Source organism: Podarcis gaigeae (genome assembly GCF_964106915.1).
Source record: "Podarcis gaigeae genome assembly, chromosome: Z".
Taxonomy (NCBI): domain Eukaryota; kingdom Metazoa; phylum Chordata; class Lepidosauria; order Squamata; family Lacertidae; genus Podarcis; species Podarcis gaigeae.
This window is the reverse complement of record NC_139691.1, coordinates 9,914,322-9,975,241: the sequence shown is the minus strand read 5'-3', so window position 1 is coordinate 9,975,241 and position 60,920 is coordinate 9,914,322. Positions and strand designations below refer to the sequence as shown.

Here is a 60,920-nt window from a genome sequence, read left to right as displayed (position 1 = left end):
TCCACAGATGAATTACTGACACCATCCAGTAGCCAATCCATGGTGGCACCTCCGGATGCTGCACCCCCCTGCAATCCCTACACAGATCTGGCTGACACAAGCCACAAAACCACAGCTCGCCCCTATACACGAAGCCAAGCCAAAGCACAACTAAGTGCAATACAGCCATCTTCTCAGGAAAACTCTTCACAAAGTTCAAGAGGTCAAGACACAAAGACTTTAGCAACTAATCCACACCTAATGACCCACCTAAGTGGTACTCAGGATATCACTCAAGAAATCACTCAAGGTATCTCTCAAGTAATTAAGGAACAAAAGAAGAAAAGGCACACTAGCCTGGGAACTTCCTCTCTGCCCAGAACATTGGAGGCTAGACACCACACCCCCTCTACAGTATTTATAGGAACTCAAACATTGAGATCCCGCTCTGTTCCAGTAACAAGAAGCCGAAAGCACCAGCCTGAAGATGACGAGTGAGACCTCGTCGAAACGTCGCCTAGACACCCCAACTTTTACACGGGAAGACACCCGAGGACACCAAAACCTGCATATATATATATATATATATATATATATATATATATATATATATATGGGACCCAAACCCAGTACTTCCAGCAGCAGAAACTAATGCTATGAAGTCGAAGAGTCTGACCAAACACATAGGTCTAAACCTGCAATGGAGGTTCCCAATCCCTGACACACAGACACACCTAAATGCAATGAAATCTGATCCATTGTGCCAAATAGGGTGAGACAAATCCAAGCAAATCAGGATTAATGTGAGATGAAAGCTCAATGACCTATAACCTTCCTGAAAACAAATAAAAACAAATGCTGAATAAAGAGCAGAAATTGTCTAAGCTCCATGTAAGCTTTGGAAAGGCAAATCTGGGGGGAATGCTCAATGAATGTGTCATCTAGAGGAGCCCTCACAGAGAGGGGAAGGGGGGGGGTCCTTGAATCAAGTCCACACCCACTACCCTACCGAGTTGCAAATTGGCATTAAAAAAAAGTGTGTGCTAACTGCAGTCACACAATTTCACAATCTCATCTAGTTTGTCTCAGAGTCAAAGCAAAGCCCAGCTCAGCCCTGTCCAGCCATGATAATTGCCCCATTTGCACCAAGCAGCAATTAAAGGCTCTTTCCTAATGATCGCAGAGCATTCTAATTAGGGTCTCTGTAGATGCAAAGAAACCACAAGTGTTCCTTCCTGCCGAGTAAGGAAAAATGGGGGGAAAGTGGGTCAGACCCACAGCTCATGGCTACAGTGCTTTTTTTTTTTTTAGTACATAGATGTGTATCTTTGTGAACCACCTGCTGGAAGGGGAGTTGTGCATAAACCCACATCTACAGACACTGGGACAGCACCCTGCTGTCAGTGGTGGTTAGAAATGAATGGGGCAGTGAGCAGAGAAGCTAATAGGAGCTAGAGACAGGGGGTTCACTGGAGGTGGAGTCCTCTTATTCTGTTTTTCTCCCCCATCCTCCTCCTCTACAAAAACACAGGGGATGCTTAAGCAATTGTCAGATTCAAGCATCAGATATTTAAGACCCAAACACCAAGCAGAACAGCCAGACACCAATGAATTTTAGAGTTCTACAAAGTTGGCATCAAATGCCTAGATGTACCTGTGGTTATTCAGTTCAGCTGATCCCAGGCTTCTGAAACTAGAAGTATTACCGTATCTCCTGGGATCTTTCTTTGTTGCTGAGCTGTTTTTACATGGCTGCTTCTTGCTAATATTTAACCTACTTCTTCCTTCCTCAGAGGCAATTGGGAGCAATTGACTTCCCTCTCCTCCAGGGTAAATGGTAGTTACACTAAACCATTACCTGATTCCATTGCAGCCTGATTTGCTCATAAACTCCTTAGCCAAAAGAGTTTACCTGGTCTGAGTGTCCTGGACAGGGTTGTGAGCATTTTTATTTTTCTCTTTGTGCCAAAGACAAAGAGGTAAGTTTACAACAGGAGACACCATGCAGCACACACCTTGTGTTATATTCTTATAGTTAGAGGAAAGCACAGAAGGGAATGTGAGCCTGCAATAAAAATGATTCGAGTATCAATTCTGCAACCATAGCTTCAGCTTCACTGGTGAAGCAGGATTTCGACTACTGGTATATGGGCAGGAGAGGATTGTGCATTGAGTCTGATTCCTTGCATTTCTGATTAAAGACTCTGCCAGCTTGCAGACACCAAGTTCAATGGCGTATAAAGGAAGCTGGGCTCTGGCCCCATCTGCACTGTACATTTAAAGCAGTACCATACCAGTTCTGGCTTCCCCCAAATAATCCTGGACACTTTAATTTAAAGTAATATGATACAGCTTTATCATGTTGATGGAGCCTAATTCAGGGGTGTGGAATCTCTGGCCAATGGGCCAAATTCAGCCCACAAGACCTTTGAGTCCAAGCCACACTCATCTGATTGGTAGACCTTGCCCAGGCAGTTTGTTTTCAGATCATACAGTCAAAACCTGACACAACTGTGACATTAGGTGACTGACAGGTGACTGACAGGCCCACAAATGATGTGGGAAGATAAGGTCCTGGCCAACTACATCCAGTTCCTTCTTGTTGTTTAGTCGTTTAGTCATGTCCGACTCTTCGTGACCCCATGGACCAGAGCACGCCAGTCACTCCTGTCCTCCACTGCCTCCCGCAGTTTGGTCTAACTCATGTTCGTAGCTTCGAACAGTGGCGTAGCGTGGGTTGTCAGCACCCGGGGCAAGGCAAGTAATTTGCGCCCCCTAACCCCTGGATTTTAGCACTCGAGTGCGAGCGCGCCCCCCCAATGTTGCGGCCGCCCCCCTGCACCCCCACGCTACGCCACTGGGGCTGGGGGCGAGCGAAGGAGCCAAGGACCCCCCCTTAAGGCTCAGCAGGAATTTATTAAATTTATTATTTGTGGAGCCCCCGCGGGCCGAGGCAGCCGAAGCCCCCTCCCCTCGGGCGCCTCCCCACCCCCTCCTCTCCTTGGGCTGTAGGTGGAGCCCGCGCTGCAAGGCGCTCCAGATCTGGGCTTGGCGAGCGCCTCTCCTCCCCCCGGCCTGGTCCGGGGGCTTCCAGCCGCGCTCCGTCCTTGCCCGACACCCCCCCCCCCCCCGCGGCTGAGACTTGCGCTGAGAGCCGGAGCCAGCGGCGCCCCCTTCCGCCGGGAGACCCTTGCCCGCCCGCCGGCTTCCTCTCGGAGGGTTTTGGGGAGAGCAGGGCGCGGCGAGGCCCCTCGGAGCTCTCCTCCCTCCCAGTCGGCAGAAGCAGCCGCCGCCTGTGGCTGGGCCGAGGGGATGGCAGCGGCGGCGGGTGCAAAGGCTGCCCGTGCCCGGCCAGGCGTTGGTGGCGGCATCGGCGCTGCTGCAGCGGCTGCTCCTCCTGCGAGCAGTGAGTGGAGCGCAGCCGCGGCGGCGGCGGGGGGCGCGCACGCGCTAGGGCGCAAGGCTGGTGGTGGCGGTGGGGAGCCCAGCGGAGGAAGGAACTTGTCCCTTCCCTCTGGACTCGCGCCCCCCCAGATGTTGCGCCCGGTGCGGCCGGCACCCCCCACGCTACGCCACTGGCTTCGAAAACACTATCCAACCATCTCGTCCTCTGTCACCCCCTTCTCCTTGTGCCCTCCATCTTCCCCAACATCAGGGTCTTTTCCAGGGAGTCTTCTCTTCTCATGAGGTGGCCAAAGTATTGGAGCTTCAGCTTCAGGATCTGTCCTTCTAGTGAGCACTCAGGGCTGATTTCCTTCAGAATGGATAGGTTTGATCTTCTCGCAGTCCATGGGACTCTCAAAAGTCTCCTCCAACACTATAATTCAAAAGCATCAATTCTTCGGTGATCAGCCTTCTTTATGGATCCAGTTCCTTACTCCTGGACAAATCTGTGGAAGATGTCGCTATCAACATATGCTACTCATTGTGATGGCTATATGATACTGTCCAGGTCCAGAGACAATTTGACTCTGAATATCAGCTGCTGAAGGAACAGCAGCTCAAGATAAGTGGACCACTGCTCCAATGAAGAGATTGGGTTCCCTTTTGGCTCCATGGATCTGCTCCTTTTCAGAATCTGCCTTGTGCGTCAAAACTGGTTAATGGGCAGGGAGCCGCCTACTTTTCAGGGACATGACATCACTGTGATGTGACATAATTTGACAGGTGGGCAGGGCTACTCATTTGTCAAATTCCCTTTTCTGGGGTTCCTTCTTGGAAACCACACCACAAGGGTTGTTGTCAGCCCCATGTCTGGTGCACTGTGATAAAGATTGAGGCGGGGTTGGTGGCTTAGATTCTGTGCACATTTGGAAGCAAACCTACCTAAATCTGCACTTTCTGAAACAATGCATGAACCAAAACACAGCCATCCTTCAGAATACAGACTTCTCCAAACATTGCTTTGCAGTTCTGCAGCCAAGTAATGTGTACTAATTCGCACACAGAAGTGTGTCTGCTGGGATAAATTCATCCATGAAACGCTGGTGATTTTTCACTAGGGCGTTAAAAAAAAAAAGAATTTGCAGACTGATGTGGAAAGGTGAAGAACAGAAGATTAGAAGAATGAGAAGCAAGGAAACCTGCTGACAGATTCACCCATTCCCACTCTGCTGGGAGCTGAACCTGGGACCTTCTGCATGCAAAGCAAATGATCTTCCACTGAGCCATAGCTTTCCCTCTGTGGTGAAATGTTACTCAATTGATGACACCTGTAGAACCTGACACTATTCAGAGCAGAAATGAAAACTCTAATCAGGGTGCCTGTGTTGTATCAAGTCCAACAAATCATTAAAAATATAATAGCAATAGCAATAGTAATAACAGCTCACCTGGCAGCCTATGAAACAGCCCCACCCAAAGCTGATCTCCCCATCTGCCAGATTGGGTGTTGACCTGACAATGTCTCAAAACTTGTTGGCTGCTTAATTCTTCTGAAAAACATAGATGATGGACACCTCCCTTGAGCTTTCTACATCTGCAATAGGTGTGTCCTGAATATAACCTACTTGGCCTGGGAAAACAAGAGAAGGAGACCAATGCTCCTCTTGTAAAACAACAGCAACAGCAGCACAATGTTATCTTGAGAGGAGTCTAAGAACCCTTATAGATTAGGCCAAAGGCCGAAATAAGTGTCTGGGAGAATTTATGGGGGGGGGGGGCAGATTAAAATTTACTGCATGTTACACATTGAAGGAAAACTATATGAAAATTATCTATAGGTGGCATTTAAAACCAATTAAATTAGCTAAGATATGCAAGACTGAAACTGATAGTTGGAAATGTAAAGAAAAAAGAAGGTACATTTTATCATTTGTGGTGGACATGCAAAAGGTTTAAAAACTTATGGGAAATGATATATAATGAGTTGGGGGGGATGTTTAAAAAGACATTTGTCCAAACTCCACAAGGTTTTATTTTAGGTATAATAGATGTAAATATAACCAGAGAACACAAACCTCTTTTTATGTATGCAACTATAGCTGCGCAAATAGTGTATGCTCAGAGATGGAGGGAAGATGGAGGAAAAAAGAATGGCAGACAAAGTTAATAGAATATATAGAGATGGCAAGACTGACAAAGAGAATAAGAGATCAGGATATTAAAAAAAAACTATTTGAGGAAGTTAACAGTAACAAAATAAATTCAGCAGTAAAATAAAAACCAAAAATTGGGTACCTCCTTTTTTATTTTTTCCTTCTCTGCAATATTATTGCGTGTCACCCCAATCTCTGAGCAGTGTGAGATTCCAGGGGTTCCGGACACTTCCAGGGCTTGTGTTTCCTTTGGAATTGGAGACACAGCAGAGATGGTGGTGTCTTTTGGATACATGGTTCATTTACACATTAAAGAACCTGAGCCTGCAATGGAGGAGTTCACAGCTTTAACACTCCAAGAGAGACTTGCTTCCCTCCTAGCTGCAACCTTGGATTCAAACAGAAATCCGACTGCTTTTAAGCCAACAGCTTTTCTTCCAACTTCTAGCTCCCATCATTCAACTCTTATCTCTGGCCTTTGTCTTTCTAGCTACCTGCAAGTTGAGGGAGGCATTTGCTGCCTGGCACAGAGCTACTCCCTTTACTTCATCAGGTCCATTACCTCACCAGGAAGCTAGCCTGGCTATTCCAGAAATTGGAAGGGGGCCCAGGCATTAGAAAGGTCTCAACATCAACCCTACCCACCCATCCCCAAAACACTATCCTTTGTGATAGTGCCCTGTGATAGGGCAGCCTGGGGACAATGTTAAGAGGAGACATTGTGCCTTGTGGCAGTGAAGACTTATTAAAGAGCCCTAAGATAATGTTGTCAAAGGAATTTACATTATTGCCCAATGCTAGGCTCCCCCACAGTTCCTCTCCTATCTTTAGTTCATGCTGCGGTAAATCCACCATATTTTAACTGCACAAAATTAACTTGTTTTTAATGCTTCTAGTATGGATAGTGGAGGAATGTGATGCAGTTTGCATTTACAGTGGTACCTCAGGTTAAGTACTTAATTCGTTCCGGGGTCCGTTCTTAACCTGAAACAGTTCTTAACCTGAAGCACCACTTTAGCTAATGGGGCCTCCTCCTGCTGCTGTGCCGCCAGAGCACGATTTCTGTTCTCAACCTGAAGCAAAGTTCTTAACCCGAGGTACTATTTCTGGGTTAGCGGAGTCTGTAACCTGAAGCATCTGGAACCCGAAGTACCACTGTAAAGGTGAATCTGTTGATGTTGCACTTTCTGAAATAATATACAAACTGAAACACAACCATCCTCTGAAATATGCACTAACCTGAATTTTGCAGTGCAGTTCTCCATCCAACCAATGTTAACAAAAATGCATACCGTATATCAGGTAAAAGTGTGTATATAGATGAAGATATTGTTGAAAGCAACATAGCAAAAATGCATTAAATTAGAAGAAATTGCCTTTTTTTTAAAAAAATATTTTATTAAGGGTTTTCTTGTTTTACAGTGTAAGTGTAATGCCTCGTATTTTTTTTTCCCACGTAACATTTTTACAAATCCGTTTCATTTGTTGAGGCATTAGGGGGAGAAGGGAAGAAAGAAAGAAAGAAAGAAAGAAAGAAAGAAAGGAAGGAAGGAAGGAAGGAAGGAAGGAAGGAAGGAAGGAAGGAAGGAAGGAAGGGGTGGAGGGAGGGGAGATTGATGGAGGTGGGGTCGGGTAGCAGTGTTTCTATTATGCTTAATGTATGTAAAGTTTGGTGTCAGCGTGCTTGTGTTGTTCACTTGTGTTCCTTTGGTGGTGAGAAAGGTTGGGACTGGCCTAGGCTGTGATTGTTTGTTTGTGATTGGCTCTGGTGATCTTTGTTTTCGTGTGTGAGTGAGGTGGGTGGGTGTTTTGGATCAGGTTAGCCATATTGATTTGTATGCTGTTGGTGGATTATTGTCATTGTCCTGTTGGGCTGTGTACGTGATAAAGGGGAGCCATACCGGGGTGAAGGTGTCTTCTTCTGTTTATCCCCGTGTCAGTTTCAGTTTATTAGTTAATTTTTCTAGTAGGGCTGTTTCCCATACTATTTGGTACCATTGGTCCATGCTTACTCCTGACAGGTCTCTCCAGTGTCTGGTTATGGTGTTTCTGGCTGCTGAAAGTAGGTAGGTTATGAGTTCTTTGTGGTGTAAATGGGCATTGTTGTCTTGGAAGATGTTTAGTAGGGCCAATTCTGGGGTGAAGTCTAATACTTGCTTGGTTATTTTACATATTTCTTGTATGGCTGTTGTGCAGAATAGTTGGATTTTGGGACACTCCCACCACATGTGGAGGTATGTGCCTGTGGAGGTGCATCCTCTCCAGCATTTTGGTGAGGTTCCTGGGTGTATTAGCGCTAGTTTCCTTGGTGTTAAGTACCACCTGTAGGTGAGTTTCAGTGTGAGTCCTTTTCTTTTCGTTGATATGGATTTAAAGGGGGGTTTAGACCACATTCTGGTCCATTGAGTGGGGTTAATCTCATAGCCTATGTCATTCTCCCATTGTTTTTTGATTGCGTCTAGGGGATTTGCAGGATTTTGGAGTAGTATTTTGTATACTGCGGATACCGTCCCTTTACCATTTCCCTTTGTTGTTAGGAGGAAGTTTTCAAAGGTTGTCAGGGGCCAAGTTGCTGCTGATTTTACTGTTGGGTTGTTTAAGAGGGCATGTAGTTGGTGTCTTCTAGTTTGTCTTGTATTTCTTGTGTTGACAAGGGTTTGTTATTTTTATAAAAGTCTATTAGGCGATATAAGCCTTTGGTTCTCCAGGTTTTTATCTGGAGGTTTTGTGCTGCATGGTGGAATAATGGGTGGTATGCCAGGGGGATTAGTGGGGATGGGGTTGGGGATAGTTTGCCTATTTTCCATGCTTTGAGCATGGTCTGTGTGTACCTGTTAAGTGTTGTGGGAATTTTCTTTAGTTTGTTTGGGAGGAGTGGGTATGCTGTGGTGCAGGTATTTTCAATTGTGTCCCTCTCTAGGTGTACCCATTGTTTTGTCTCATCTTCTAGTATATATGGGATTATATGGCGTATTTGGTTGGCAATGTAATATGCTTCTATGTTGGGGATTCCCCATCCTCCTTCTGAGGTGGGGAGGTGCAGGTATTTGGGGCTTATTCTTGGTTTTTTATGTGAGAAGATGAAAGAGTGTAGTTTTCTCTGCCAACTGCGGAGTTGGGTTGGGGAGATCCAGATTGGGAGGGTTTGGAATAGGTAGGTTAGTTTTGGGAGTGTGATCATTTTGATCATGGCTATTTTGTCTGAGAGAGTGAAATTCGTGTTATTCCATCTCTTTAGGTCTTAGTTAATTTGTCGCCACAGGGGCTTGTAGTTGTGGGGGTACAATTTATTGAGGTTTCTGGTTATTTGTACCCCTAGGTATCTGAACTTAGTGTGGCAGAGTTTTATTTTGGTGACCTTCGTGAGTTCTTTTTGGGTGTGAGGAGGGGTGTTGAAGCACCCCTGTTAGTGAAAGCAGCATAGGAAAATGGGTGTTGAATGTTCAGGAGGAGAATTGAATTTAAGACTGGGAAAATCTTTCCTTTGTTTTCTTAAGGACTCATCACCCAGGCTGGCCTGGCTATTCCAGCAATTGAATCCTTGCAGGATCCAGGAATTAAAAGAGGACTCAAGCATTCAGCCTAACATGTCCCCCCCCAAAAAAAACCCCCTAACCCCTAAAATCCATGGAGTGAGTCAGGCTGCCAGCCCCCACCCCAACCTTTGTTCCTGCACCTTTACAGCAGTAGCCCATCTGCAAAAGTTTAGTAGTTGAAACCTTTTAACTCCTATCATTCTTGTTCTACCTCTAGGCCAAGAAGTGATTTTCTGGCTAATCTTCTCTGTGTTTGGAATGCAACCTTGATTGTATTTACAGCATTAAACCATCACACAACGACAACCTTTCCCATGGATACTATTGCAAGCTTCGGGGGGGGGGGGAGGCAGAATTTGTCTGCCTCGGGACCATACATTTAACACACAGTTAAAGAGTGTTCACACACAAACATGCCCAATAATTTGTGGACCCCTGACCATTAGGACCAGTTGTGGCCAACTCTGGGGTTGCGGCTCTCATCTTGCTTTATTGGCCGAGGGAGCCGGCGTACAGCTTCTGAGTCATGTGGCCAGCATGACTAAGCCACTTCTGGCAAACCAGAGAAGTGCACAGAAACACCGTTTACCTTCCCGCCGGAGCGGTACCTATTTATCCACTTGCACTTTGACTGCTAGGTTGGCAGGAGCAGGGACCAAGCAACAGAAGCTCACCCCATCGCAGGGATTCGAACCGCCAACCTTCAGATCAACAAGCCCTAGGCTCTGTGGTTTAAACCACAGCACCACTCGATGTACGATATACAATACGATATATGATATCTTTATTATCATTGTCCCATGCAGAACAATGAAATTGAAAAACTACATAAAACTACTATAAAACTACATAAAAACTACTTAAAACTACATCAAAACTACATAAAACTACTATAAAACTACATAAAACATTCAAAAACCCCTAAAGAACTAAAGAACATCCGCCCTCAGAACTACAATTCCAAGCAACCGTAAAAAATTAGTAGTTTCTGGAGTTGGGGAGGTGATTTAAAGTGTGTTTCAAATGCATAGTCTGTACGTACATGGTCTGCCTGGTGGTTCATGGTCTGCCTGGTGCCTAAAGATCCTAACATCATGTATTTTAGCTTCAAATCTATGGCTATGCAGAGGCATGAAACAGCACCATACAGGAGTGAGGCCAAGGATGCAAAGCAAGCAGGAAGGATAAACCCTGGAAAAACATGGCTAGCTTGTTGGAACTCAGTCACACTTCAACTGCATGCTTATTCCACTGTATTTCCCCCTGATTAGCCCTCTCCAGGAAAAGCTGCCATCAGGAGACACATGTTGTGCAGCCTGAGGCTCCCAAGGTACTTTCCTGCTCCCACATGGTGCACTGTCAGGACCTGCACGGTTGTAGGAGGTTCTGTGTGGGCATCACAGATGCTGCTCATCAGACTAAGCATCACTGGTTCCCTTTGCAAACATTTGCTCTGCATTACCTGCTGAGGTTGTTTATCAACTGTCTGGGGGAGAAACTGTTCTGCTCTGCTCACAGGTCTTCAACAAGCACCAATGTGCAGAAATGTATGCATATGTCTGCATCATTTAATCATTTAGGATCAGTTTAAGAAGGATCTTGACAAGTTGGGGCATCTGCAGAGAAGGATGATCACAACATGGGTGTGGCCAAGGGGGGAGCAGGGGGCAGCTGCCCCCCAATCAATACAAAGCTGAGCTTCTGCCCCTCCCCCAAAAAATCCTGGCTACACCCATGGACCATGATGATCAAGGGTCTGGAATCCAAGCCTTATGAGGAACAGTTGAGGGAGCTTGGCATGTTTAGCATGGAAAAGAGGGGACTGAGAAGAGATAGGAGAGCCATTTTCAACACACCCAAACCTACCTCACAAGGTTGTTGTGGGGATTAAATGAGTAGTAGGAGAACCATGTACACCATATTGAGCTCCGTGGAGAAAAGGGTGGAATATAATGCAATGAATAACAACAACAACAACAACAACAACAACAACAACAACAATTTAATTTTCAGCACCCTTAACAAACTACATTTCCAAGATTCTTTGGTGGGAGCCACGTGTTTAAAATGTGATTTCCATGTACGGAGTGTATTTGATCAGATCCTCTGTTCTTCAAAAAACAACAGCCCTTCCCCATCATGTTAAGACAACATAAGCATCAGACCAAGACCCTTAAAAACAATGAATGGAGGGACATTTGCCTCTGTGTTTTATTCCATCCTCTCAGTGATCTCTTCCTGCTTGCTCGTTAGACAATCTGGGCTGAAACACGGAAACATGCTCACCTGTGGGCATAACATACATACACTCCTCCCTGGAGCAACAGGGTGAACAAGTTTAACAGTCCTGTGAGGTGTTGGCCCTACCTTTGAGCAGAGGCATCTTCTGGCCTCATCCATTGCAGAAGAACATGGGCATGGGTGCATGAAAGCAGGGGTGACAGATTCACCTAAGCTGTTTGGAGGGATGGGTGCCAATCCTTATGGCATCTGGCTGTTTCCTGGAAAAATCCACAGCGATCTGTTACCCTGATCAGGAAAGCTCCACTCTGCAACATTCTAATGCATTTTAATAGTTCTCCCTGTTTACCAGGGGCAATCCCTATTAGAGGGGCTCTGTCCTGGGTAAATCATGGTTCCTATTTATTGTATTCTAGCCTTCTGGGGTTGCTAGGAATCTTTGAGTTGCTAATATTGCTAAGCTTCGGGATTCAGTTTCTCCCTCCAGGGTGTTTAGAAGGTAAATCTGTGGGTGGCTGAATGTGCATGTAAGGGAAGATCATGCGTATGAACACTGATGCAGTTCACAGCCTGTTAATACTAACACAAATACTGGTCATTGACCGTGATAAAGAGATTTTAAATTTACCGTATTTTTCCTTCTATAACACGCAGATTTTTTCTTCTAAAAAGGAGGGGGAAATGTCTGTGCGTGTTATAGAGCGAATGTGTGGTCCCTGGAGCCGAAAAATCATGCAAAAATCAAATTGCGGCGCTGCACGCTGCACGGAGAAGCGAAACCTGAAAAGAGGAAGCGGCTGCTTTCCTGCATTCTGCCTCAGGGTCTTACTGCCCACCCCCCTCTGTTTCGTTGCTGTGTTTGCTGAAACGGAACAAAGAGCAGGGAAAGCCCCTCCCCTCCAGGCAAGCTCCGGTGCTGCTGCGGGAGAGGGAGAGAGAGGGGGGAAGGGAGAGAGAGGGGGGGAGGGGGAGGGAGAGAGAGAGGGGGAGGGAGGGAGAGAGAGAGGGGGAGGGAGGGAGAGAGAGAGAGAGAGAGAGAGAGAGAGAGAGGGATATGGCTGGCTTGGGTGAGGGGAAACTTTTGCCTTTCTTTCCTCCCTCCCGTTAAATCCCTCTCCTGCATTCTTAGCCAGCTGCTTCTCTGCACACCCCTCTAATGCCCCTTCTTTGTTTTTCCTTCGCTCCCCACTTAAAATGTGGTTACAAAGCATGGATCCTCAGGATCACCCCAAATTCACCATCAGATCACATAGCATGTCCATGGCTACAGCCTGCCCCCCAAAAATCACGCACCCACTGTTGCCTGGGGCTGCAATGGTGCAAAAATGTGGTTAAAAAGCATGGATCCACAGGGATTCTCAGGATCCTTGCATTGGGTCACCCCAAATTCACCATCAGATCACATAGCATGTCCATGGCTACAGCCTGCCCCCCCCCAAAAATCACGCACCCACTGTTGCCTGGGGCTGCAATGGTGCAAAAATGTGGTTAAAAAGCATGGATCCACAGGGATTCTCAGGATTTTGGCATTGGGTCACCCCAAATTCACCATCAGATCACATAGCATGTCCATGGCTACAGCCTGCCCCCCAAAAAATCACGCACCCACTGTTGCCTGGGGCTGCAATGGTGCAAAAACGTGGTTAAAAAGCATGGATCCACAGGAATTCTCAGGATTTTGGCATTGGGTCACCCCAAATTCACCATCAGATCACATAGCATGTCCATGGCTACAGCCTGCCCCCCCAAAATCACGCACCCACTGTTGCCTGGGGTTGCAATGGTGCAAAAATGTGGTTAAAAAGCATGGATCCACAGGAATTCTCAGGATTTTGGCATTGGGTCACCCCAAATTCACCATCAGATCACATAGCATGTCCATGGCTACAGCCTGCCCCCCCCCCAAATCACATACCCACTGTTGCCTGGGGCTGCAATGGTGCAAAAACATGGTTACAAACCATGGATCCACATGGATCCTCAGGGTCTTTGCATTGGGTCAGCCCAAATTCACCATCAGAGCACATAGCATGTCCATGGCTACAGCCTGCCCCCCCAAAATCACGCACCCACTGTTGCCTGGGGCTGCAATGGTGCAAAAACGTGGTTACAAACCATGGATGCACAGGGATTCTCAGGATTTTTGCATTGGGTCAGCCCAAATTCACCATCAGATCACATGTCTGTGGCCACAGCATGAAGCACAAAAATGATACATCCACTGTTTCATTCAGAATGTTTTTTCCCTTGTTTTCCTCCTCTAAAAACGATGTGCGTGTTATGGTCAGGTGCGTGTTATAGAGCGAAAAATACGGTAAATACTTTACTAATACAGTAGAGAGCCTGCCTGGTAAACATGAACCAGCAGCCTATAAGTAGCCAGGTGAATATGAACACTATGAAGCATACAGACTTTTAGGTTAAAGTGCGCACATCAGTACTAAGGCTGCACACACACTAACCTGTTCATAGCACAACAAAGCAGCTTTTATCAATCCAGAATACTTCGTACTCATCCTCAACAATCTGTTTTCATTTAAAACACCTTACCCCTTCCCTGCAATAAGAATCGCTGAGCTACAGTTCCCAAGATTTTTTTGTTGGGAAAATATGCTTTAAATGTATGGCGCAAGGGGGGATGTGACCTGGCTTCCCAGTTGAGCAGACTTGCAGGGTGGGGTGGGATGGGGAGAGAGACAAGGAAAAACTGGAGACAAAGACTAGCAAAACAAAAACCCACAGACTTTCATTTCTTCTTTTGAGAACATTTAAGAGCAGCTGCAAAGGGACTTTCTAAGTTTTGGCAAGAGGTTGCATTACTTGTTTGCTTGATCTTAACGTCAGACAAGACAGATAACAAGGATGGAAACTCCTTGAGGCAAACTGTCCTCTGACAAACAACAAGCAACTCTTGTGACAGCAGAATAAGGGCACATTATACTCTGTATTAATTATACCAGCTGTCGGTGTTTACCAGGAACTGCTTCCTCCATCTCCTGTGTAGTCTAGAGAAGTGCTGGACTCAAGGTCCCATCTGCACTTAAGGCATTTAAAGCAGCACCATACCGCTTTAAGCAGCAATAAGGTAAAGGTAAAGGGACCCCTGACCATTAGGTCCAGTCGTGACCGACGCTGGGGTTGTGGCGCTCATCTCGCTTTACTGGCCGAGGGAGCTGGCGTACAGCTTCCGGGTCATGTGGCCAGCATGACTAAGCTGCTTCTGGCAAACCAGAGCAGCGCACGGAAACGCCGTTTACCTTCCCACTGGAGCAGTACCTATTTATCTACTTGAACTTTGACATGCTTTCGAACTGCTAGGTTGGCAGGAGCTGGGACCGAGCAATGGGAGCTAACCCCGTCGCAGGGATTCGAACTGCCAACCTTCTGATCGGCAAGTCCTAGGCTCTGTGGTTTAACCCACAGTACCACCCGCATCCCTTAAGCAGCAATAGATTCTCCCAAAGAATCATGGGAACTGTAGTTTGTCAAGGTGCTGAGAATTGTTAAGGTAAAGGTAAAGGGACCCCTGACCATTAGGTCCAGTCGTGGCCAACTCTGGGGTTGCGGTGCTCATCTCGCTTTACTGGCCGAGGGAGCCGGCGTACAGCTTCCGGGTCATGTGGCCAGCATGACTAAGCCGCCTCTGGCGAACCAGAGCAGCGCACGGAAACGCCATTTACCTTCCCTCTGGAGCGGTACCTATTTATCTGCTTGCACTTTGACGTGCTAGGTTGGCAGGAGCAGGGACCGAGCAACGGGAGCTCACCCCGTCGCGGAGTTGTTAGGCAACCCCTATTCTCTTCACAGATCCACAAGTCACAGAGTGCGTTGACAACAAATTTCTCTTCCCAGGGGATCCTCTCTTTCCTCCTCCCAGAGAAAGCTCTCTGCTTTCTATGAATGGTCTGCATTTGTGCACCTCCTGACAGTGGCGGAGGAAGGGGGATGCGGTGGGTGCAGTCCACCCCGGGTGTTATCCCTGGGGGGGTGATATCGCCGCGCCACCCCCTGGACACTTTCCACAGACGGCGCCCCCCCCCCCTGGGATGCTCACCGCTCACTGCAGGCGGCTAGCCCTGCCTGGGGTGCACACCATGTGCGCCGCTCCAGGTGCCAGAGCAGCTCCGCCTTTACCTCCTGACCAAATTTTGCATGATGGTTCCTGAGGTGAAACCATCTATATCTGTCTATATCTGGATACAATTGGGCACCCATTTAACCACAATGTCCAGGCTCCCCCTTGGATGAAGAACTTGATACCAGATTACGTTTTCTGCCTACAGCACTAATGTTCAAATCAGTATAATGCAAAAGCAAGGCAAAAGTCAAAAGCACAACAGATGCAATGCATGTCTAGGCAAGTTAAGGCATTGATCCAACAGCTAACACACTCCATGGACTCTCCTTATGTAAAGGTGGTGTGGGCATGACTTTAGCGTGGCAAGTGGGCTGCATCTTTGGCCTGGGTAAGCAGATGAGAATTCCTTCTAGCAGACTAGGCCTGAGCAGTAGGTCCCCCGTACCTACGGGACAGCCTCTCCGGTATCCCCCACGGAGAGCCTCAAGGTCCATAAATAACAACACCCTAGTGGTCCCGGGCCCTAAGGAAGTTAGATTGGCTTCAACCAGAGCCAGGGCCTTTTCAACTCTGGCTCCGGCCTGGTGGAACGCTCTCCCTCATGAGACCAGGGCCCTGCAGGATCTGATTTCTTTCTGCAGGGCCTGTAAGACAGAGTTGTTCCGCCCGGCCTTTGGCTTGGAGCCAATTTGATTCCCTCCCCCTCTTTCTTTTTCCTTTCTCCTCCTGTGATGAGGCTGCATTTTAATATTTTATTGTTTCAATATTTTAATGTTGTATTTTAATCTTGTTTTTAAGTTGTATTCATTCAACTTGTTTTTATTATTGCTTGTCAGCCGCCCCGAGCCCGGCCTTGGCTGGGGAGGGCGGGGTATAAATAAAAATTATTATTATTATTGACATCTCTGTGTCCTACTTGACAGAGGTAGAGACTCAGCCAGCTCAGAGCTAGACTTGTAATCAGACACCTTTGTAGGCAGAGACTTGCCAGCAAGCGCTGGCAGGAGGGAACAATCTGGCAACGTGGGAGGCAGAACAGGGGCTTCAGGCTGAGTTGGTATGAACTTATCCAGTGACAGCTCCCTGAGCCCCTCCATAGGGAAACTCACCATACTAATAATTAGGGCTTTTTTTTTCAGTCGGAACTCACTGAAACTTAGTTTTGGCACCACTCAGGTGGGCGCCATTGCTATTCTAAGAGAACAAGGTACCTCTTTTTCTATAAAAACAGCACCGCTAACAATCCATTTCAGAGATGCACAATCTGAAACATTTCCTGTTAATCTATTACAGTTCTTTGTATCTTTAATTTCTGCAGCAGCAAAAAGAGAAATCAGTTCCATAATTATTTCAGACTAATATGTCTATTTCTCTCTCTGAATGATTTGTACTGATAGGGTGCCTGAAAGAAAGCAAGAATCAGTACATGACCGAATTCTCAGGGAGGTCATTCCAGAGTCACCGAGAGTTATTTCTGTGTATGCAAAATTATATAGGATAAGATGATTAATCAAACTCATAAAATCATTCAGCAGAGAGGCCTTTAATCAAACAAAAGATCTAAAACATTTCAAAGGAAAAGTATAAAAGGAGCTGAAGTCTGCTTAGGCACCTGTCACAAGGGCACTGCCGCCAACAGCTCTGGTTCTCCCATTCCTCCTTTCCAAAGACAGCCGTTACATACTCAGTTGCAGTTAATTGGTAACCGTTTCCATGGGGATCCCCAAGTTGCTTCAGATGGAGAAGGAGGAGGGGGTTGAGATGACCAGCAGTTTTCTGCATAGAAGGCAATGTGGAAATTGGAAAAGGGAAGTTTTCTCCAGCAGGGTGTGAAACTCATGCAATGATATGACAGATACAAATGTGTTTTGAACAGTAACACAATATCTGTGGGAGATGGAAAAAAAAACACTTAAGCACTGATGCAAACTGAAGGGGGAAGTATTGATTTAGAGAGGAGTGTCATATATCTGGAAATTGTTCCTGAAGCTCAAGTCACCCATGAACTGGGAGATACCAGCCTGTCTCATTAACAGCAGGTTGAATATTGGGCATTGACCATAATAAAGAGATGGATTGAATGGTGGTGGTTGATATTGCTGCTGCTGCTGCTGCTGTTGTTAATAATAATTGAATTTATATACCGCCCTATACCCAGAGGTCTCTTAATCTGGTTAGCAGCAGATTAAGCAGAAACTTAATGGTTTCTGATTTGATCCCAGAATGTCCCGCTTTTCCTTAGGACATCCCTATTTTCACCAGAGAAATGTTGGAAAGTATGAACATCAGTGGGTATAGAGTTATGTGACCCCCAAGCCAAGGAGATACAACCTTTAGAAGACATCTTAAGGCAGCCCTGTATAGGTTTTTTTTTTAATGTTTAATGTTTTGTTATATTTCTATATAATGGGACACGGGCGGCACTGTGGTCTAAACCACTGAGCCTCTTGGGCTTGCCGATCGGAAGGTCGGCGGTTCGAATCCCCATGACAGGGTGAGCTCCCATTGCTCGGTCCCTGTTCCTGCCAACCTAGCAGGTCGAAAACACATCAAAGTGCAAGTACAGTCCCTACTATCAATGGGCCTCATTAAAGCAAAGAGTCTAATAGGCCAGCGCCTGAAAGACATTGAACGGCAAAACAACCTGACTATCTTAAAGAAACTGTGCCCATGGTATACCTACTTTCCCCCTTCTCATTTTGACTCTCCAGCTTCATATTTGTTTAAATTAACCATCCCAAAATACAGACGTGCCTTTACATTGGCTAGATGGGATGTTCTCCCTTCTGCCGTACTCGAAGGTCGCTACGAAAAGACTCCATTTGAAAAACGACTCTGCCCATGTGGAGATGGTAACACGGAAACAGTGTCCCACGTCTTCCTATCCTGCCCCCTTTACAAAGACCTAAGGAATGAGATTATTACTCCACTCATTCTCTCCAACCCCGGCCGTTCACCAGACATCACACTGTATTTCCTCTTATCTGATACAAGTCAGATAACAGAGAAGGTCGCGAGGTACATCGAAAGAGCTATGAAATTGAGGGCCACCATCTGAGTGACAGACTTGTTCATCTGACGGACCTCCTTTTGCTTGTTCTTTTCTCCCTTTTATCCTTATTTCTATTTTTAATTCTTGTATAGCTGTGGCCTGTTGGCTTTGCTAATAAAGTTTTGATTGATTGATTGATCAAAGTGCAAGTAGATAAATAGGTACCACTCCAGTGGGAAAGTAAACGGCATTTCTGTGTGCTGCTGTGGTTTCACCAGAAGCGGCTTAGTCATGCTGGCCACATGACCCGGAAAAACTGTCTGCGGACAAACGCCAGCTCCCTCAGCCTGTAAAGCGAGATGAACGTCGCAACCCCAGAGACGTCTGCGACTGGACTTAACTGTCATGGGTCCTTTACCTTTACCTTTCTATATATGTTGGACGCCGCTCAGAGTGGAGCAGAGTATAAATATGATGATGATGATGGAGATGATGATGGACATCCCTTTTTTATTATAAAAATGTTGGCGAGCCACTGCCGGTCGGTGTTGACAGTGCTAAGTTAAATGGACCACTGGGTCTGATCCAGTATAAGGCAGTTTCCTATGCTCCTACATTGAGGAAGGGCCGGAGTTCAGTGGTGGAGCATCTACTCGGCAGGCAGAAGCTCACAGGTTCAATCCTCAGCATCTCCAGACACACTGGGAAAGGATCCCTGTCTGAAATCCCAGGGAACCAGTACCAGTCAGTGTTGACAGTACTGAGCTAGATGGACTGCTGTTCTGACTCCATACGAGGCACCTTCCTATGTCCCTCACCTGGGGCTCTATTGGAAGACAGTGGAATGCCCTGCTGAAACACTTTGTGCCCCTCAGGGGGTCCCTGATACATGCTGGCTCTCTTACCATCTCTGCAATGCATAATGAGGGTTATGTTGCCACATGTTCCTAAGCACCCTTTTCTTCTGAGTAAGATAAAAAGTGTTGCCCTTAAGCAGCCTCAAAGGCAAGGTCAGCACCTCTCTGTTTTGCTGCATTTCTTTCTTTCTCTCTCTCTTTAAAACAGGCTTAACAAAGAACGCCTCTGTGCAAAGCCTGGGTGTTTCCCTTCTCAAAGAAAACCGGAGAACAAAAGCAAAACTGTCCTCTTTCATGCAGATTAACTTACACTCATCTTATTCACGGCTAATATTAAGCAAGGTTTACGTAACTCACCTCAGAGCACAATCAAAGGGTTGTGGGTCAGCAAGCAGGAGCACATGTGAAAGTTTCCCAGTTCAATTCCCAGTGATTCCTGCTGTGGCTGGTGGGGGGCAGGGGAGGCTCAATGTCTGAAACCTGGGAGAGTCACTGCCAGTCATTGTAGACCAGGCTTCCTCAGCCTCCGCCCTCCAGATGTTTTGGGACTACAACTCCCATGATCCCTAGCTAACAGGACCAGTGGTCAGGGATGATGGGAATTGTAGTCTCAAAACATCTGGAGGGCCGAGGTTGAGGAAGCCTGGTGTAGACAGTGTAGAAGCCCCATCTGCACTATACAAGCTTTGTCATACCACTTTGTATAGGAATGGCTTTCCCATTATATTATTATTATTATTATTATTATTATTATTATTATTATTATTATTATTAACTTCCCAGTAGTGGACCCCCAACCTCTGAAATTTCTTGCCCCTAGATTGCACCTGGTGCCTACATTGTACACATTCTGACAACACAACCAAGACATACGTTTTCACCTAGGCTTTTGCAGACAATAAAAAAGAATATAGCAGATGGACTAGAAACTTTAGCAATATGTAGCTGGTGGCTACAAGGAAATCGGGCAGCATACTTCAGTCTAGTGCTCTTGCCAGTTTGTAATGTTTGTAGCTGTGAATGCAGCATTGGGGAACCCATGGCCTTGGGCTAAATCAGGCCTGCTAGCTAAATCAGCATTGGGGAACCCATGGCCTTGGGCTAAATCAGGCCTGCCAAGATTCCACATTTGGCCCTTGATGCCTATGTAGCCAAGCCACACTTACCCGCCATGTAACATCCTTCTGCATCAGCTTTGTGGAAGCACAGCAGTGCTCACTGTCCTGCAACTTCCTTTGACAGCTTGGAGGCGGCTTGGGAATCGCAGCATGCTGAATGTTTGCCATGGGTGGCTTGCTCCACCCCCATGGGCAGCTCGGTGCGCCCCTGGCTGCAGGGCGCATGTGCCGCTCTGGGCACCTGAGCAGCTATCCCGCGCCTGGGAGGGAACCCTCTATGCTACGCCCCCTTCAGGAGCGCACCCATCCTGGGCAGCATGGGCATATGCTCCGCTGCTGGGATAATCTTCATGCAAACAAGTCAGGATGAATCCTCAATAAACAATTGTCCAGAGGAGTCCTTAGTTCCTATGTTCCCCAAGGATGCTCCAAGCCCTGCTGGGAATGGGATAAGTTGGCAACCTGATAAACAGAAACTGCTCCCAGGTTGCTGACACCCACAGTTCTCTAAAAAGGTATTTTCTGTTCTGAGTGTATGTATCAGGCTTGCTTCAACAGGCTGGCTCGAGGGCATCTGCTGCTTTTTTCAGTTAATATCCCCTCACATCTGGAGTTTGATATAAGGGTTATGGTCAAAGGACGGAAGGAAGAGAGGGAGCTCCTGTGGCTAGGCCACGGGTGCTGACTCTGAAGCAAAAGACGAAGAATTTCATGATTTGCAAAGTGAGCCTCGGTTTCCCCAGTGTGGGAGAAAGAAGAAAGGGTTTTTGCTCTTTGGCTAACTTCCTCCTACAACTCAAAATAAACATTTTTTTTCGAAAAGGATAAGGAGAAAAGTCAAAGGGCAGGCAAAGGGGAAGACTTGACCAGCATAAACATCATAAAAGGATCAGAGGGTGAGATAACCTTCTCAGAAAGGACTCAGGATGATGGTACCCTCAGCTCCATGCTACGCATGTTTACCTGAAAGGTAAATCAAGCTGAGTCAGTATGCATAAGATCAGTGGAGGCTGGTACATTAGGGTGAATGGGACATTGCCCCACCAAGCTCAGTCTCTCTTCAGCCAGACCCCAGCTGCTCACCTTTTGCTTACAGTCAGTCCAGGAAGTGGCCCTGGATACGATTCCTCCTTCTTAGTCTCAACTCCGCCTCTCACAGAACTGAGCAGGGAGCAGGCTGGGGAGAAAACTAGAACGGGTTTGCTCAGCCTGCCGTCAGCCCTGCCTTTCTCTGTCATTGGCTTCTGCTCCACCCACTTTCCCAAGATGTCCCAACAAGTTTCCCTGTCCTTCCTGCCAAGCTTTTAAAGATAAGGCATGGCACACTCACTCACAAGACTCCCTTGACCTGTGGGAATGTCAGGATTGCAAGCACATTGGGATGGGCCAGTTCTGCTCCCACCTGAGAAGGCAGCAACTTGGTTGCAGGTGACAAGACTGCATCCCCCCTTCCCTGCTCAAGCTTCTGTTTAGCCTTCCCTCTTGACTGATTAAAGATATCCCCAGCCTCCCACTCTTCAGGAAGTTTGTAGTGTGGTGAGCTGGAATCCCTGTTTCTTCTTCCAAAGCAACTGAAATCAGGATGGAAAAAGGAGACCTCCCCTCCTCCAACACAAGTTCCTACAATTCAACCCCTCACTTCCTTCTCATCCACCTGTCTCCCAAGCCCTATCCTAGCAACATTGCGGGGCTTAGGATACCTGGGACATTCTACATGCAAGGAAGATGCTCTGCCAGCAAGCTGCAGCCCTCCCCAGATTATTTGGGGGGGGCAGAGGGATGCAGGCTTGTTACACAAGATTGTGGCTGACTCCCACCCACAAAATAGAACTCAGAGTGTCAAGGAGCTGCTGGGATCTCTCTGGGTGTGACTGACTTGTGTGAGCAATTGGGGAACTGCGGGCAGCAGCCTTTTCCAACGGAGTCTTCCTGAAGGATTCTGCCCACTGATTTCTGGGTTCCTTTAGGCAGGAAGGAGTATAAAGATCTCTCTTTCCCAACCAGCAGCCATGTTTCAGCAACATGGCCTGAGAGCTGTGGGATCAGGGCCAGCCTGCCCATGAGGTGGGCTAAGGCAGCTGCCCTGGGCAACTGAAGCACCTCTGACGCAGGTGGTTTGTCATGAAATCTTGCTGAAATCTCATGAGATCCCACAAGAGCTCTGCAAGATCTCACTGGACCCACTGTTGCTGTTTTATGGGTGCTGCCATCCAGGCGAGGTAAGAGAAGCAGTGGTGGTGGGTGGGTCAATGTGGCAGCCCCCATGTGGGATGTTCCTGCATCCTTAAGGCCAAGGCCACCCTTTACGGCTGAGTGCAGGGTTCAAAACATGGCCTCCTGGCCCATGGTCTAGCATTGTAACCATTGCCCCACACTGACTCATCCACAGTTTATGGTTCCCAGATCCTTACCCTGGATTATGGCCCACAGAGCCCAGCCCTGACACAAGGGACTTCCCCAGACTTACATGGAGATGCTAGGAATTGAAGCTGCAACCTTCTGCACCCACAGCATTTGCTGTATCCCTGAGCTGGAGCTTTCCCCGGACTTCTTCCCTTCCACACCAGATCACAGGATCAGGCTTTTAGTTTTTATATTTCAATTTATCTCTTCAGTTGTTGTTTCCTTAGTGCCCTTCATCCCAAGAGATCCCAGGACAGATTATGAAATATTATTATATGGTAGGGAACCTCAGACCCAGAGGCCAAGCAAGGCCCTCCAGTTCCTTCTTTCTGACCCTCAGGACTCTCCCCCAAGCCCAACCCAGCTTTGCACCCTCAGTGAGTGTTTTTGCCTGGCTAGGATGTGTCTTTGATTATCCTCCAGGTAAGGAAGAGGCATTAAGTAGGAGGCTGTGTGTAGAAATTGTTGTTGTTTAGTCTTTTAGTCGTGTCCGACTCTTCGTGACCCCATGGAGCAGAGCACGCCAGCCACTCCTGTCTTCCATTGCCTCCTGCAGTTTGGTCAAACTCATGTTGGTAGCTTCGAGAACACTGTCCAACCATCTCGTCCTCTGTCGTCCCCTTCTCCTTGTGCCCTCCATCTTTCCCAACATCAGGGTCTTTTCCAGGGAGGCTTCTCTTCTCATGAGGTGGCCAAAGTATTGGAGTCTCAGCTTCACGATCTGTCCTTCCAGTGAGCACTCAGGGCTGATTTCATTAATAATGGATAGGTTTGATCTTCTTGCAGTCCATGGGACTCTCAAGAGTCTCCTCCAGCACCATAATTCAAAAGCATCAATTCTTCGGCTATCAGCCTTCTTTGTGGTCCAGCTCTCACTTCCATACATCACTACTGGGAAAACCTTAGCTTTAACAATACGGACCTTTGTTGGCAAGGTGATGTCTCTGCTTTTTAAGATGCTGTCTAGGTTTGTCATTGCTTTTCTCCCAAGAAAATTTAGTGCAGAAATTAGCTTACCATATAAAGTTACAATTTTCAATAGGTGCCAGGGCCAGCCCACCCATGAGGCAAGGTTGGGTGATTGCCTAAGGCGGGAGGATCCACAGAAGCAGCAGATCACAGTGTAGATCTTTATTTCCTCCTTGCTCCTGCTGTAGATCTTCGCTCTCAGCTTCTTCCCTGGAAGGAAGGGAGGCACCATTTTGTGGTTTGCCTCAGGTGCTAAAATGTATTGGGCTGGCCCTGATCATTGCCTCTGGCCCCTCCTACCCCTAGCATGTGGCCCCCAAAAAGTTGCCCAGAACACAATACAGGTCTTGGGTTGAAAAAGCTCCAGCCTTTTCCCAGATAATGGCTCAAGAAACACTATTCAGCGGCTCAGAAGAAGAGGATCATAGATCACTGATAGATATTGTCCAGGGCTAACAACCAAGCATTAGGCCTGACTGATAAGCTCAGAAACTGAATAGATCTTTCCCTTTCATCAACAGGAACTAATAGCCAGTCCTGACCAGTTTCTTAGTGATGATGCTTCTAGAGTAGGCTTGTCAGCAAAGAGGCTGATTCACGTGAGGTTACTCATTCAAGCCACAAACATCAGCATATCTACTAGGAACTCAATGAACTCAGTGTCATTTGTTTTGCAGCAAGCATCTTCGGGTGCCTCCAGTCCAGACTGTCAATAACTGGAACTTGAGGTTTTGTGCATTTATAGTGGATTAAAGCACTCTGGTGCTCTTGTGCAACAAAGACACTGAGAACACTGGCTTTTTGTGGGGGGTGGGGGGTGGAAAGTGTTGCAGAAATGCATTGAAAGGTGTGGAGTGGATGGATAGCTATCAAGAAGATGTGTAAACACCCAGCAAGTAAATCAGGATGAATGCAGGTCAATGGCTCATCATCGTGTTACCTCCCACAGACATGCTCAGCAATGACTGGACATAGTCTGACCTCTGCGAAAGCTCTGTGCAAGCAAATCAGGATGAATTTATAATCAATAAACAGTCTGTCTGGAGGAATTATTTGTTTACATATATACTTCTTTGAAGCCTCACAGACTGCGTCATCCTTCCAACATGTTCAAGGTGACTTTGCAACCTACATAATAAAATCACAAGCATTTTGGAACAATATTTAGAAGAGAGCTATTACTACTACTAGTAGTACTACCCCACCCATCTGGCTGGGTTTCCCCAGACACTCTGGGTGGCTCCCAACAGAATACTAAAAACAGAATAAAACATCAAAAATTAAAAACTTCCCTAAACAGAGTTGCCTTCAGATGTCTTCCAAAAGTCAGATAGTTGTTTATTTCCTTGACATCTGATGGGAGGGCATTCCACAGGGAGGGCACCCCTACCGAGAAGGCACTCTGCCTGGCTCCTTGCAACCTCACTTCTTGTAGTGAGGGAACTGCCAGAAGACCCTCAGCGCTAGACCTCAGTGTCTGGGCAGAAAGATGGGGGTAGAGACGTTTTTTCAGGTATACTGGGCCGAAGCCATTTAGGGCTCTAAAGGTCAGCACTAACACTTTGAATTGTGCTCGGAAACATACTGGGAGCCAATGTAGGTCTTTCACGACCAGTGTTATATGGTCTCGGCAGTCACTCCCAGTCACCAGTCTAGCCTCCGCATTCTGGATTACGTAGTCGTAGTTTCCCGGTCACCTTCAAAGGTAGCCGCATGTAGAGTGCATTGCAGTAGTCCAAGCAGGAGATAACTAGAGCATGCACCACTCTGGAGAGACAGTCCGCAGGCAGGTAGGGTCTCAGCTTGCATACCAGGTGAAGCTGGTAGACAGCTGCCCTGGACACAGAATTGGCCTGTGCCTCCATGGACAGCTGTGAGTCCAAAATGACTCCCAGGTTGTGCGCCTGGTCCTTCAGGGGCACAGTTACCCCATTCAGGACTGGGGGGGGGCATCCAAATCGGTCCCACCTCCCTGCAGAGGGGAAGGGTCGCAGAGAAGTCCAGTTGCACCAGGAAGTGATGCGACCATGAGACTTCTATTGTTTAAAACAATAAAAGTGTCCCAGTGCAAATGCACAGTGCATTTGGCCCCCTCCTACAAAATATCATCTGGGAAAACCCATGGGCATAGTGTGGTGGGTGCCGGGGGGGCCGTGGCCCGGGAGCACAGTTTTTGAGTGGGCGCAAACCAGGCGCCCCCATGCAGGCACCCAGAGCAGTGAGGCCCAGTGCTCCTTTCAGCTTGCCCAGGGCCCCACTGGCCGAGTCAGCAGGTGGGCCGAGTCAGCAGGTGGGCTGGTGGCTCAGCACCGCAGCCCTGCTTTACTCTAGTGAGGGGAGGTGGTTGGCAACTGGCTACAGGGCTGGAAAGACACAAAGTAAACACCAGCAATAACAAAAGCAAAATTACAGGAATTCAGACTCACAGGTAAAACTTCAAGTTCCATGGCAGCATCAGCAGAACGACACACCTGATGCACTGCTGACGCATCTGGTTCAGTGTCATTTGGTTTTTTCACTCTTGGGACCCCAAGATGTTGCTGGACTACAACCCCCATCATCACCAGAAAGTTTAGCCAATGGTCAGGGATGATGAAAGCTGTAGTCCAACAACATATGGAGACCCAAGGTTGAAGAGCACTGCATTAAGGAACCATCAGGCAAGTGTTCCCAGGGAGAAGTCTATTTGTTGCACCTTCTATCCTTCAGCCAGGAGCCCCTTAACATCTGTCAGCAAAGATGCCCAGAGAAGGGCTTTTGATGATGAACTTAACAAATGGAGAAGCTTGCCAGAAATTGTTGCCACCTTTTTATACTGCTCCTGCTCCTCTGCCTTTAACAGCAGAATGATGCACAGAAACTAAGCACAGAAAATATTTACCAGACCAGAATATTCATCTTCTATTATTATTATTATTATTATTATTATTATTATTATTATTTCTATCCCACCTTTCATCTGAGGATCACAGGTCATTTCACAGCCCCACTTATAATGCATTGCAGTAATCTAACCTTGAGGTTACCAGAGCATAGACAACAGTAGTTAGGCTATCCCTGTCCAGATAGGAGCGTAGCTGGGTCACCAGTTGAAGCTGATGGAAGGCACAGTGGGCCACTGAGGCCACCTGAGCCTCGAGCAACAGCAAAGGATCCAGGAGTACCCCCCAAGCTATGTACCCGCTCCTTTAGAGGGAGTCTAACCCCATCAAGAGCAGGCAATCTCCCACCCAACTGGTCTAGGGAACCACCCACTAACAGTGCCTCCATCTTATCTGGATTGAGCTTCAGTTTGTGGGCTCTCATCCAGTCCATTACTGAGGCAAGACACCTGTCCAGCACTTCCACTGCCTCACCTGCAGAAGTAAAGGAGAAATAGAGATGAGTGTCATCAGCATATTGGTGACAATCTACTCCATAACTTGGAATGATCCCACCCAGTGGTTTCATGTAGATGTTAAACAGTCTGGGAGATAAAATTGAGCACAAAGGAACCCTGCATTGAAGGCTCTATGGGGCAGAACAACACTACCCAAGCATCACCCTTTGGAAATGATGATCCAAGTAGAACCAGAACCATTGCAAAGTGGTGCTACCCACTGCTAATTTGGACAGCTGCTCCAGAAAGCTACCATGGTCAATGGTATCGAAAGCCACTGAGGAGTTGAGGAGAATTAACAGGGATACATTTCGCCTCTCTCTCTCCCAACAGAAGCTATCATACAGGGAGACCAAAGCAGTTTCTGTGCCAAAACTAGCTTAAACCCCCAATTGAAATGGATCTAGAAAATCAGCATCCTCCAAGAGCACCTGGATCTGGCCCGTGACCAGCTGCTCAGAAACCTTGCCCAAGAAGGGGAGATTAGCAATGGGCTAGTAATTACTTTGATTTTCTGAATCCAGGGAGGGTCTCTTGAGGAGTGGTTTTATCTCTGCCTCCTTCAGGCGGGTAGGGACCAGCCCTTCTCACACAAAGCCATTAATCATCTTCCTGGCCCAGCCAGCTGTCCCCTCCCTGCTAGTTTTTTGATCAGCCATGAGGGGCAAGGGTCCAAAGTGCAAGTGGTCACCTTGGCCAATCCAAGCACCTTGACCTCAAGCCTTACCGACTGCAACTCATCCAACACAACAGGACCAGACAGTGCTCTGGACACCCCATGAGATTCATCTGCTATAACAGAGGAGTCAAGATCCTGGTGAATGCAAGTGATTTTATCCTCAAAATGCTTTGCAAATAAGTGACATTGAACTACCATTTGTTCTGTCACCTCCTTCAGACTGCAGAAGTCCCTGCTCTACCCAAAATAGCTGTGATGGACAGCACAATGAGGATGCAATGGAAGCAGCAAAGAAGGCATACTTTCACTGCCACTAGGTAGGCTCAATGATGGACCCTCACTAGTGTTCAACTGCATTCAACTGGAGTTTTCCTCCACTTATGTTTAAGCAATCTCCCAGCTTGTTTCTTGCCTAAACTCTGGAGTATATCAAGGAGCCAAACAGGCTCCATGAAGCAGGAAGAGGGTTCATGTCAACGGCCCAAGCCATTTCCGATGTTCCAGAGGTCAACCAGGGCTTTAACAGAAGTGCCAGTTATATCAGCCAGAAAATCCCCTAGAGAAGTCCACCAGCCTCCAAGGTAAGATTGCCCTCAAAAGTTCCCCGCCTCTGCGAAGGGGAAAAGGTGCTGAAAGCCTAAATCAGGCTTCCTCAACCTCAGCCCCCCAGATGTTTTGAGACTACAATTCCCAGCATCCCTGACCACTGGTCCTGCTAGCTAGGGATCATGGGAGTTGTAGGCCAAAAACACCTGGAGGGCCGAGGTTGAGGAAGCCTGGCCTAAATATCAGCTAGAAGTGGTCCAAAGGTCCTCCAGGGTCTCAAGAATATGGGAGTATTTCTCATCACCTGCCACCTGATCATAACAACATAAGAAGAGTCCTGCTGGATCAGGCCAGTGGCCCATGTAGGCCAACATCCTGTTATCTCAGAGATCAACTAGATGTCTCTTTGGAAGTCTGCAGGGATGCGGGCGGGGCTGTGGTCTAAACCACAGAGCCTAGGACTTGTCGATCAGAAGGTTGGCGGTTCGAATCCCCACGACGGGGTGAGCTCCCGTTGCTCGGTCCCAGCTCCAGCCAACCTAGCAGTTTGAAAGCACACCAAAAAGTGCAAGTAGATAAATAGGTACTGCCCCAGCAGGAAGGTAAACGGTCTTTCTTTCTTTCTTTCTTTCTTTCTTTCTAATTTTTCTATTAAATATTTTATTGTTTTACAGAAGTATGTGTCGTGTCTCTCATATTTTTTCCATGTAACATTTTTACAAATCAGTTTCCTTTGTTGAGGGTAAACGATGTTTTTATGCGCCGCTTTGGTTTCAACAGAAGTGGCTTAGTCATGCTGGCCACATGACCTGAAAAAACTGTCTATGGACAAATGTCGGCTTCCTCGGCCAGGAAAACGAGATGAGCGCCACAACCCCAGAGTTGTTCGCAACTGGACTTAATTGTCAGGGGTCTTTTACCTTTACCTTTTTTGGAAGTCTGTAAACAGAACCTGAACACAACAGCACTCTGCACTCACTCAAGTAGGGCATGGAGCAGGCCCAGAGACAGCTGTGGCCTGGGAAGAAGGGGTGTTGCCCGGGGAGATTACTGATGGCTGGACCACAAGATCCGAGTCTACAATGACCTAATGATACAATGGCCTTCCTCCTCTTTCAGTTGCAGAGAGCCTCAAGCAATGTCACTATACTGTTAGTCTGATAAATGTTGGTGCTATTCACATTCTTATCTCGGATGAGCAATGCTTCATTGTATAAAGGCCTGCAACTGAATGTGTGAACGAACTCCGTTTAAAAAAGAGTAAGTGCAACATCTGGACTTGTGTCTGCAATTCCTTATTCAGCCTTGATGCAAATTCAGTGTGATGAGTGATAAACAGGACTGTATGAGTCACCCCGTACAAACAGAAAAAGGAAGTCTAACATCAGTGACCCACTGCATCAATAAGGCTACTGATGCATGGCCAAAAAGGAGGGCATTCATTTGCATAAAATATTCAGATGCTAATTAAAGTCAGGTCCACACCACACATTTAAAGTATAGTGATCACACATTTAAGGTTGTCCCCCCCCCAAAAAAAAAATCCTGGGAACTGTAGTTTGTTAAGCCTGCAGTGCACTGTAGCTCTGAGGGGGAAACTGCAGTTCCCAGGATGCTTTGGGGGAAGTAATGTGCTTTAGATGTGCTTTAAGTGTATGGTGTGGATCTGATAGAAGCACATTTAGAAATTATTACAGTGGTACCTCGGGTTACATACGCTTCAGGTTACATATGCTTCAGGTTACAGACTCCGCTAACCCAGAAATAGTACCTCGGGTTAAAAACTTTGCTTCAGGATGAGAACAGAAATCGTGTGGCAGCAGCAGGAGGCCCCATTAGCTAAAGTGGTGCTTCAGGTTAAGAACAGTTTCAGGTTAAGAATGGACCTCCAGAACGAATTAAGTACTTAACCCAAGGTACCACTGTACTACAACTGAAATACATCTCAAGCTAACGGGAAAGACGTCTGAACAGTAACATGTGTGCCTGCTCAGTTTGCTGTTGAGGTGCTCATGAATGATGGGCAACTTCCCTACCGTTGGTTTTCTAAGAACATTTAAACTAGACTAGGACCAGGCTTCAAATAGAGCAAGGATGGAGACTCCAACTCCCAGAACCCCAAGAGGCCGGCAGGGCTGACAGCCAGCAATGGAGGGCCACCATAAACCTGGGAGAAGAGTTGAGCAGCTTCAAAGAAAACAAATGGGAAGGGCTCAGGGGCAGGGCATCTGCTTGGCATGCAGAAGGTCCCTGGTTCAATCCCCGGCATCTTCAGGTAGGTCCAGGAGAGCCTCTGTGCCTGAAATCCCAGAGAACCTGCTGTCACTCTGTGTCAACAATGCTGAGCTAGATGGTCTGATTCAGCAGAAGGCAGGTCCTGGTGTTCCTAAATGAGGCTGAAGTTGGCGACTAGCTGTCTCCGGACTGAGGTCACTTTCTGCAACCTCCTCGCAAAGAAACAACAAAAGGCTTTCAAGAACACCCCTCGATACGAAGCCCCCTTTGGCTTCTTATCAATCTCTGCAAACCAGACCAGTCATTAACTGCCAAGCAAACAAACCAATTCATTTTCATATTTGATCTGAACAGCATGAGCACACAGACACACATGCACACACACACCCTCACCCTTTCTCCTAAAAAGGAGAAGCCTGGGACAACTGGGCCTTTTGCAAAGGGGGAGGGGGGAAGCGAGGCTGTCTTTCCTCTGACAAGGTCCTTTTTCAAGATTTAATCTGTCTGACCTTTTGCCAAGAGGAGGGAACACGTTTGTTTCAGTTCTGGCTCCACCAGCATGTCTCTCCATGCGACCTTGGGACCAGTGCCTTGAGCCACACTTCGCTCACTTGCTCTGCTTTCAAGTGTAATATTTGCTGTACCTGCCTGGCCACAGCACCTCTGAGCTCAATTCATTCCATGTTGAAATCACTGGGCAAGACAATTTCTTTTACCTGCTTATCCTCTCTGCTTTTCCCCTTTCACAGCACAAATCCTCAGTACAGTGGTACCTCGGGTTACATACACTTCAGGTTACAGTCTTCGCTAACCCAGAAATATTACCTCGGGTTAAGAACTTTGCTTCAGGATGAGAACAGAAATTGTGCAGTGGCGGCGCGGCGGCAGCAAGAGGCCCCATTAGCTGAAGTGGTGCTTCAGGTTAAGAACAGTTTCAGCTTAAGAACGGACCTCCGGAACGAATTAAGTTCTTCACCTGAGGTACCACTGTAGATGTAAGACTCAGTGAGCTCAAGGGGACTTAAAGGTAAAAGTAAAGGGACCCCTGACAGTTAAATCCAGTCGTGGACGACTCTGGGGTTGCGGCACTAATCTCGCTTTACAGGCTGAGGGAGCCGGCATTTGTCCACAGGCAGTTTTTCCAGGTCATGTGGCCAGCATGGCTAAGCCACTTCTGGCGAAGCCAGAGCAGCACACGGAAACAGCATTTCGCTTCCCGCCGGATAGGTACCTATTTATCTACTTGCACTGGTGTGCTTTCAAACTGCTAGGTTGGCAGGAGCTGGGACCGAGCAATGGGAGCTCACCCCATTGTGGGGATTCGAACTGCCAACCTTCTGCTCAGCAAGCCCAAGAGGCTCAGTGGTTTAGACCACAGAACCACCCACATCCCATCCAAGGGGACTTAACCACCAGTAAATATGTATGCTTCAAACCATGTCCACACCACACATTTAAAGCACATTTAAAACTGGGGAATTATATTTTGTTGTGGGTGCTGGGAATTGTAGCTTTCTGAGCAGGTGAACAAGGGACGCAGGTGGCGCTGTGGGTAAAAGCCTCAGCGCCTAGGACTTGCTGATCGAAAGGTCGGCGGTTCGAATCCCTGCGGCGGGGTGCGCTCCCGCTGCTCGCTCCCAGCGCCTGCCAACCTAGCAGTTCGAAAGCACCTCCGGGTGCAAGTAGATAAATAGGGACCGCTTACCAGCGGGAAGATAAACGGCGTTTCCGTGTGCGGCTCTGGCTCGCCAGAGCAGCGATGTCACGCTGGCCACGTGACCCGGAAGTGTCTCCGGACAGCGCTGGCCCCTGGCCTCTTGAGTGAGATGGGCGCACAACCCCAGAGTCTGTCAAGACTGGCCCGTACGGGCAGGGGTACCTTTACCTTTACCTGAGCGGGTGAACTACAGTCCTCAATATTCTTTAGGGAAAACCATGGGCTTTAACTGTATGGTGTGGAGCCACATTTACAGAACCATGATTCCTCTAATTATAGCAGATGATTTCAAACAGCTGGTTGCCTTATGCCTTGCTGAATAAAGAGGTACCTGAACTCACCATGAATGCCTGCCTTGTTCTCTTATAAGGGCAATGGCGCATACCTGAGAGATGTCAGAACTGAGTTCTGGTGAGTTCCGGCTGAAAAAAAGCCCTGTCCTTATCACCCTTTACTTTCCGTGGTGTGTGTGTATGTGTGGTTGTTGCCTGTTTCAGTACATATGTGCCTCAGTGTCTAAGGCTGGGAGATGCAGGGAAACAGACAAGTCAAGATAGCAGTGTTTGTGGTTCAGTGGCTTCCATGTTGTGTTCAATCAGAGAGATAAAATGTATGTCCAGGTGAGCTAAGGACTAATGGTCTCTGAACAGTATGAGGCTGTCCTATGTGTTCTGATTTTTATTTTAGGCATCTGATGTTAGAGGTGAAAACAGAACTTGGGGCATTTTATCTTCCATCCCCCTCTGAAAAAGATTTTGGTTCTAATGATACAAAACAGTAGCAACAGCACTGATAGAACACCAAATATTTCCTAAGTACCGTGCTTATATGGGACGCAGGTGGCGCTGTGGGTTAAAGCCTCAGCGCCTAGGACTTGCCGATCGAAAGGTCGGCGGTTCGAATCCCTGCGGCGGGGTGCGCTCCCGCTGCTCGGTCCCAGCGCCTGCCAACCTAGCAGTTCGAAAGCACCTCCGGGTGCAAGTAGATAAATAGGGACCGCTTACCAGCAGGAAGATAAACGGCGTTTCCGTGTGCGGCTCTGGCTCGCCAGATGCAGCTTTGTCACGCTGGCCACGTGACCTGGAAGTGTCTCCGGACAGCGCTGGCCCCTGGCCTCTTAAGTGAGATGGGCGCACAACCCCAGAGTCTGTCAAGACTGGCCCGTACGGGCAGGGGTACCTTTACCTTTACCTTTTTACCGTGCTTATTGTTATTGTGTCATTTAGTTGTGTCCGCCTCTTCGTGACAACATGGACCAGAGCACGCCAGGCACTCCTGTCTTCCACTGCCTCCCACGATTTGGTCAAATGCCATGCCTATAGTTAAATATTAACACAGCCCCTTCCCCCACACTCACAATCTAGCTGCTGGTGGTGTAGTGGTTACCTAACATGCAGTGTTCGAAACTCCCATTGTTCTAGTCGCATTTTGTGACGGAATTTAATTAGTGTGAGCAGTTTCTGAGCTCTGGGCACAGTACTGCGCCTAAGATTTCAGATTAAAACTGCAGTGTGGAAGGAAAAGAGGACCTTTTTCTGCCTCCCCACTTCCAGCTGCTCTCTGAAGACTGGAGAAGAGACCCTCTTGAGAATACTAAGGGGGTAGGCAGGAGAAGGACTAGACCATGTGAAAAATGAACATATTTTAGCTGTAGTTCATTCATTTTCAGCTTTGTATTCTTGTTACAAAAAAGCGCACCTAGACATTCCATTGTTGTGCCCATACCCTAGGTTTAAGGTGCCATTTAGCTCCTAGCTTTCATATCTCAGTTTCTAACACTGCTCACAAGACTGTTGTGAGGATAAAAGGAACTCTGTGTGCCACTTTGAGCTGCTTGCAGGAAAAGATAGGATACAAATTAAGTAAGTAAGTAAATGTAAATAAATTGCAGTTGTCCTCAACTTTTTCAGGCCTGAGGTCGACCTTTAACCCAAATATATAATTGAGGTCCCATTTCTTAATCCTGCACACATATCTTGATGGTGATAGTGCTGCAGTGGTAACTCATTTTGGATCAGGCACAACCCAGTCATGGATCCTGAAGCACCAGTTGAAGACCAATGATCTATTGGATACAACACAAAAAGAAAAAGGAATGGGGAGAGAAGAGAAGAGAAGAGAAGAGAAGAGAAGAGGCGAGGAAACACAAGCATGAAGAGTAGCTGTTCCATCTCTGGCTATTGGATTAAGGCAAAGGTAGCCTCCCCTTACCATGACAGTGTTTCTAGGAAGCAGGAAGTGGCCTGGACAGTGGTGGCAGAGAACATACCATGTCTCCCGTTAATTCTCCAGACCTTTTTATTTATTATGGTCATTATTACTCCTGGTGTCTCAGCTCCAGCTGTTAAAGGGATCAGATTGTTACTTCCCAGGCTGCCTCTAGACCCCAGAGCCAGGAAGCAAACCTTTTATGACATCATGGCTTTCCTGCCCTCCTCCCTCTAGCTTCCCCCAGTCTGTCTCCACCTGAACCACACACCTGGAGAAGGCAACTCACCTGGGCACCCTAGTGCCACCCAACAGCCATCATGAGGGAAGCTGATCAAATCCTGGTTGATTGACTTACTTGTTAAGCAGGGAACCACCTCTTTCATCAGACACAATGAAATCAGGTCAGTAGAGTAATGCAGTCCCTGGGGACTGGTTCCTACAGTAGAAGACTGTACATCCAAGCTGCTGGGTTTTTAAAACATAATGTATGAATGAGATGAAATTGTGCGTCCTATAGGTCAGGAGAGGGGAACCTTTTTCTTCTGATAAGGGTCAAACTCCCCTTATAGACTCCTTTGGAGGCCATAACCAGAGCACAAAGTGCATGGACCCAGAAACAGAATAGGGTAGAGACAAGAACAGAAGTAGCTAGGGCACCCCCTCCTGTCTCTTTCTGCCACCCCTTTTCCCCATTCCCCTCACCACAACCATCTGCATGACATCAGGCCACAAGTTGCCCTTTCTATGATTTCTGCTCTAAGTACGCACACATCAGGGAGTCAGGATTGGCTGATGCTGCTTGTCAGGTGTGTACACTCCTCAACACATCCTCAACTAACCAGCTATTTTCAGTTGGAGTGGATAATTCTGGCCCATGACCCATTGGCTTCTGTAGATAGATAATACTTTATTCGGCTATAAGCCCACAAGGTAAAACCAATCAATAAATAAAATAACATTTTACATTCTAAAATATCAACTAAAATATTTCAACGCATAATCTCCTTCACATTACATACAATCTCTAGATGTACCGTATTGTGGCCTTGAATATAAAGATGGTGCATAGAGTTTACTAAATTTTTAATAGTAATGCAGCATTCCATGAAGTCTTTTATATGAAAGAACTGAATTCAGGAATCTGGCAACTTGTAATGTTCTATAAGAGTCAATGTCCTGGAGTAGATAGGCTAGATGTAATTCAGGTGGTTCAGCAACAGTTTCCAAAATGATTGAACTCAGAATCCTTGATCGGGGAACAATATATAAAGGACAATTAAACAAGATATGATAAAGGGATTCTATTGATTTGTTGTCACATGCGCATAAAACAGAGGTTTTACCATTAGAAAATCTATTGCTCAGCACATTTGAGGGGAACACATTAAATCTGGCTCTAACAAATGCGAATCTATGCGACGCAACCGATAAGGTAGACAGATATCGAGGTATCTGGGACATAGATGTAATGCCCTGATTTATCGGGGAACATGTACCTCCACCTGTAGTAAGATTTTGTTGCAAATCAACCTCCTCCAATCTTTGTTTGATGACCTTTTTAGCTGTAATTAGATCTAAATTTAGTATATCGGAAGGAGAGATTCCATAAGACAACAGTTTGGAATGGATTTTTGTTGCCCATGGGCTGGTAAATTCATCTCTCCAAAGGCACTGAATAAGATGGTAATTAGGCAATTTATGCCAAAGGGACAGCCAATAATTAAAGGCATGTCTCCACATCAGGATCTCTAAGGAGGGGGTCTTAAGTTCTAAGCGAATAGCAGAGTTGCTTACACAGGAGGGTAGTTTCAAAAGGCGTCTGAGAAAAAGATTTTGCAATGTCACCAGAGGCATGAGGTTTACAAAAGCGTCCCATAAAGGGACCACATAGGCCATAGAATTGGCTTCTGTACTATTACAGTGTTTTGTGGGAGGGGGAGATTTTTGCCTTTGATGTCAGGTAGCCAAACTTATTTACCTGCTCTTTCATTAAGCTACCTGGACCCTGCCATCATCATCTAAGGCCCTTTTCCATATATATCCTCAAAAGAAGGTGCAGAGGGTGGCAATGGAAGAAGAGGCCTTTTCCGTGGGGTCTTCCTATCTGCAGTACACTCTCCCCAGAGTCCAACTTTAGTAGTATTTAGACACAAGACTAATATATTCCACTTTGGTATTTAACCTAGAAGAGTTTGGATTTGATATCCCGCTTTATCACTACCCTAAGGAGTCTCAAAGCGGCTCACATTCTCCTTTCCCTTCCTCCCCCGCAACAAACACTCTGTGAGGTGGGTGGGGATGAGAGACTTCAGGGAAGTGTGACTAGCCCAAGGTCACCCAGCAGCTGCATGTGGAGGAGCAGGGAATCGAACCCGGTTCACCAGATTACGAGTCCACTGCTCTTAACCACTACACCACACTGGCTCTCGATCACACTGCAGGGTGATTTATGCCATTTGTGGTGCTCATCTTTTACTGGGGTGCAGGTGGGGTGAAGAGTAGGATTTGTACCTTATATTCATTTTGGATGAGCACCTCTATTCATTTTGGTTCTGTTCTCTTGTCACAAGAACATAAGAAGAGCCCTAGTGGATCAGGCCAATGATCCATCTAGTCTGGCATGCTGTTATCATGGTGGCCAACCAGGAAGCATGCAAGCTGGAAGTGAGCTCAACGGCACTCTGCCCACCTGTGACCCCCCAGAAACTGGTATTTGGAGGTACAATGCTACTGGCAGTGAAGCTGGAATATAGACTTGTCCTCCATGAGTATGTCCAACCCTCTAAGTTTGGTGGCCACCACATGAAAAAGTACTTTTTCCTCTTTGGGCAAGAGTATTCCAACACTCAGCGTCATTGGATGTTCACAAGTTATACTATTATGAGAGAGGCATACTCTATCCACTGTTTCGGGACGCGAGTGGCACTGTGGTCTAAACCACAGAGCCTAGGACTTGCTGATCCGAAGGTCGGCGGTTCGAATCCCCACGACAGGGTGAGCTTCTGTTGCTCGGTCCCAGATCCTGCCAACCTAGCAGTTCGAAAGCACGCCAGTGCAAGTAGATAAATAGGTACCGCTCTGGCGGGAAGGTAAACGGTGTTTCCATGCACTGCTCTGGTTCGCCAGAAGCGGCTTAGTCATGCTGGCCCCATGACCCGGAGGCTGTACGCCGGCTCCCTCGGCCAATAAAGCGAGATGAGCGCCGCAACCCCAGAGTTGGTCACAACTGGACCTAATGGTCAGGGGTTCCTTTACCTTTACCTACTCTCTCCATGCCGTGCACCAGTGATTCCCAATTAGCTAAGTACTGTGAACCCTCTGTTCTTCAAAAGCCAAACCATGGACCCTCTACATTTGAAAATTTTGATTATCTCTATGGTAGTTTTTGTTACGTGAATGGAACCCCTGGGTGGATTATGCGGACCCTCTGGGATCCACGGACCACCAACTGGCAACCACTGCCATGCATTACTTCGCAGACTCCTATAATGTCTAACTCTTCTTGCCCTATCTCTAAACTAAAAGGGCTCAAACGCTGCAGCCTTTCTTCATTTCGGCTGCCCATTTCCTGAATCCTTTCCAACCCTACAATACTGTATGTTTTCCCCTCACTGTCCTAAGGATTTGTTTAAAAACATACGGCTGTATCCAACTAAGTTTTACTCAGTCAGCCTATTGAAATCAATGTACCTACGTTAGTGAGTGGGTCTACTCTGTGCAGGACTAGCATTGGCTACAGCTTGGGGGAAGAGTCAGGCTGGACCAGGCAAAAGGCTTCTCTCTTCCAGCATCCTGTTCTCACAGTGGCCAAAAAGATACCTTTGACTGTTGTTGGAGACTTGGAAGAGACCAGGGTTTGAACTCCCCTCCTCAATGAGGCTCACAGGGTAAACTGGGGCCAGTCACTGCCTTACAGGCTTGTTGGGACAATTGGGGAAATCGCGTGCGCCACCTTGAGGTTCTTTGGAGGAAAAGCGAGCGATAACCGCAACGAATAAATATTAATAATAATTAGAAAGTACTGGCGATTCCCACCAACTGGCATTGAGGCGCGCACACAAAGGCTCTGACACTAGCAGTAAGCAACCTGCGTCTTTGCCGCTGATAGCCTTCGCCCATGAAAACAGTATTTCCAGCGCCGCACCCACACTGGTTTGGGGGCGCCCGCCCTCTTCCCCGCCCCTCGCTCCGCCTCCGGCCTCTGGTCCGCAGGGGGCGGCTATAAGAAAGGTCGGCAGGAGCCGGTAAAGGTGCAGCTGCTCCGCGAAGCTTGTGGGTTGGGATCGCGCTTTTGAAACCATCCGAGCGCGCCAGAGACGCCCCCACAGCCGGAGGTAAGTGCGCCGCCACCGGGCAGGCGCCCCCGTGCGCTCCCGCCGGCCGCGTTCCCCACGACCCCCTTCCGAAAAGCGCCGCAACTCGGAAGTCAAGTCCCGGAGTGAATCCGTATATTGTTTCCGAGTAAAGCCTCGCGGGCGCCGCAGCCCCAGAGCCGCGTTCCGCCGGATGGAGAGGTTATTGGGGGTGAACGCGCAAAGGAGATGAGATCGGGGTTCTCTCTCTCCTTTTTAGAGGGACTTCTTCCATTTCTCTCCTACCCATGCGTCGAGGTTACGCACGCGCTCGCACAGGGCTCGACCCACTTCCCGGGGGGGGGGGAATGCACGGTTTTCGCCCAACTTCTGACCCACGAGGGCTCTTGACTCTTGAGTGGCGCGGTTTAGGGGGCGTCGAGTTGCTTTCTTCCGAGTAGCCCCCACTGAAATCGCTTGGGGCGCCCCCGCGTAAAAGCACCCAGGGGGTTGCCGTTCAACAAGACTTTTGCTTTTGTGTCCAGCCAAGTTCTTCTCGGGCTTGAAGTTGTAGTTCTCGGGAATGTAGGCGAAAATCGCGCCGGCATTTTCTGCAGCTGCGTGGCGCTGCCGGCTGGTGATTGACCAGCCCTGGGGCCTTTTTCAAAAGGAAGCTGAGCGTGAAAAACTCAAAACGTATTTAACGTATTTACATTTACTGGTGTTATTAGTGGTTGTATTGGCCCTTTAGTGGGTTTCATGAGGGGGCATGCTTTAAAAAAAATTAAAATTAAAAAAGAACTTATTAGTTTACAAAAGTACTGTACATGGATTGTTTTCATGTTGTTTTCTACAGATCAATTACATTTGTGGAGAGACATTAGTGTTATATGCAGTATAAGACTGGAGAAGAAAAGGGGGGAGGGGTGGTGGTAAAACCTATATTATTTTACTCAGTGTTATGTGTGGGGTTTTGTGTCAGTGTCCCTTGGGTAGGTTCCCTGTCTATTTGCTTATTATATTTCCTTGGTAGTGAGAGGTTGGAGGGGGCACGTTTTGTAAGTCACTCAGGCATCTTGTGAAAAGCTATGAATTAATGTAATTTATCATAACAGCAGTGAGTGAGATTTTGAATTCAGTAAGACTCTTTTATCAGGCTGGATGTTGATTTAAAAAAAAAGTTATTAGAAATTTATTTGTAGTTTCTTTAAAATATTACCTGGGATGTGGGTGGCACTGTAGTCTAAACCACTGAGCCTCTTGGGCTTGCCGGTCCCAGCTCCTGCCAACCTAGCAGTTCGAAAGCACACCAAAAAGTGCAAGTAGATAAATAGGTACCACTCCGGCGGGAAGGTAAACAGCATTTCTGTGCACTCTGTCTTCCGCCAAGGTGTTCTGTTGCACCAGAATCTGTATTTGATGCATATTTAAAACTTAATGTAGAACAATGGTTGAATAAAATCACCACTTAAATGAGTGTTTTTTAAAAAATTATACAAACTAAATTCCACCATGTCATCAACACAAACTGTTAGCCTATTTGAATGCCTCTGGGAATAGGTTTTAAGTGCCAGGAAAGAGAAAAGCCGGATGAATAACCATTGAATACAAAAGATAAATTACTCTTTAAATACCTTTTTGAAAATATGTAAAAATTAATCAACCCCTGATTTCCCTGGAGAGAGTGGTAAGCAATTCTACCATCATGAAAATGATATTGTGGGTTGTATAAAATGTCAATCTTAATTCAGAATTGACTTGTTGAAATGAATGGGCGCAACAAATTTAAATACCACTCCATCTCTGCTAATTTTTAAAGTGTATAATCTTTTGTTACTATTATTTGGTTATGATTTCTTTATTTAGCTTTGTATACAGTCCTATATCTGTAGATTTCGGGACAGTTGACAACATAAATTTGCAATATAAAAAACACAAAATACATAATAAAAATCAAAACGAAAACAATCCAGAAACCCCCCTTTTATAGGGTCGTAAAGGAAGGCCTCAAACCCCCCCCCCCCAAAAGCCAACAACTTTAAAACATGGCCATAAACATGGTAAAATTACAAATATTTTGAAAACTTTCAACAGGGTGAATGATAGATAAATTGAAATAGCTAATCATCAAGAAGAGCCTGACTGCTGGGTTGAACAAAAGGCCCCTCTAGTCCAGCTCCTTGTTCTCAGATGCCCCAATAGGAAGCCTGCAATTAGGCCCCAAGCCAACAGCAACTCCCCCCCCCCCACTCGTGACTTCCAGCAGCTGCTACACAGAGGCACATAAGGAGTGCAAAGACATCTTGCTTTTTTTCTGCTGCACAGGTGAAGCAAGGGAAAGAGACCTGTAGCCCCTGCATTATTACTTTTCTCACATTTTCTCAGAATGCTAGAACACTAGAAGGGAAATGGCTTTGTTGCTTGGAGTGTTGGAAGAAGCCCAGAGAGGGAGCCTCCACTACAGTGGTACCTCGGGTTAAGAACTTAATTCGTTCCGGAGGTCCATTTTTAATCTGAAACTGTTCTTTACCTGAGGTACCACTTTAGCTAATGGGGCCTCTTGCTGCTGCCGCGCTGCCGCTGCACGATTTCTGCTCTCATCCTGAGGTAAAGTTCTTAATCCAAGGTATTATTTATAGGTTAGCGGAATCTGTAACCTGAGGTACCACTGTACAGTTACATATGCTTCAGGTTACAGACGCTTCAGGTTACAGACTCCGCTAACCCAGAGGTATTACCTCAGGTTAGGAACTTTGCTTCAGGATGCGAACAGAAGTTGTGCTCTGGCGGCGCAGCGGCAGCAGGAAGCCCCATTAGCTAAAGTGGTGCTTCAGGTTAAGAACAGTTTCAGGTTAAGTACGGACCTCCGGAACGAATTAAGTACTTAACCCGAGGTACCACTGTATGGCTTGTTCTGCCTCAAGGCCCTGGAATGTTGTGCAAAGGGCAGAAAGCCTCAAAGGCTGACCTTAAGGCACTGGTTTAGTCTGTGGGGGTGCACTTGGTTTTTAAGGTAACAAGAATCCTAAATTATTTACCTCAGGATTGCAGCATCTTGGATGTAGTTGGATGACAGCTCTCTTCATCCCCTGACCATTGGTCATTTTAGCCAGTGCTGGTGGGAGTTGGAGCCCAACGGGGGGGGGGGGGGCGGCACAGCTTCCCCATTCAAATTTTCAGCCTTAAAAGCCCCCATTATTTCTGTTTAACGGATGGAGGAGGGGGCAGAGTGAGAAGTCGATGGGTGTGATTTTTTGCTATGCCCCATAAAAAAAATCTTCATCTTTCACTGCCTCCATTCTCTTAACATCTTCTTTGCCTGCTTTGCAACATAAGTTCAGTCGGCCCTAAGATATATATTTTGCCCAGAGGTGAAAAGAAGATGTAGTAGCAACCAAGGAAGAGTGGCTAATTAAATTAATGGGATTGTGCTTAAATGGCAAGGGTAACGGGTGTAATAAGAAACCGAGAAGGGGGGGGGGAGTTATTAAAGATTGGGGGGAAATTGTGGAATATGGGAAAAAGTCATGTATGCAAATAAGTTCATTAACAGGGTTAATGTAAAACAAGTTAAACATATTACTAAGAGAAACTACAGAATATTTTAAAGATGGAGTAATGTGGAAAATAGGGACGCGGGTAGCGCTGTGGTCTAAACCACAGAACCTAAGGTTTGCCGATCAGAAGGTCGGCGGTTTGAATCACCCCGTCCGACGGGGTGAGCTCCCGTTGCTCGGTCCCTGCTCCTGCCAACCTAGCAGTTTGAAAGCACATCAAAGAGCAAGTAGATAAATAGGTACTGCCCCAGCAGGAAGGTAAACGGTGTTTCCATGCGCTGCTCTGGTTCGCCAGAAGCAGCTTAGTCATGCTGGCCACATGACCCGGAAGCTGTACGCCGGCTCCCTCGGCCAGTAAAGCTAGATGAGCGCCTCAACCCCAGAGTCAGCCGCAACTGGACCTAATGGTCAGGGGTCCCTTTACCGTTAATGTGGAAAATGCAGTATAAAAAGTAAAACAAAACAAAAAACCACAAAGGGGAGGGGAGGGAAGCCAGACGTTTGTACAGTATTAGAAATGTAGGTGATTTGTCTTTTTGTAAGTTGTATGTCTGTTAATTTTTGAAAACCCCCCAAAAAATTAGATTGAAAAAAAGAAAGATATTTGCCTAGTGTCACCTTAAGGTGGGCTCTGCTTCTTCCTCCAGAGTTAAATTGGCCTACAAATTCCAGTGTTTGTTTTCCTACTTCCTTGCTGGGTGTTATCTTAGTGGCTGTTGGCAAGTTCCTGGATCTCTACTGACTGCTCTAGGAGAAAAAAAAACTTTAGGCTGAAAACTTGTTTAGGAAGCCAAACCAATACTTTAAGAAGCATAGCTGCCACCTTCTCCCAGTTCGGTTTAGTGCAGGGATGCAGACTTATTTCTTGTTTTGATTAAGCTCTTTATCCATTTTAATGCACCGGCATCAGCTTCCCTCCTCTTCCCAGTCTCCAGGTGCCAATTTGTACTCTTATCCAGGGATGGAAGGAACCTATAGCCCTTCATAGGTTGTTGGACAACAACTCACATCATCCCTCACTATTGTTCACGCTGGGTGAGCCACTGGTGGGAGTTGGCACCCAAGATCTGGAGGGTCAGAGGTCTCCACCCCCCCAAGTGAAACTGAAACTGTGGATACTTACATTGCTTAATTTTAAAAATTAAAATTCTGTGTGCATGCAGAGTGCAGTTGTGGAAACTTTTTGATATTACTGCTTATTAGCACTATGTGGAATTTCATGAGTAAATGGGGAAGGTTTTTTGGGTGGGGGAGGAAAGAGACGGGGGGGGGCCCTCCCAGGAAGAGTCTGTTATATAATTCTCCTTCCAAAAGTTACCAGCTTGTATTAACCCAATCTTCAACCACTGTAAAAAATGGACCTGTCTGATATCTCTTTCATTGTCCCCCCTGCCCGCAAATCAATCTTGCATTGCCCTAGAGCAGGCTAGCTAGTAGGGGTGGGGTTGATTCACAGCCGATAACTCCTTCTCAGCTGTGAGATGTTTGAGATAACAATCCTATTCATTCCACCTCTGATCTGAGCCCCTGCAGCCACGCTCTTATGCCTGGGGTGTGGTTAATCCAATCATACTAAACACCCCCTCCTCCAAAGCATCTATCTCCTTCACCTCTTTCAGGGAAGACTGCTGAGGTTCCAGCTGCTTAATGAAGAGTGAGGCTGGGAAAGGAGATGTTGAGGGGAAGAGACCAGTTGTGCAAGCTTGGTGATGCTTTCATTTGTCTAGGAATACAGGGAGCTGCCTTATCCAAACCGTTGGTTCATCTATCTCAATATTGTCCACTATAAGCAAGCCTTATTATCGCTTTGTTCACCTAGCAGCACAAGGAAGGTTTGGTCATTTACCCCAGCAGATGAGCTCTGAAACTCCCACCCAGAGTTTGAAGGGGATCTAAAACATCTTCCTTCCTCTCTTCCCTAGGTTGCCACCATGTCTGTGTCACACAGTTCCAAGCTGAACAAGGTGGTCAGGGACCAGTACATGAAGCTGCCCCTGGGAGACAAGGTGCTGGTCACATACATCTGGATCGATGGAACTGGCGAAGGCCTTCGCTGTAAAACCAGAACACTGAGCCAGGAACCAAAGACCATTGAAGGTAAGGCTGGGTGGTGGTTGCTTTCATCCTCTCTTGCAGGGGCAAGGGACCTTTTCTTTCAGTTCCCCTCTGGAGAACCTTTCAGGAGGCCACATGCAAGTGGCAGGAGGAGCGAGGGGCAAAAATGGGCAGAATTTTGGGTGTTACATGTCACCTCTGTAGTGTAATCTAGTTTCTGCACAGCAAAGGGCAAGGACGCATCCCACCAAGGCAAAAACACTCAGTGAATGGTGCAAAGCAGAGCCAGTAGGAGGTGTGGTTTGGAGAGTCCCGAGGGCCAGATAGAAAGGCTTTGAGGGCCACATTCAACCTCTGGGCCTGAGGTTCCCTTATTCCTGCTCTCTTTGGTGGCTCTGCTTGTGGTTAAAAGTCGTTCCAACACCTTGTGCAGTGTGGCTTCCTCTGTTCTCTCTACCTGTTTACAGTCCAGCTTTGGATCTGTCGACTCCCAGCATAGTCACACCCAGGTAGCAATCTAGTGTTAGGAGCTAGAAACTTGCAGAATCCTTTTTAAATAGGCAGGTTTCCAGACACCTGGCTTAATTATTATTATTATTATTATTTTCTACTTTGCTTCCTGAAATGTTTGCCAATGTAATTGGAAGCGACTTTTTAGTTCCTTTTGGGGATTCTCAACTGCAGGTTGGGCTGCAGTTAATGTGGATGCCACTTGGCCTATGCAAATCCTCAGCGACAGGTACATGAATGAACCGGCCAGGCTTTGATTACAGGAAGTGGAAGAAGCAGGGCTGGGTTCCTTTTGATGCCCTCTTGTGCATCTTAAGGAGGGTTATCTGTTAGGCTTTTTTACAGGGAAATGTCACCCCAAGGTGAATAACCTGTTCATTTAATCATGTGTGAGGAACCTCTAGACTGCAGGCTTAATGAGGCCTACAAGTCCTCACATATTTGGCAAGGTCTCATCCACCTGACGTCATAGGAACATATGAGATTTACTTGTAGTGTATCAAGGCACTGGTCAATGTAGTTTAGTTTTTTTTTACACTGATTTGCAGCAGCTCTCCAGAACATTCCCAACTCTTCCTAGACATCCCAGGAATGGAACCTGGGGCCTTCTGTGTGCAAGACAGATGTTCAACCTTCCCTCTGAGCTGAAGCCCTTCCCTCTGATGCCTGAGGTGTGGAAAGGTAGCTGAGTTGGCCCAAAATGGGCTTCTAAAGTGCCGCTGAACTGTTGATCATCGGGACTTCAGGTCACAGCGAATGGGTCTTTTCAAGCCCCTTCCTAAGCATCATGCTTAGAAGACTGGATGATCAGCTGGTTTTTCAGGGCTCCGGAGTGCAAGGCAGGGCTCTTTACAGGCCCCTTGCAAAGTGACCTATGCTGTTCCGTCAGATTTGGGCCACAGCAGGTAGGGGAGATAAGGATCTGTGTTGCTGACCAGGTCCAGTTTTCCCAGCCGATGGTCTGAATTGAACCGAGAAAGCTGCCTTATACCACCTAATGCCACATACTGTTTGCTGTGCGCTGACAGTGTGTTGCATCTTTTAGTGCAGAAGCACCTCCTCTCTGGAACTCACTGCCTCTTGTTATTATGCAGGGTGCCTTTAATGTGTTATTCTTGGAACCTACTAAAAACTGGCCAGCTTGCTTAAGTCAGGCTCCCCAGACATCTAATTAAGCATAAATGTGTGTTTTTTTAAAAAAAAAAAACCTGCTAGTTTTATTTACATTTTGATAAATGTTTCTGCTTTTCTGTTAGAGAATAGTTTTTCTGTTTTTTAAATTTTTTTTACTCCCTTAAGTGTCTTTTCTTTTTGTTCTATGCAAACCGCTTAGGGGTTTTAGTTTACGTATATATAAACTGCCCACTCCAAGGAGTTGATTAATTAATAAGTTAGTTAAATAAATAAATAAATGCAGGATCTGTCTATGGCATGCATAGGCAAACTCGGCCCTCCAGATGTTTTGAGACACAACTCCCATCATCTCTGACCACTGGTCCTGTTAGCTAGGGATGATGGGAGTTGTAGGCCAAAATCATTGGAAGGCGGAGTTTGCCTATGCCTGATCTATGGGTTCACGTACCTGAGTATTATTGCTGCTCACTGGAAGCGACTCTCCAGGATATTTCCACACCTGGGACAAAAGCAGGGTGTCTCCCCTTGTCCTACCTGGAGATGCCAGGGATTGAACCTGGGTTCTTCTGCATGTAAAGCAGGTGCTCTACCTCTGAGCTATGGCCCTTATTCTCACCAAGGATTTCCCCCCTGCCAGCCTCTAATAGGTCTGGATTCAGTGGAGTGATACCTAAAACACCTTTATTTCAATCCCTCCTGCAGATCTCCCAGAATGGAACTTCGACGGATCCAGCACAGGCCAGTCTGAAGGCTCCAACAGTGACATGTTCTTGATCCCCGTTAAGATATTCAGAGACCCTTTTACCCTTGACCCCAACAAGCTTGTCTTATGTGAGGTTCTGAAATACAACCGGAAGCGGGCAGGTGAGGTCTTATTCAGTGTTCTGTGCCCTCCAAGTAGGACAACCAATAATAGCCTTTGCACACCTGCAAACCTTGGGCTTGAAGCAAAATTCCGTGTTGACATAACTTTTCTTCCTTGCAGAAACCAATCTGAGGAGCAGCTGCAAGATAATCATGGACATGGTCAAAGAGAGCCAGCCTTGGTTTGGGATGGAGCAAGAATACACTTTGCTAGGTGTCGATGGGCACCCATACGGCTGGCCTAAGAATGGGTTTCCAGGCCCACAGGGTAAGAAGAATAAGGCTTTCAGCTGAAATGGATGGATGCAGCTAGGGGTATGAGAGGACGTGCCTTCTGGCTGGCACCGTATCAGATATACCGCAAGACTCTTTGGCTTTAATGTTGTATTACATATATACTGCAAGAATGAGGGGCATCCTGTAAATTGCCCTTGGACTAGGTAAACGTAAAGGGACCCCTGACCATTAAGTCCAGTCGTGACCGACTCTGCGGTTGCGGCGCTCATCTCGCTTAATTGGCCAAGGGAGCCAGCGTACAGCTTCCGGGTCATAGGGCCAGGAAGACTAAGCTGCTTCTGGTGAACCAGAACAGCGCATGGAAACGGCGTTTACCTTCCCGCCGGAGCGGTACCTATTTATCTACTTGCACTTTGACGTGCTTTCAAACTGCTAGGTTGGCAGGAGCAGGGACTGAGCAACGGGAGCTCACCCTGTCGCAGGGATTCAAACTGCCAACCTTCTGATCGGCAAGTCCTAGGCTCTGTGGCTTAACCCCCTTTGACTACTTGATTAATTTTTTTGAAGCATCCTGACCTGCTCTTCAGTCAAATAAGGCTTCCAAATTTCATTTCACCCTTCCTGCCTTCAGGCTTAACTATCTAAAAGGCCTGGCACAAAAGTAAAAAGGGATGGGGAAAGGGAGGAGGAAAAAGAACCTTTCATGTTGTTCTTGGCCTAATTTAATTAGTATGGTGAGGAGGAGGGAAGGAAGTGGCAGAGCTACAGACAAAAGATGCTGCTTTGCCAAGCTTGGTGAAAATGCCATTGCAGCAAGGGTGGGGTTTTCTGACGGTGGGCAGGGGAGATCAGTCTTTGAACCTCTGCCTGTTGCTAGCAGGAGAATTCACAAATAGTCCCCTTTCCCCTAAAGGTTTTGGTAGATGTTTGTTATGCCATAAGTCAAGATGGTTGCCTGCCAAGATCCTATATAACTCGGAGATGAAAAACATTGGTGGTAGTTCACCTGCTTTGCATGCAGAAGGTCTCAGGTTCAGTCCCTGGCATCTACAGGTAGGGGTGGGAAACCGTCCCTGACTCAAAACCTGCAGAGCCGCTTGCAGTCACTGCAGACAATAATAAGTTAGATGGACCAAAGATCTAACCTGTACGAGGCAGCTTCCCACGTTTCTATGTTCCTGCCCTGTGGGACCAAATGCACTGTCCAAGCCTCTCCCTGGTTTTCTGTTTGCCAGGATGGATGATGGAAGAGATGTGAGTCAGTTAACACTTGTTGCTTCACCCACTTTTGGCTTTTGGCTCCTACCACTGGCAGGTGGCTCCCAGAAGGTTCCTTCAGGAGGGAATGTGGGCGTTGTCTAAGAAATGTTCCCCAACTCTGCGATGAATTGATGGGTCCCTGCTGCTGAATCACAGATAAGGGCCTCAGAATAATCATGTGATCAAGTACTGTCTTGCTGATGCAAGCAATACACATACATACGCACACACACACAAACAGATATGCATGCTGCCTTGCAGTTGCCATCTGTGCATTGTGTATCTTGCAAATCATCTGACCTTTCCCTCCCTGACCGGGCATTGCACAAAAGTTTCCACTCGCTAACCGGTTTGGTTGCGAAATCCTCCTTCGTGTGAGGGATTACTGAAAGGTGCATCCAGGCCCTTTCAGCAAAGAGTGTTCTGCCCTTGCCATGCGCCTTGCAAGCAAGTCTCTGAACTGGGGCAACCAGTGGAGGCGGCTTTGTTAGGGCAAGTAGGGCACTACCCTACCAAATTAAGCCTGCCCTCAGCCAGCCCCCTCAACATGTTTCTGTCACTGCTTTCCCCCTTCTCAGTGCACCTCCCTTTCTCCCATGCCTTTGCCACTGCTGTTCTGTTGTAGTCTGCCTTCGCTTTTGCTCCACTCCTCCTGCCCTGACTTCACGCAAATCCAGATTGCGACACGGTGCCTCAAATCCTCCACTGGGGGAACCTTACGTTTTTATTATATAGAGATAAGTGGCGGGGCCCCTCTGGCCCTCCATATATTGTCAAACACTTTCTACCACCAGCCCTGGCCAGCTTGGCCAATGGTCAGGAATGATGGGAGTTGTAGTCCAAAAAATCAAAAGGGTCACAGCTATAAACAGAGGTAAAGTCTGGAGGTGTTACTTGCTATGTTATAAATAAATCTTGGCAAGTGCTGGGACCCAATGTTTTTTTCCTGGAGGTACTCAAGGGTACTCAATACAGCACTTTCTATAACAAATTCATGTTAAGTACTGGCACCTTTTTTTCTTTTTCTTTTAAAAAAAGCAAAGGATGGACCTAACATTTTAACAGGTGAAGACTGTGTGTAAGGAAGAGGAGATAGATCCCAATGGCGGTTTTTCCAACTTAGGGGAGACATTCCCTTGTCTCTGTCTCTCTGTCTTTGTTTCTTATGCAGTTGTTTCCTAAGATGGCACCTCCTGTTCGATATGCACATATCTCCTAACAAAGCAGCAGGCTAATTGTATGTGTCATGTGCTTTTTCTTTCCTAGGACCTTATTATTGTGGCGTTGGGGCCGACAAGGTGTACGGGCGTGACATAGTGGAGACCCATTACAGGGCCTGCATTTATGCTGGTGTGGAGATCTGTGGCACCAATGCTGAAGTCATGCCTTCTCAGGTATGTAGAAAGAGGACCTATGGGGCATATGTTTTGCATGCAGGAGTCCCAGATTCAACCCCAATTGCATCTCCAGGTGGGCCTGGGTGAGACAGGAAGCTGCTGCTGGTCAGTGTAGACAAGACTGAACTAGATGGGCCAGTTGTCTGATTCAGTGTAAGGCGGTTTCCTGCATCCCTGTGATGAGGAAGTGTGCGTTCCCTGTGTTCCTGTACAGAGGGTGGATCAGGAGCTGGATATGCCCACTAAATGTGGTCTGCCAGTTGCTGGCTCTTACTACAGCTTATTGCTTCCCCTTATTGCTCTGACTTCCCAGCCTGAAGCTTTGATCTGCCACCTGCTCCAGCCCTCTTGGGGGTGCCTCTGCCCTGGCAGAGTGTGTTTGGCAACCTTGAAGGTTTCTTTTTGCACTAACAGTAACAGCATCTCTTTCTACCTCCAGTGGGAATTCCAGGTGGGGCCTTGCGAAGGTATTGAGATGGGTGACCACCTGTGGATGGCGAGATACATTTTGCATCGGGTCTGCGAAGACTTTGGGGTCATTGCCACTTTGGATCCAAAACCAATAACCGGCAACTGGAATGGCGCTGGGTGCCACACCAATGTCAGCACGAAAGAAACAAGGCAGAAAGGGGGTATCAAGTGAGTGGACTTTCCCATCTAGGGCACTCGAGTGGGTCATTTGAGGGTCTGTGGGTGGAGCTGGAGTCTCTCCAAAACACTGCAGCAATATCTCTGTTTGCTTGCTTAAGTTGTTTACCTTCTGGCGGTTCGCTCGCTGCGAGAAGCCAAGTTACACGGAACAAGGCAGAGGGCCTTCTCGGTAGTGGCACCCGCCCTGTGGAACACCCTCCCACTAGATGTCAAAGAGAACAACAACTACCAGACCTTTAGAAGACATCTGAATGCAGCCTTGTTTAGGGAAGCTTTTAATGTCTGATGCATTACTGTATTTAAATATTTTGTTGAAAGTCAGCCAGAGTGACTGGGGAAGCACAGCCAGATGGGTGGGGTATAAATAATAAATTATTACTATTATTATTATTATTATTATTATTATTATTATTATTATTATTGCCCCGGTGTTTTTGCTGTAGCCCACCCACTCGATCCTTTCCACTGCTGCCGTCCTCTCGCTCCCCTAGGGCAGAGAAGATGAGTGGCGACGCCAAGCAGAATGCCAGACCTCTTGGCAAGCAGGGGGTGGGGGGCATTCTGGAGTATGGCTGAAGTGGTGGGGGGCTAGCGGGAGTGCCCAGAAGGTGGCGCTTTCCCATTTTGCCTCAGGTGGCAAGACAGTGTAAGCCACCTCTGGCTATTTGACTGTCAGGTGTGGTTCTGTATTTGCCAGGCTTGTAGCACGGGCTGCCTTGGAGGTGGTGATTCCGCTTGCGCCTATATAATGAAAAAATGCCAAATTGTGCAAAAAGTGTCTGGAGGCTCCTGCTCCTCAAATCATGTGTAATTTTCCCCATTAAAACTATATTGCAGAGGGAGTGCCACCAAGCTTCCAGTGTAAGTTTTGGTGCTGTCCCTTTCAGGGGAAATACATAAATTAATATAATAAAAGATTTCTGTTGAGTTCCAGTTACAATTCAAGTTTGCCAAGATCATACATAGTATCAATTCTTTTGATACTATCTACCATTTGTACAATCAGAAATATTCAGAAGCACTAATTTTGGACAGTGATCGGTGGTTTGCTTTTGTAAAAATTATGGTCACTGTCAGAATAGGTTTCCAGAAATCTTCTACCAACATATTCCCATCTTAAATTATATACAGTGGTACCTCAGGTTAAGAACTTAATTCATTCCGGAGGTCCATTCTTAACCTGAAACTGTTCTTAACCTGATGGGTGCTGCCGCCACGCTGCCAGAGTATGATTTCTGTTCTCATCCTGAAGTTCTGGGTTAACGGAGCCTGTAACCTGAAGTGTATGTAACCCGAGGGACCACTGTATACAAAATCTCTCTCTCTCTCTCTCTCTCTCTCTCTCTCTCTCTCTCTCTCTCTCACACACACACACACACACACACACACACACACACACCATTTTTGACATTTGCAGAGGAGAGTGTGATGCCATCTATGCCATAATTTCAAGAAGTTTTCCTGAACGTAAATACTCTTTGTCTTGCTTTTCTAATGTGCTCCATCTGGCTCTTGAGTCTGTGGTTGTCCTGCTCTCCAGAAATGCACTGTCTCTGCCCCGCCATCACAGTCGCCCCCAATACTTTTTTTGCTTATTTTTCCTTGGTGTGCCTGCAGTTCCTCAACACATATATTTTTTTCTGCCTCTCCTCTTCAGGTTCATTGAAGCTGCCATAGACAAGCTGAGCAAACGCCACAAGTACCACATCCGCATGTACGACCCTCGCGGGGGCCAGGACAACTCCCGGAGGCTGACGGGCCAACATGAGACCTCCAACATCTTCGAGTTCTCGGCCGGCATTGCCAACCGTGGGGCCAGCATCAGGATCCCCCGCCAAGTTGGGCAGGATGGCTGCGGGTACTTTGAGGACCGCCGCCCCTCTGCCAACTGCGACCCATATGCCGTTACGGAGGCCATTGTGAGAACTGTCCTCCTCAATGAGTCCGGGGACGAGCCCGAGGTTTATAGCAATGAGGAGCGGTTGCAGAGCGAGGCCACCAAAGACTAAGCCCCCATGCCCCCCTCACTCCCTAAAGTGTTGTCCCGTAGGAGTTAGTAAATGGCTGACATCTTTGGAACTCCTCGCATCGTGACATGTTGACTTATAGAACATATTTCTATATGTATACATATATATTTTTAGGAGAGAGAAATTATTTTCCTAGTGGGCTTAACGAGTTCCCTGGTTGTTGTTGTTGTTTTAGATCATAATGTGGGCTTTTGAAGTAAGGGTGGGGGAAACTTGTGGCCCTCCAGTGGTTGTTGGGCTCTCATTCCCGCCAGCAGGGCCAGCGCTCCTGGATGATGGGAATTGTAGTCTAGTGGTATCTGAAGGGCCTGCATGCTCCCCAGCCTTGCTTTATGGTTGGGCTTGTTACTTTGTTTAAATTGACTTTGTTAAGTGGGAAGATCAAGTTTTGTATAAATTTCTACACTCCTCCCACCCTTTTTCTGTCTCCACTACAATGAAATAATAAAGTGCAAGATCTTAGCTGCTGTCGGCCCCAGTGTTTATTCGGTTCGTGCATCCTTGAGCCAAATCATTTGGAACAACATCCCCCACAATTGCAGAGGTGCAGTCTCCCATTCCCTGGCCTTGCACCCTGGGTGCATTTGCCAGGCTGGAATGTGTCCTTAAAACCTTATCGTGCCTGGTGCTGGTGCGGGTGGAGGACAGAGGGGTCTCTGATTGTGTGCAGAAGCTAGCCTCTGGACATAGGCAAAACTTAGATTTGTTGTTCCACCCACTTTTGCCTCTGACCCCGCCCACCCCTGGCATGTAGCCAGAAAGGGAATGCAGCCCTCAGGCAAAAAAACCAAACAAAAGAAACCCTTCTGTACCCTGTGAAGTTGACTGGCAGTCAACAACTAAGCTTGCTGCTGCAGCCAAGAATTGAATTGGGGAAGCATATTCTCCCTCACACTCGCATATAACAAACCACAACCCTGGGAGATATGTTAGCGTCTCCACCCCCATCATTCTGCCCGGACACTGAGGTCCAGTGCCGAAGCCTTCTGGTGGTTCCCTCGCTGCGAGAAGCCAAGTTACAGGGAACCAGGCAGAGGGCCTTCTCGGTAGTGGCACCCACCCTGTGGAACGCCTTCCCACCAGAGGTCAAAGAGAACAACAACTACCAGATTTTTAGAAGACATCTGAAGGCAGCCTTGTTTAGGGAAGCTTTTAATCTTTGATGATGATTATTATTGGCTGTGATTGGCCCAGGTCACTCAATGAACTTCATGGTCAAGTGGGAAGAGTTGAACCCAGATCTCCCAAGTCCTAGTCCAACCCTCTAAACCAAGCAGACACCTGCAGTGCTGTGCTATGACATTAAGCCCTCATAGAACAAAGGGTACTAGAGAATTGGGGGAAAGGGAATAACTGAAAACTCTGCAGGCACCTGATGGGAGTTTGCCAAGGAAGTGAGAGGGCAGTGCTGAGTTTTCAGAAAGACTTGCAAGCCTTGTAAGGAAACTACCACCTGTCCTGTCAGCCCATGGGCAGGGGACCGAATACAGGCCAGCAGGTTCCCTGTGGGTGCAGGTACCCACCTGCAATCACCTGACGTTACTATTGCAGCATGTAACCAGTTTATGTTGGCAGCCTGGCTTGAATTCAAAACAACTGGATTCCTACCACATGTAATAAGATTAGCATTTAGTCCTGCCAACAAAAATTGTGAGGGTGTGGGTGTTTGTGGCTGTGTGTCAGGATTTCCTTGGGTCCAGCAGCTATACTGTTGGTTGGAATTACTACACTTGTATTGCAGGAGTGGAGAACTTTTTTTCCACCTCGAAGGGCCACATTCTCTTCTGGGTCGTCCATGGGGCCATATGCCAGTGTTGGGCAGAAAGAGAGGCAAAGGTGGGCAGTTAATGAGTTCAAGGACATAATTCCTTTTTTATTTATATACATTTTTATTGGTTTTTTAACATATCATTTCCAGCAATCATTTAACATAACTTCTGATCTTATATAGTATTTTAGACTTCCATCAACAACCTCTGAAGATTTTCCATTATCACTTACTCTGCATTTCTTAATTTCTCTAGTACTTTTAATTATCATTAACTAATAATTCTCTTCATAATCTTCCTTGTAATATTTCACATAATCCTCCTTACAGAACTTCTTGCAGTCCTACTAGCGTAATCTCTTTATTATAATTGCTTTTTAGATAGTTCAAGTATTTACTCCAGTCTTTTAAGAATTTCTGGTCCCGCAGGTTTCGAATCCTTCCTGTTAATTTGTCTGCCAAGGACATATTCCAGCAGGGCAAAAGCAATCAAGAAGTGTGTAAATCATGGCTGAGTAAGGGGTGTGGCCTTAAAGTTCCAAAAGCCAGATGGAAAGACCTGCAGGCTGCATTGGACTCCCGGGTCTAACCCTTTCCATCCTCAGAAACACTTTTTAAAAATCCAAACAATAGGTTATTGTGCAAGAGTACACCTAGAATAATGGCTTGAGCCAGCTCTGAATTTTCCCTGCTACCTTTTTAAAAATCTCCCTTCGTCAGAAAACTAGCAGTACACAGAATAAGCCATGTGCCAGAATGCTCCCTTTTGGTGGGCTAGTTTAGAAGCACTCCAGTTGTGGTCCATGAACTTCATCCAGCTCACACTTGGAAAAGTTGCAGAACAAGAGAGAATGTGTTTACTTGGCCTGAGACCTCCTTTCCCTCCCTGGTGGCAGAGATAAGAAGCTCTTTTGATCAGGGCCAGATTAACAAACAGGTTTAACAAAGCCCTGCCCAGGGGACTCTGATACTCATATTACATTTGCAGGTGAAGTTGACTAATTTGTCTCTTCCAAATGTACCAGAGACTAGGGCACCTCTCAACAGCCCAGGCTCAGGCATGTGGTTTTCGGCACAGCAGTCAAAAGGGTATTGGTGGACCACCAAGACATGTGGTCCACAGTTCATTAGGATAGTTTGATAGAATATACAAAGAAGTACAGCTGTTGCCACCCTCTGCAGTGTGGCCACCACTTGATAATGTGGCCGTACCAACTGCGGCATAAGGAATGGCAGGCAGACCCAGGCAAGCCGTTTAACAGAGTGAGGGAGGCACCTACAGTGAGATTTAACAGAGCAGGTGTGTCACTCAGCAGTTTAGCAAGCTCCATTAAACAAGCCTGTAGGGATGTTGAAGAGTGAAGCTACACAGAGCAATTTAGAAAGTAAGCAGCGTTAGTGAGTGGAGCAAGCAGTCTCTAGCAATATCTTTCTACCTAGGAAATCATATATAAATGACATTCATTCCCTGCACCTTGAAGGGGTACAACCTGTTCTATCACCTCTGGATATCCACCACATTCAGAGGCAACTTTCGAACACCATAACCAGACACTAGAGAGGCCTGTCAGGAGTAAGCATGGACCAATGGTACCAAATAGTATGGGAAACAGCCCTACTAGAAAAATTAACCAACAAACTGAAACTGACACAGGGACAAATGGAAAAAGATGCCTTCATCCTGGTATGGTTCCCCTTTATCACATACACAGCCCAACAAGACAATGACAATAATCCACCAACAGCATACAAATCAATATGGCTAACCTGATCCAAAACACACACACACCCCACTCACACACGAAAACTAAGATCACCACAGCCAATCACAAATGAACAGCCACACCCTAGGCCAACCCCAACCTCTCTCACCACCAAAGGAACACAAGTGAACGGCAGAGAACCCGCACAAGCAACGCTGACACAAAACCCCACATATATTAAGCAAAATAGAAACATCGCCACCCGACCCCACCCCCGCCCATTTTCCCCCCCTCCACCCCTTTTCTTCCTAATGTCTCAACAAATGAAACTGATTTGCAGGGCACGCTGTGTGGAGCCTCTCTGCAGCCTCCCCCTCAGTTGTAGGGTGGCTGAGGCAGTGCACAGATACAAGCCCTGCGCTGCTCGAAAAAGCAGCGCAGAGCTTGCAGGCAGTCCGCCCGCCGCCTCCCCCTCAGGAGATTTGCCTGGCTCAGCCATGCTGCAGGCCCCGCAGTGTGACACCCAGTGCGCCCCGCCTCACCTAGCTACCAGTTTTGTAGGTAGGGGGTGTGGTGGGTGTGGGAGTTATTTTTTTTCAAAAAAGTGCCATGAGCCTAAAATTTTTACCAACAACCAAACACAGTGAAACCCCCCAGGCAGCTGATACATTGGGTATACATAAACAATAATAACATATTCAAATCAACCATATGTACAATTTTATATACATTAACACTCCTCCATCCACAAGGTTTATTTAACTTTTAATATTTTAATTTCCCCAAATTGTTCAAACCTACCCAAATAATTAAATATCTTCTCAAACCATTCCTCCTCTTTCTTGCTGACCTTAAACCTTTTCATTCTGTATATCTTCACAGTTAGATATTCTAAAATTATAATGTTATTCTGTTTTTTCCTCCATTGGTTTACCCCTAGCTCTTCTGCATTTTTCCAGTTCCTTGCTATAACCTGTCTGGCTGCAGTTACCATCAATTTTACCCATTTACATTCCTCTTTTGTTTTTAACTTGGTGCTACTCAGACTAATAAGAACAATTAATTTAGATATTCCTACCTTCATACCCACAATTCCCGGTATTTCTATACCAATCTGTTTCCAAAATTCATTAACTAACAGGCGATCCCACCACATATGACTGTACGTTCCCATCACTCCACATTTCCTCCAACAATTCTTACTTCCAGATTTTGTAATAGGATATAACCTTACAGATGTATAATACCATTTTTGTACCAACTTCAACCCCTGTTCCTGGATTATCCTAGAGGTCGCAACAAAGGGTTGCACCCTTTGGTGTGCCCAGTTTTTAAAACACATATTTTTGCCATTTTGTCACCCCCTCAGTGATGACACCCAGGACTGCCCGCACCCACCACACACCCATTCCTACGCCAATGGGAGTTGGATGCTGCAGAAGCGTAGACAAAGTTCTTTTCCCCAAGCATATAGGCGTGTAGCTGGATCTGACAAATCTGCAAAGTGCTTGGGATGTGGAGGAGTGAGGACTAGCTGACTGACTCAGCCAAGGGAAAGAGCTTCTCAGAGGCTTCCTTCATGTCACGTGGCTTCGTCCTGCAGTCAGATGAGAGCCATGGATTGGCTTCACCCCTCCTTAAGCACATCAAACAAACCAAACAGGAGGCAGCCTCAGTAAGGATGGCCACGTGTTCACACACCAGCTGTAAGTGGGGTGGGGAGAGTTTGTGTTATTTTAAAACATGTATATTTTTGCCTTTGCTTTTGAAAAAGAAAGAAAAAGACATTCAAGCAGGTCAACTGCAAATTGCATAATACTGTAAAAACACAGGACCAAGTTACGAAAAGGAAAAGGAAAAATGACATGGATTTGGCATAAGAAGAGCTCTTAGTCCAGCCTCTGGTTCTCAGCCAGGTGCCTCTGGGAAACTAACAAGCAGGATGCAAATGCAACAGCACTCTCCCCATTTGAGACTCTGAATAGCAACTGCAACTCAGAGGCATGTTTCCTCCTTCCTATACCTTTGCTGTCCTATGGGATATCTTCAGGAGAAGAAAAGGTTCAGGAGCAAACCATACACAAATTCAAAGTGGAGTCCCTAAGATGGTGGAAAATAATAATAATAATAATAATAATAATAATAATAATAATAATGATAATAATATATTATTTATACCCCGCCCATCTGGCTGGGCTTCCCCAGCCACTCTGGCTGGCTTTCAACAAAATATTTAAATACAGTAATGCATCAGACATTAAAAGCTTCCCTAAACAGGGCTGCCTTCAGATGTCTTCTAAAAATCTGGTAGTTGTTGTTCTCTTTGACCTCTGGTGGGAAGGCGTTCCACAGGGTGGGTGCCACTACCGAGAAGGCCCTCTGCCTGGTTCCCTGTAACTTGGCTTCTCGCAGCGAGGGAACCGCCAGAAGGCCCTCGGTGCTGGACCTCAGTAGCACAATAGGGGTGGAGATGCTCCTTCAGATATACTGGACCGAGGCCGTTCCTTGTATGTATGTTTCCGTGCTAAACGTATTGCTCTGCTTTCCTTTGGACCACATCAGGGAGGTTGAGAGGGGAGATCTTGTCGCCTGAGCAGCCCAGAACCCCCATATACATTGCCCAGGCTTCTGTTTTGAGGAGGTCACTACAGGGCTGCTAACACAGCAGTTCAGCTTCAATCCATTGAGACAGATGGATGGCAACAGCTCCCTCTGAGAGTGGATGGAGAACATAGCCATCATTAGTCTTATCTTCCTCCATGAATTTGTTCAAGGCATCCACGTTGGCGGCTCTCTCTGCTTCTTGTGGGATCAAATGACATACAGGCATACCTCATGTTACGTCCGCTTCATGTTACGTTCTTTCAGGTTATGCCCCACAGGAACCCGGAAGTACCGAAAAGGGTTTCTTCTGGGTTTTGCTGCTCACATATGTGCAGACATGCAAAATGATGTCATGCACATGCGCAGAAACAGTGAATCACAACCCATGCGTACACAGACGTGCCACTGTGGGTTGTGTTCTTTTCATGTTGCGAACGGGTCTCCGGAAGGAATCCTGTTCTCAACCAGAGGTACCACTGTAGTCTAAATATCCTTCCTTGTGCCCTTCCAGCAAACAAGTATGGTGTACAATCAACACCAAAGATTCGTATTTGGCAGTTGGCAATCACCCAGAAGACATTACCAAAAAAGAAAAGAAGAAGAAGACCAAGCCAACCCCATCTCTTCATAAAGCACCAATCTGTGAGCAAAGACAGCTGCCATCATCACTCACACCTTGGCTGCCAGATGTGTGCACTGCAATCCCACAGGAGAATAAGAAAGAAAAGGAAAGAAGAGGAGGAGGAGGAGGAGGAGGAGGAAGAGGAGGAGTTCGGATTTGATATCCCACTTTAGTACTACCCTAAGGAGTCTCAAAGCGGCTAACATGACAGAGTCAATGTCAGAAGGGTTAGGAAATTTAAAGCTTTGTCCTGTTGCAATAATTCCTGCAAATTTGCAGAACAGTAGCAATGAACTTTTTTTTCAGCCAGAGGGCTGATGGGAGTTGTAGTTCAGCAACATTCGGAAGGCCAAAGGATCCCCACACACCTGTCCTCAAAGCTGAAAATCCCACCCTCTTCATTTAAACTTCCTTTAGACATGCTAATTTAGGAGATCTGGGCAAGTGGAGGGAATTTGCCTGAAAAACTTCCCAAGGGTTTTAGATTTCAATTAGTGGCTGTTCAGTGCGTCTCTCAAACACGAATCTTTTCTAATTCAGAAGTTGGTTATTTCAACATGAGGGATTCCCATATCAGTCACAAATCTTAAAAAGCAGGTGCTGTAATATTGTCTCTGCCCACTGGAGGGAGGTAGAGTGCTTTTTTAAAAAAACAAACAAACCGGTGCTCACCTTTCAAAACCAAAACACATGGGCTTGAGAGACAGGAAGGTGAGTTGTGATGGCGAAGGCAGCTAAGTTCTCTCTATGTAGGATCAAATATGTGGAAATGCTTCACCCTCGTCAGTTGATGCTGTATGCTTTTGTTAATTTTTAAAGTGCCAGGAGGCTGCATTTTGCTAAATCAATACAGAAAATTGTGATCCCTTAATTTTAAAGACTAAAAAATCTGCTCTTCAGGTTATGCATGGATATTCTGACTTCCTGGTACACACACACACACACACACACACACACACACACACGGGTGGGGAAAGTTGTAAACAGCAACATCAAGAGGAAATAAAATGCAGAAAAACTCCAGACGGTGATAATTAAGTTATTAATGTTTGCCATTCGCAGGCGCGCGCACACACTTAATGATGTTGTTGATAACACAGCCATCTTGGCACTGGCAATCCTGTTGACACCCGTAGTGTGATTTTAAAGAAACCTTCATCGCAATTCAATCCTCAACTGAATCCAGGACTGAACCTAAGAGGAAATCACATTAAGGTATCATCGAGCAGAGATGGGAAACTCTAGGCCGTCCAGATGTTGTTGGACTTCCACTCCCATCATTCCTAGAGATGCTGAGGCCAATGGAAGTCGGAGTCCAGCAACAACTGGAGGCACCACATACCCTGGCCATCACTTTCAACAATCAAGAGGGTTTTTTTGTATGTTTGCCCAATACATTTCAAGCTTTTTGTTCTATCTCCCGGGGGGGAGGGCAGGACTTTTATTGGGGGTGGCGGAACTGACGTGATTGGTCAGTTCGTTAAGTATTTCTATTGTTTTACTTGATCAAGGGAGCAGCTGCCTGCCCCACCCAGCCCCCTTGGCTACGCCCATGCACGGATGGGGATTCTCAGGCCCACAGGCAAAATATGGCCCTCCAAGTCTCTCTGTCTGGCCCTCAGGACTGTCCCCAGGCCACACCCCTCACCAGCCTTGCTTCTCACCCTCCCTGAGTGTTTTTGCCTGACTGGGATGTGTCCTTGAACTCTGATGATGCCTCTTGCTTGACTGAATAGAGAACAGAGAAGGGAATACAGTG

At 46.8% G+C, this 60,920-nt stretch overlaps 1 protein-coding gene and 1 long non-coding RNA gene across 3 annotated transcripts; one reads left to right on the top strand and one right to left on the bottom strand.

Moving 5' to 3' along the window:
* Positions 1 to 11,039: 11,039 nt before the first annotated feature.
* Positions 11,040 to 34,613, bottom strand: LOC310836538. Its single transcript, XR_014560121.1, has 6 exons — positions 34,536 to 34,613; positions 26,970 to 27,066; positions 23,759 to 23,915; positions 21,422 to 21,515; positions 16,984 to 17,147; positions 11,040 to 11,553 (listed from the first exon to the last, which is right to left on the bottom strand). It is a non-coding gene; the product is annotated as an uncharacterized lncRNA (long non-coding RNA).
* A 46-nt stretch (positions 34,614 to 34,659) lies between these two features.
* On the top strand, positions 34,660 to 52,926 carry LOC310836486 (glutamine synthetase-like). Of its 2 annotated transcripts, none has more exons than XM_083721855.1 (7): positions 34,660 to 34,878; positions 44,249 to 44,423; positions 46,728 to 46,889; positions 47,011 to 47,157; positions 49,653 to 49,780; positions 50,223 to 50,422; positions 52,092 to 52,926. In XM_083721855.1, the coding sequence occupies exons 2-7, from the start codon at positions 44,258 to 44,260 to the stop codon at positions 52,441 to 52,443; spliced, it is 1,155 nt and encodes a 384-aa protein (XP_083577981.1). In that variant the 5' UTR covers positions 34,660 to 34,878; positions 44,249 to 44,257; the 3' UTR covers positions 52,444 to 52,926. The 2 variants fall into 2 exon arrangements, with proteins under 2 accessions (XP_083577981.1, XP_083577980.1); XM_083721854.1 differs by lacking the exon at positions 34,660 to 34,878 and adding an exon at positions 38,596 to 38,811.
* The last annotated feature ends 7,994 nt before the right edge of the window (positions 52,927 to 60,920 follow it).

What these genes read in the sequence shown, in the direction of transcription:
- LOC310836486 (XM_083721855.1), top strand. Translation starts at nt 44,258, where the DNA reads ATGTCTGTGTCACACAGTTCCAAGCTGAACAAGGTGGTCAGGGACCAG. An exon ending in TGGGTTTCCAGGCCCACAGG is followed by an intron (nt 47,158 to 49,652) that starts GTAAGAAGAATA and finishes TTTCTTTCCTAG; the next exon opens with GACCTTATTATTGTGGCGTT. An exon ending in CTGAAGTCATGCCTTCTCAG is followed by an intron (nt 49,781 to 50,222) that starts GTATGTAGAAAG and finishes TTCTACCTCCAG; the next exon opens with TGGGAATTCCAGGTGGGGCC.